General features: G+C 50.5%; 1 protein-coding gene across 1 annotated transcript; it reads left to right on the forward strand.

Annotated features, from left to right (window-relative positions):
• Nucleotides 1-35,320: 35,320 nt before the first annotated feature.
• NR2E1 (nuclear receptor subfamily 2 group E member 1) lies at nucleotides 35,321-53,877 on the forward strand. The gene is made up of 9 exons (XM_062187644.1): nucleotides 35,321-35,345; nucleotides 39,790-39,935; nucleotides 42,825-42,912; nucleotides 44,405-44,640; nucleotides 46,280-46,426; nucleotides 48,519-48,615; nucleotides 49,003-49,152; nucleotides 49,407-49,512; nucleotides 53,715-53,877. Exons 1-9 carry the CDS (start codon nucleotides 35,321-35,323, stop codon nucleotides 53,875-53,877), a joined length of 1,158 nt encoding a protein of 385 aa, XP_062043628.1.
• Nucleotides 53,878-68,470: the final 14,593 nt, after the last annotated feature.

Below are 68,470 nucleotides of genomic sequence, written 5' to 3' on the forward strand. Positions count from 1 at the left end.
AAATAACAGATAACTATTGTTAAATAAAAAGAGCAGCGACTCATAGATTCATGAGGATTAAATGAATTAAAACATGTAAGGGGCTTGGAACAGCATCTGGCACAATAAGCCACTGTTACTGGTGTTACCAATGTCCTTTAAAATAAAGATTTATTTTATTTATTGGAAGGCAGAGTTACAGAGGGGAGTAGAGACACACAGAGAGAGTGAGGTCTTCCATCCACTGATTCACTCCTCAAATGGCTGTAAGGGCTGGAACTGAACCGATCTGAGGCTAGGAGCCAGGAGCTTCTTCCAGGTCTCCTATGCAAGTACAGGGGCCCAAGCACTTGGGGCATCCTCTGCTGCTTTCCCAGGCACATTAGCAGGGAACTGGATAGGAAGTAGAACAGCCAGGACTCGAACCAGCGCAAATATGGGATGTTGGCACTGCAAACCACAGCTTTAATCTGCTGTGCCACAGCATCAGCCCGTACCAGCGTCCTTTGACATGTTGAAAACCAGGTGGCCTAGGACAGGAAAACTAGGTTCCCAGGGTTCTGTTAAGCAAAGGGTGTAGGCCCTGCCTGGCTTAGCAGTAAGAGGGAAGGCGCTCTGGTAGGAGGGACTTGGGTTTAACTGCGTTGTGACCTTGGCCATGTCCTCTACGAGCTGCAGTTTCCTTGCTTGCAGGAGGAGGACAAAGGTGACTACCTTGAAAGCTGGTCATGAGGGTTACAGAGAAAAACAGCAAGTGTCCAGCATGGTGTCTGACCGATCCTGGGGCCTGGAAAAGTGTTAGCTGTGTCAGATGGCCTAGGTCCTTGGGCCATTGCACCCTTGTATGAGACCCAGTTGGATCTCCTGGCTCCTGGCTTTGGCATAGCCCAGCCCCAGACATTGTGGCTATTTGGAGAGTGAACCAGCAAATGGGTCTCTCTCCGTGTCTTTCCCTCTCTCCCTGTAACTCTGCTTTGCAAAATATAAATAAATCTTTTAAAAAATGTCAGTCAACAAACATTACAGGACAAGTCCTACATGCCAAAGGCTAAAATAAAAATGTAAGCTTTAGGTGTAACAATTTCACAAATTTAGAGTAATTCCCCCAAGATAAGAAGAAAAGGCAAGTGTAACCACCTCCATTTCCCCTTCTACAAGGAGGGCTCATGGGGGTTGGTGACCTGTGTGAGGGCCCTGAGATGAGCCGGACAGATGCGTTCTGCCCCTAAAGCCAGCACTGTTTGCATTTCTTCCATGATCTCTTCCCTGGGAGTCACTGTTTAAACACGACTCCCATGTCAACCCACGCTGCAAATATGGTCACCACACTATGCCTACCCAAAGCGGAGAGTAAACATTCCAGAAACACCTTCTGGTGCAGGTTTGTTTGTTTTTTAATTTTTTTTATATGAATTGCTTTCTGGTCAACATGAAGCTTTATCAGAAAATCTTATGAGTCAGAATATTCCACTCCCCAGTGTGCCCATTAATCCAAATTTCAACCAAATTGTTTAGGACTTACAATGAAAAGATCAGGTTTGTTTGGCTGTTTCTCACAATGTGAGTAGGAATGTTCGGCGTGAAGATCCTCAGTGACTCAGCCGCTTGGCTAGGTCCATACTTCCCGACCCGTGGAGGCTGGCAGAGCCGTTGTATAGAGAGCAGGAGCGTACTTACCTGCCCAGGTAAGCTAAAGGAGGGGGCAGGGCAGGGAGCTGCCACAGCTTCCCAAGAAGCCCCACTCTTCCTCCCCTCTACCCAAGAACCACCGTTCCTTCCCATATTGTATGAGTTCTATCCATACAACAAGATTCATTTTGATTGGGACAATTAAGACAAAGGCCACCCTGCAGACAGATGGCAAAGGGCAGGGAGAGGGTTGACAGCACTGGAAGTCCCGGGGAAGCTGATGGAAGCCAGACCTGCTTTGCACCTGCCAGTCTCCCCCTTGTCCTCCTCACCTACTTCCTGGCCACTGCACCTGTTGGTGTCCTGCACTCCCACCCAGCCCTTGGCTCCCAAAAGGCCCCAACTGCCACCCCCGTCCTGGGCCTGTCCTCTTTATAGAAAGTGTCTCAGGCTTCAAAATTATTGTGACGCCAGCTTTCCAGGTGGGTATTTAGATTTCCTAACCTGGAGTCAACCTTGCAACGCCCTGAATTGAGATGTCAGCATCCCATTATCAGAGTTCCAGTTCAAGACCTGGGAGCTCCTCTTCCCACCAGCTTCCTGCTGATGTACTTGGGAAGGTTGGGAAGGCAGTAGAAGATGACCCAAATGCTTGGGCCCCTGCCTCCCATGTGGGAGACCTGCATGGGGTTCTGGGCTCCTAGATTTGGCCTTACCCAGCCCTGCCTGTTGCAGCCATTTAGGGAGTGAACCAGCAGATGGAAGATATCTCTCTCTCTCTCTCCCTCTCTCTAACTCACTCCCGCTCTCTATCACTCTGCCTTTCAAATAAGTATAAATAAATCTTTTAAAAAGATCTTTCCATCCAAGTTAACTCACCCTAACATGATTGTCCCCCAGAGAACACACATTTCAATATCAACCTAAATGAAGTTCTGCTTTGTGGATTTTTCTGGGGGGAACAGCTTGAGGGACCATGAATAGAGTCTTCTGTGTTAGGTATGGTACTCCCACCGCCCGTTAATGAGGTGAGGGTGCAGGAGCATGGGGCAGATGGGGGAGGAGCAATGATTGGTGTCTTCTTTGTATGGCACTTGTATCAGGCTGCTGCCATGACAAATGCCATGGACTAGCTGGCTTAAGCAGCAGAATTGTTTCCCATTCTGGAGGCCGAGAAATATGGAATCCAAGAGCAGTCTACTCCATTTCTGGCAAAGGTTCTCTTCCTTGCATGGGAGTGGCTGCCTTCTCTCTGTGTCTTCACTCGGCAGAGAGAGGAGAAGAGAGAGAGAGCATGCAAGTGGCTCTTACTCTTCTTATGAGGGCACTAGCCCTTGGAGCTAGCGCCCCACCCTTGTGATCTCATTGCATTTTTGAAATATTTATTAATTCATTTTTATTTGAAAGAGTTACAGAGGAAGAGAGAGATAGAGAAAGAGAGGATCTTCTATCTTTTTGTTCACTTCTCAAATGGCCGCAATGGCCAGAGCTGGGCCAGACCGAAATCAGGAGCCAGGAGCTTCTTCCAGGTCTCCCACATGGAGGCAGCTTCCACTGCTTTCCCAGGTGCATCAGAAGGGAGCTGGATCTGAAGTGGAGCAGCCAGGACATGAACCTGCACCCGTATGGGATGCCAGCACTGCAGGCGGCAGCCTAGCCCACTACTTCACAGGCACTGGTCATCACCTCACTGGCCCTATTTCCAAATACAATCACATCCCGGGTTATGGCTTCAATATATGAGTTTCAAGGGGATGCAAACTTTCAGCCCACACCATTTCCCTCTGGCCCCCTAGAGGGGGACTGCTACTTGGCACCATAGTTAAGATACCGCTTCGGACACTCACATCCCACATTGGAAGGCCTGGGTCCCAGTCCTGGCTCCACTTTTGATTCTAGCTTCCTGCTAGTGCACACCCTGTGAACAGCAGGGGATGGCTCAAGTTCTTGGTTCTGTGCCACCCATGTGAGAGACTCAGCCTGGCTCCCAGCTGTGACCTGGCCCAGCCCAAGCTTGGCTGCTGTGGGCATCTGGGGAGTGAACCAACAGATGGAGGACCTCTCTCTGTCTCTCTCATTCTGTCACTGCCTTTCAAATAAAAATCTTGTAAAACATTTAAAGAGATATCCTCTGCTAAATATCTGATGTTATTATTTCCACATTCTACCTTCCACAACATACTAGAGCCCTGTTCAGCCAGTTTTTTGACACTTTATCACAAGGATCACGTTTCCTCCGGTTCTGAATCATCTATCTCTCATCTATTTCTTAGATCTCATTGAATGGCCTTGAAGTCTGTATTTCCACCATCATTCTGTCCACGGTTACTTACGTATTCTCTCAGAAGATGGAGGTGTCCTTTCCAAGGCTCCTCCTCTCTAGCTGAGTCCTTCTGAGCATGCTCCTCAAATCTCCTCCAACCTCTCTCTACCCATTACCCAGTTCCACAATGGCTAGGTATGCATTAACAGCAGCGCCCACTTCATGGTATGGACAGAGTTCTGAATCAGTCAGGGCTCACCAAAGAAGCAATGACAAATCAAAGCACAGAGACCAAGAGGAAGGAGAGAGACTGTCACGCATTTATGGAGGCTCACAAGTCCTAAGATTTGCAATGGGCAAGCTGGCTCTGGGAGAGCTGGGTGCGTACTTCCCGAAGACCCAGGAAGGCTGACGTCTCAGTTCCAGGGCAAAGGCAGGAAAAGGCAACATCCCAGCTCGAAGGCAGTCAGGCAGGAGAGGCTCCCTCTTGGTCACAGGAGGGTCAGCCTGTCTGTGCTTTTCAGGCCTTCAGCTGATCGGACAGGGCCCACCACACTAGGAAGGACAACCTGCCGTTCCTCAGTCCGCTGCTCCGATGTTCAATTCATGCAGACACTGTCACCAGCATCTTCATAGTGATGTCAGCTGTGCCAAGTCGACACATAAAATGACATCACAATCGACAGCCTCATGGATCCTAGATTTGTAGGTGGACATTTGAATCCCTTGGGAAGCTTAAAGAAACACAGCCCACTGTGGTCCCACCCCCAGAAATCCTAATGGAACTGGTTTGATGCACAGCTGGCTTCTTGGAAGTTTTAAAAGCCCCTCAGGTGATTTTAATATGCAGTCCGAGGGTCCCAGTAATCAAAGGCAGTGTGCAGAAAAAGACCACAGGGGAGCTCTTTATGTAAACCCACCCCAGAGCCACCAGCTTGGAGTCTACTAGTTCAACTGGTTGAGGACCTTTGTACATTTCTACTCCATCTGCAAAGGAACATCAAGCAACCCAACAGCCTAAATGTGATGCACACATACAACAGAATAAAGTCCGAAGTATTAAGCTTTGGGGAAAACAGAGATTCTCTGGTTACAGGCACGGTGGGGATTCCTCCTGAATTGTGGTGTTGGCGACAACAATGGCTGATCATTTCTGTAGCTGATGCTGTGCGCTCTCAATCCTGTAGCTGACAGTTGTAGTTAGGACTTCGCTTCAGGGAAGTTGGCAGCACCTGCCCTTCCTCCCTGTCCACAGTGCTGTGCCCAGAGCCGGGACAGGAGGGACGGTCTGCACAAGAGGCTGCCAGCCAGGCCTCTGTGGCAGGTGCTAGCCCCACTGCCCCACTGCCCCACCCGGGTCGGGCCTTGTAATTTGGCCTCCTGCAGGGTGGGAGGAGACAAATTCTTCTCTCAAAGGGCTGAGAAAGGGCCTGGGTGTGGGTGGAGTCGCCACGTTTGAGTTTGTGTAGGTAGCAGACTTTAAAAGTTTTCTTCAGAAGGCAGAATTAAAAAATACATTGATTTTGGTGTGAAGCATTTTTTGAAACCCATGCATAATTTTTTCACACTATGCATTTCCATGAACCTGATTGAAGACCCCTGTATTCAGGAAACTAGTTCTGGTTTTTCCTCCTTTGCTACAAAGAGCTTGGGTGAGGTTTTGCTGTAATCTGACAACATTCACCCGCTGTGCCACAGGAGGAATAAGCAAATCAACATAGCAGGTTACGGTCCAGGGGCGGTTTTGTGCGGTATCAGGAGCTCAATGTCAACTGAGAAATTTTTATAAGGAAAGCCAGGGTCATGTTCTGTTCCTCTGGCTTTTGCCACGGAGGACTCTGCATACCAAAGTGCCTGATTCCTCGCTGGGAATTCACTGATAGCTTTAAAAGCCAGGGAAGCAGCCATGCAAGGTACTACTCCTAGAGTCCCAGGTCAAGGTCCACCATGCACCCGAAGCCCCATCCAGGAAGATGCCAAGGTGCTGGAGAGGTTGCCCCACAGGAGGGACGGCTGAACTGCACGCTTTGGAATGGTAACAACAACAATAACGAATCCACATTACAAAACGAAGGCATCCCACCATCAGAAGCAACACGATCTTTCAATACCCATCACCCAAGCTGAATCCCGGCCGGCTCTCCTAACGGATCTCAATCAGAAATCCCCGGTTCAAACTTGTAGGAGAGGAGGCCAAGACGCAGGATGGCTGAGATCCCACGCCGGCGCCCGCCAGCGTCCAGACTTTTCTGTTGGCACGGAGCTGGGCAGACCGCAGGGCCCCCTTCCCTAACTGCTGCTGCTGGGCGTCACGAGGAAAGGGGAGCACGCAACGTGGGCAGACCCGGACGGGCGGGGAAGCAGCAGAGCCGGGGCCGGGGCCCCACACCGAGCCGCCGCAGCCCCGCGCCCGCGGGGTTCCGCCCGAGCCCGGGGCGCAGCCTAGCCCGGGGGCTGGCGCGATTAACTCCCGGGCCTCCTGCGGCGGCGAGGCGGTGGCAGCGGCTTCAGCCGCCTCCCGCCCGCTCCCTCGCCCTCCAGGTTCAATAAGGATTACCTCATGGAGCAAGTATGCGGGGCGGCCTGAGAATCAAAGGCGTCCCCATGGGCGGCTGGTTAACTGTACAGTTGCTGAAACACATCCTTCCCACCCTTCCCACCCTCCCCGCGCCCGCCCCGGCCCTCGGCTTCTCCTACCATTAAGGCCAGCGAGAGCGGGGAGACGAAAATCGAATCAAAACTGTCGACCGCCAACCACAGCTTCTCCCTGGATTCTACGAAGGCCACCTTAACGATTTCCCTAATTAATGGATGACATCTTTGGCTGCAGGAGAGGCGATGGATTCGACTCTGTCTTGGGCTTTGTTAACCTTCTAATTAACTTTCGTAGGTCACCCAGGTCTCCCAAACCTAAAAAGTGAAGAGGCCCATTGTGCGGGCAGCAGTAAACTTACTTTTTCTGCTGGGGTACTTAAAAGGGGAGAACGATTATAGGCTGAGAAAAATAACTCCATTTAAAAGCTTTGTGGCCGCACAGAATGCATGTGTCCCTCCCTTAAAAAAATAATTGAAACACCTTTTATACCAATATTTCTATGCATAATAAAAACAAATTAGCAAAATGCATCTAAATTCCGCAGCACTTTCCAATGACCTTTTTTTTTTTTTTTTTTTTTTTTTTTGAATGTGAGCTTCTGCGCTCCAACAAAAGGAGTTGGGTTTAGAGAGAAAATTGCAACTGCAACAGCTCTCCGCCTTCCTGCAGAATGAGTGCAAGACAGGGCCAGGAGCCTGGCTGCCTCCACACCAGCTCCCAGGTGTCCTGCACAGCCTGAGAGCCCAAGGACCCCCCACAAAAGGGCAGGACTTCTTCTTCTGAGGATAGTGCTCAGAAATATTTGTAATGGTCTTAGTGAAAAACCACAGTGCAAAGCCCAGACAGCACGTTGATCGGTAACATTGATCAGCAGGACAGAACGGTTTTGTTTTTTTTTTTTTTAAGTGAGTCCCCTTGGTGCTGGCATTTTCTGGTCGGCAGCTTTGCCTGACCATGCCGAAGAGCTGCGGTGCTGTTTCAGCTGCTTGGCATCTTTGAGGGGAGAGTCCGCTCAGCCGGTAATGGAACCACGCGGAGACGTCTTTAAAAGCAGGTCTGTTCACAGGGTGCTTCTCTGACACCTCTTGCACTCTGGGTCCGCAATGGCAGCCCTGGACGGTGGTTTTCTTGTTGTAAACACAACCAGGGCTACTTGTAGAAAGGTACAAATCTGCATTCAGTCAGTACTGTAATTACGCCAGTGCAGCCCTTTTCCTACGCACCCAGATACGTTTACACGGTTCAGATTTCGATCCTTCTCCATTCCCTGAGCACTTGTGTGTGCTCTGCAAAATGGGAACAAGTCCTTTTCTGTATGCAGACTGGGGGTGAGGGGCAACTCTCTTCTGGAAGGCTGCCGCCAGTGGGGACGCAAGTGGTCTCATGCCCACTGGGGAAGTTTAAATGGCTGCAACCTCTCTGAAGGGCATGGTGATATTATCTACCAAAACTACCACATTATATATCTTTTTTGATGTAGATATTGCTCTCTCCAGGAATTCTCCCTAGCGGTACATCTGCCCAAGTTACAAAATGATACACTGATTGGGCATCCCTAACCCAAAATCCAAAATGCTCTGAAATTCGTCATGCACAACAATTTTGTTTTTTGGATATTTGGATTCGGGATGTTCAGCAGGAAGAGTGTGTGCAAACATACTGCAAAATCCAAAAACCAAGTTGGAGTTATGGTTCTGCTGGTTAAGCTGCCATCTAGCCCCAGCTACTCCACTCGGGATCCAGCTTCCTGCTATCAGTGAGCCTGGGAAAGCAGCAGATGGTGGCTCGGATAGAGTCCCTGACACCCATGTGAGAGCTCCAGGCTCCTGGCCTTGGCCTGACCCAGCCCTGGCTGTTGCAAGTATTTGGGGAGTGAACCAGCAGGTGTAAGACTTCTCTATCTGTATCTGTATCTCTGTCTCTATATCTGTATCTCTTTCTCTCTGTGTCACTTTGCTTTTTAAGTAGATAAAAATAAAATATTTTTAAAAATAAAAAAATTTCCAAATCTGAAGCACTTCTGGTCCTAACATTTCAGATAAGGGATACTGAATCTGTACATAAAATTCTTGACAGCATTGTTTGTGATAGTGAAAAATTGAAAACAATCTAAGTGTTCACCAATAGGAAACTGGTTAAAGAAATCCAATGCCACAGCAGAATGGAATATTATGCAGCTATGCATAGATGGGTGCTCATTATGGACCAACTTGGAATGGGCTCCAAAATAGCCTGTTAGGTCAAACAAGCAAGCAACAAAAGGCCCAGACATTGTATAGAGTATGCTACCATTTGCAGGGAAAGGTGGGGTTTGATATAAAAACTTTCTTCTTAGCGTTGTTTTTTGGAAAAGAGAACTGAGTAGCTGAGGAATAGCTGTGAGAAGGAGACTTCACTGTAATTTTTTTATTTTTTGAATTTTGTACTGTGTCAATATATTACCTATTCAAAAAATAAAGAAGACTAACTATTTAAAGGGAATTCTTGCCATTTTCCAATGTGCTCTGTGCATAGCTCTGCACCATTCAAGATTGGCCCAGTCTTAAACTCCTCTGTTCCTTTCCATACACTAAATAGCATATTTCAAAGTCTGCCTAGATTAAAAGACGCTTAAAAGGGAAGGTACATAGTCACTTTCTCTCTTTGAGATTTAAAAATATTTCTTATTGGGAACAGGATACTACATTCTGTGATTCAATTGTTCAAAACCGAAATTCAACCAACTGTTAAGACTGTATCAATAAAACATTCATGGGCTTTAGCACGTGCAATGGGACAAATACTCTGGGCTTTGGGATTGTGGAACTATTTCCTAACGTTTGAATTGTGCCAAGAAAGAGATAAAGAAATCAAATAAGATCTGTATTATGCAAATTCTCCTCACTCACGGGAGTCTGATTTACTTCTATCAATCAATTTAAGTGATTCACACTTCATGAGCTGTATTAAGTGATTGAACTAAAGCCTGGGCCAATATTATTCTCTCCCCATCCCTCGGCCCAATCTGTCTGTCTAAATGGCATTGGAAATTATTAGATTAAACTCTATGAAATTACTGTTGTGTCAGTGGTTCTCTAGCAGCAATTTCGAGATTCAACCTAATATTTTTCCTCATCATGATGTTGTAGCTTGCAGCAGAAACACTTGGTTGCCTGCCCAATAGCAATTTCTCCCTTGTTCCTTTCTAGCAGAATTCCCAGCTAGTTCCCATTTAAGAAAGCTGAATGACACTCATAAATTCCCATTTCTTTTGCCTGTGATTCGTGCAGCTTTGAGCATGTGATGCAATTCTAGCCAATGAGATGCAAGAAAAGACAACCAGAGGCTTCTGGGAAGGATTTCCCTTCTACTGGACATTTTTCCCTCTAGATTAAGTGACCAGAGCTTCAGCAGCCATCTTGCCACTACTGCGAAGGCAGTAAGCATACGAACAAAATGGGACACGTTAGTAGAGAAGAAGGAAAGTGGATTCCAACGATAGTGCTGAACTCTTTATTAAGCAACTATATAATCCCCTGCACTTGGACTTCTTGCTCTATGAAATCTATTTTGCTTTACCGTTTAGGCCATGTCAAGTTGGTTTTCTATTTCTAACAATAGACCATTCTGGCAAATATTTTCACTGCTTTAAGTAGTGTGAAGCCCAGGTAGTGTTTCTTAAAAGCTCCTCAAGTGATTCTATTGTGCTCCCCAATCAAGATTATTTTAAATCGTGAAAACAAATGCCTCCTCAACTTCATTAGTCATTAGGGAAATACAAAAGCAACATCACTTCACACCCGCTAGCATGGGTATACAGAAAAGATGAGTAACAAGTGTTGGTGAAGGTGTAGAGAAGTTAGAACCCTCAAACACTGTTGGTGCTAATGTAAAAGGGTGAAGCCACTTTGGAAAAAAAGCTAAACATAAGGGCCAGCGCTGTGGTGCAGTGGGTTAAAACACTGCTTGAGACATTGGCATCCCACATCAGAGTGCCAGTTCAATCCCCCGATGCTCCACTTCTGATCCAACTCCCTGCTAAGGCACCTGGAAAGGCAGCAGATGACAGCCCAAGTGCTTGGGTCCCTGCTACCCATTTGGGAGGCTGGGATGGAGTTCCTGGCTCCTGGCTTCAACCTAGCCCGGATCTGGCTGTTGTAGGCATTTGGGGAGTAAACCAGCAGATGGAAAATTTCTGTCTGTCTGTCTGTCTGTCTCTCCCCCCTCCTCGCTCTGCCTTTCAAATAAATAAATAAATCTTTAAAAACAAAAAAGTAAACATAGGGGCAGGTGTTATGGTGCAGCAGGTTAAGCCACTGTTTGGAATGCCCAAATCACATATCTGAGTCCCTGGTTCAAGCACAAACTACTCTCACTTCCAATCCAGCTTCCTGCTAATGCGCCTAGAAGCAGAAGATTATGACTCAAGTACTTGGATGCCTGCCACCCATGTGGGAGACCCAGATGGAGTTCCTTGCTCCTGGCTTCAGCTGGCTCAGTCTCTGGCTATTGTGGCTATTTGGGGGGTGAGCCACTGAGTGAAAGATTCTCTCTCTCTCCCTCTCTCTCTCTCTGTTACTCTGCCTTTCAAATAAATAAATAAATAAGGTTTTTAAAAAGTATTTATTTATTTGAAAGCTAAAGAAGCGGGGAGGAGGTATTCCATCTGCTGGTTCACTCCCCAAATGATCACAATGGCTGGAGCTGAGCTGATCCAAAGCCAGGAACCAGGAGCGGCATTTCCATACAATGGGATAGACTTTGGCAACAGAAAGTCCTGACATGTGCCCACACCTAAATAAACCTTGACAATGTTGAGCTCAGTGAAAGAAGCCAAATACAAAAGGCTACACAGATGATTTCATTCATATAAAATGTCTGGAACAGACAAATCTATGGAGACAGAAATTAAATCAGAGTTGCTAGGGGCTGGGGGAGGGGAAGATAGGAAGTGACTACTAATGAGGGTGGAGTTCCTGCTTTGGGTTGATGAAAATGTTCTGGGAGCTGTGGCATAGCAGGTAAGGCCACTGCCTGCAGTGCCGGCATCCCATATGGGTGCTGGTTCGAGACCTGGTTGTTCCCCTTCCAATTCAGCTCTGCTATGGGCAGGGAGAGCAGTACAAGATGGCCCAGGTCCTTGGGCCCTTACACCTGCATAAGAGACCCAGAGGAAGCTCCTGGTTCCTGGCTTTGGATTGGCTCGGCTCTGGCCATTGTGGCCAATTGGGAAGTGAACCAGCAGGTAGAAGACTCTCTCTCCCTCTCTCTGCCTCTGCCTCTCTGTAACTCTGCCTTTCCAAATAAATAAATAAATCTTTAAAAAAAAAAAAAAGAAAAGAAAGGAAGGAAGAAAATGTTCTGGAATTTGAGAATGGAGCTGGATGCACAATTCTGAAAGTATTAAAAACTACAGTTCCAGACCTGACTGCTCCACTTCTGATCCACTCTCTGCTATGGCCTGGGAAAGCAGTAGAAGGTGGCCCAAGTCCTTGGGCGCCTGCACCTGCGTGGGAAACCTGGAAGTGGCTCCTGGTTTTGGATTGGTGCAGCTCCAGCTGTTGCAGCCAATTGGGGAGTGAACCATCAGATGGAAGACCTCTCTCTCTCTCTCTCTCTCTCTCTGCCTCTCCTCTTTCTCTGTGTAACTCTGACTTGCAAATAAATAAAGAAATCTTAAAAAAAAAAACCAAACTACTCAACATACACTCTGAAAGGGTGACCTTTATAGCATTGAGTTTTATCTCAATAAAGCCATTACGAAAAATTTAAGAATAAATATGCCTCATAATTATAATTATTAAAAGTTTACAAAATTAGCATTCAACTAAGAGTCAGCATTCAAAAATAAACGTGTTTTTTTTTTTTTATTTGTACTTGCTAGTCAGAGTTACACAGAGAGAGGAGAGGCAGAGAGAGAGAGAGAGAGAGAGAGGTCTTCCATCCGATGGCTCACTCTCCAATTGGCCACAACGGCTGGCACTGCACCAATTCGAAGCCAGGAGCCAGGGGCTTCTTTCCGGTCTCCCAAGGGGGTGGAGGGGTCCAAGCACTTGGGCCAAAGTCTACTGCTTTTCCAGGCCATAGCAGAGAGCTGGATCGGAAGTGGAGCAGTCGGGTCTGGAACGTGCGCCCGCCCCGTATGGGATGCTGGTGTTTCAGGCCAGGTCATTAGCTCACTGCTAATGGCTCACAGCGCCAGCCCCATAAATATGTTAAGAAGAAAAAACAGACTATTTGTTCTCTAATTAGATTTGCATTTTTGCAGTCATTTAAGCAAGCCGAGTGAAGATTTTACCTGGCCACTGACTGAGAGCTCCAGGAGGAGGCGCCCACCTGTATCTCAGCGCTGGCACATGCAGATGGACAGCACACGCAGAGTCAGTGCGTGTGTCTGTCTGAACAGGCCTCGCTTTACTTATCTGTAAAGTGGGATTAAAGCAGGGACAAGCTCATAGGATGGGTGTGAGGACTTACGAGATAATGGAGCTACAGCTTTGGATAGTTCCCAGCAAATAGTAAAAGTCACTACTGTTTCGCTGTGATGTTGTTTGTGTGCTTACGTCCACCATCACATGGATGGAAGTTTCTTACCACGAGTGGGAGTTTGGCACACAGCTAAGATACCACTCGGGATGCTCGCACTCCACGTCCACATGCCTGGGTTTGAGTCCTCACCCTACTTCTGTTGTAGTTCCCGCTAATGCGCGCTTTGGGAAGGCAGCAGACAATGGCTCAAGTGCTTGGGTCCCTGGCACCCATGTGAGATACCCTGATTGAGATCCAGACTAGTAACTTTAGCTTGGCCTCGTCCCAGCTCTTGTCGGCATATGAGGAGCGAACCAGTGAATGGAGGATCTCTCTCCATCTGTCTCTACTTTGTCTGCTTTTCCAATTAAAAAAAAAAAGTAACTACACTTTTTAAGCAGAAGCTTCTTGCCAATTGGCATGAGTAAATCACAAATGATTATTTTTAAAATATATATTTCTTCTTATAAAATTGAGAAAAGGAATTAGCAATTTTTAGGTTGAAACAAAAAACTAGAAATTCAAATTCAGTTATCGTAAGATGTCATACAACCTATGAGTATGAAAAAATAAAAAATTGATTTAAAGCCTCACAACTGATTAGTGTGAAATTATTTTTCTAAATTTGTACTGTGTTTTTAGTTACTTCCTTAAATTTAAGATATCAAAGGCCTTTCTGTTAACTGATACAGTTTCAATCTCTAGTATCTATAACTTTTGATTTTTATTTAATTTCTAAATTTTTATTTATTTAATTTATTTGAAAGGCAGAGGGACAGAGAAACAGGGAGAGAGAGAGCGAGAGATCTCATTCGCTGGTTCATTCCTCAAATGCCTGCAATAGCAGAGGCTGGGCCAGGAGCCCGGAACTCACTCCAGATCTCCCACACAGGAGGCAGGAGCCCAGCATCTTGTTGCCCATTAGCGGGAAGCTGGGATCAACAGCACAGCCGGGGCCTGAACCCAGGTACTCTGGAATGGATCATGGGCACGCCAAGGAGCAGCTTACCCACTATGCCAAATGCGCACCCGCAAGATGTTCAGTTTTTCCCTCATTTCCTCCCTCCCTTTACCCTCCCCAACCATGACTTATAAAACACATCTTTCTGAGTGTGATGCTTTTCCCTTTGCATGAAGTTTAACACCTGCCACTAGGCTATAGCGGGAGTCCTCACCAGCTTGGGGGTGGGGAGGGGTGGCTGGAGCCCACACTTCTGTTGGTGATTCACCCAACATCACAAAGCTGGCTAGCGGGGTTTGAGAGGGAAGTCCTGGAGAAGCTGTTTCTTCTTTTCTTTTCTATTTTTTTGGCTGCTGCTACCACCACGGCACGTGGGAAAGCCCTCCATCAGGTAACCCACGGAAAAACAATCAACAAGCAGCTGCAACACCCCTGCTCCCGCCACTCGAGTGCCTGGGCTCCACTCCACTGCTGGCTCTGACTCTTGACACCAGCTTCTTGTTAATGCAAACCCTGGGAGGCAGGGGTGGTGGTGGCTCAAGCGGTGGAGTCCCTGCCGCCTGTGGGAGACCGGATTGAGTTCCTGACTCCTGGCTTGGACCTTTCCCCATCTCAGCCCCATCTATTGTGAGCATCTGGGCAGTGAACCAGCGGAGGGCAGCTCTGGCGCTTTCTCTTTTTCTCTCTCTGTACCAAAAAATAAACAATCAAAGCTTCCCCACCCCCACTCTCAAGTCTCAAGACCACTCTTCCGGATTTCAGTGCAGGTCTTGATCATTTCTATCATCTATCACCTTCCATTGGATCAACAGGCTTCCTTTAACCTTCCTGATCGCTGTTGTGGGGAAAATACAATGGCCAGGGAAGGGTGCGGGGAAGATAAGCAGGGCAGTGATTTGCCAGAGTGATCAGAAACATCTGTGGGATCCATTTTTCTTAGCATTTTTATCTATTTATAGGGGGCAGAGAAGCAACTCTATGCATTCACACCACAGCTACCCCTTCCCTAGTTGACAGAAATGATGAGAACAGTGACGGTTGTAACTGGGAATGGGTGGGGTTAGAAACCACCGAAGCCCACAGAAAGCACGGCGACCTCTCCCCAGTGCGTGAGCCCCAGCGTCACTAGTTCTCTGTGCTCAGCGACGCCCACCTACAGGGGAGGTTTCCTCCCGAGAAGAAACAGCTGCTGAAGCGGTGCATCTTGGTACGGGCTGGGTTCTCTGTTTTCCAAGTGCAGGGGAGGCGGGGCCCCGGGGAGCTGCCTAGCTGCCTTCGTCCGGTTCCCTCCAACTTAATCCCTTCCATCTGCTTGCATTTTCTTTTCCTTCTGACTTCACCCCGGTGTGCTCCTCTCTTCTAACCTCCTCCTGTTTCACACCTCCATTTGTATCCTCAACTCTCCCAGTCCTTTCTCCTTTAGCCTCCCGATATTTATATATTTAATGTTTCTCTCCAAAGTGAGAAAAATCTTGATTCTGGGGTTCTGACTGCTCTGCTGGACAGAGAAGGGTGGAACGTTAAGAAATGCAGGTGGCCCACCATCCCTTCTCTTATTACCACCAAACGCGGCAGCCGCACGTCTAGCTAGAGATATTTTGTAAAGCTTAATTCGGCATCCATGCAACCTACGTTTACAGACACATTAAAGAATTTTCTGGGTGCATGTAGGGGCCTTTGAAGTCTCTTCTGCATGTTAATGTCTCCTAATCCTGGTGCCACTGCTCTTTGTAACATTAGTAGGGTCACTGAGCGCCATTGCCAGAACCCTCCAGAGAGCAATGGAACACCAGTGAAGAACCTTTTGCTATTATTGTTACCTAACCATTTGGTATTGTTTTGGTTTTCTTTTGGAGAAAAGCCAGCCAAGACCTAGGAGGTGCTACGGCTAATACTAATTTCTCCCAAGCTCAGTCGGAGGAGACCCTCTACTGAGAAACTTAGGAGCTCATCTCTGCTCCCACCTTCGCATTTCCTGTCTGTGTTATCTCTCCCCACAGGGAGCTGCCCCCTGAGCCTGCCTGGTCCCAACCTACTCCTTCTGGCCTGCCCACAATTATGAGTTCAAACAATCAGATCTTTTACAGATGAACTTGCCTCCTGCATTGGGGCTTTGAGTGTTCTACCTAAAGCTAACCTGTATACAAACCACAGGGATTTGGAAGTGGTAACAAAGGTTAGACATTTGCAACCTTTTAGCTATACATTTGAAAAGCATGATAGCTTTAATTAGAAGCTGAAAAAAAATTTTTAGCAAAAATGCCATGTAAAATTCTAATTCTGGAGAAATTAATCTAAACTTTTTTAATCCACATGTCTATTAAATATCTTAGTTTGTTACCATTTAGTGAATTTTAATTTTGCTCACATGAAAACTGGAATTTCATATTTGGATATGATTTTATAGAGTACAAAAGCTTGAAATTTGTAGAATGCAAAAGCTTATATTCTTTTTTTTTTTTTTTTTTTTTTGACAGGCAGAGTGGACAGTAAAAGAGAGAGAGACAGAGAGAAAGGTCTTCCTTTTTGCCGTTGGTTCACCCTCCAATAGCCGCTGCGGCCGGCTCATCCCGCTGATCCGAAGCCAGGAGCCAGGTGCTTCTCCTGGTCTCCCATGGGGTACAGGGCCCAAGGACTTGGGCCATCCTCCACTGCACTCCCAGGCCATAGCAGAGAGCTGGCCTGGAAGAGGGGCAACCGGGATGGAATCTGGCACCCCAACCGGGACTAGAACCCGGTGTGCCGGTGCTGCAGGCGGAGGATTAGTCTGTTAAGCCACGGCACCGGCCAAAAGCTTATATTCTACAGAGTGCGAAAGTTTGATCTATGGTGCATAGAAAAATACATTTTGTTTAATATAAAAATGCCTCAAGATTAAAGAAAATGTTTAAATTCATTTATTTAAGAGGCGGGGTAGGGGAGAGCTTACAACTGGTTCACTCCTCAAATACCAGCATCGGCTCTGAAGCCTGAAGCCAGGAATTCGATCCAGGTGGCCCATGTGAGTGGCAGGAAACCAACTACTTGAGCCACCATATCTGCCTCCCAGGGTGTGCATGGGCAGGAAGCTGGAGGCCAGGAGTCTGTGAGGGGAACGGAACCCGGGCACTCTGCAATGGGATGCAGGCACAGTAACCCCTAAGTTAAAAACTCAAGCCCCTTAAGAGATTTTACGTCCCCACTCTGTAAAATGAATGCAATGTGGCCGGCGCCGTGGCTTAACAGGCTATTCCTCTGCCTTGCGGCACCGGCACACCGGGTTCTAATCCCGGTTGGGGCGCCGGATTCTATCCCGGTTGCCCCTCTTCCAGGCCAGCTCTCTGCTGTGGCCTGGGAGTGCAGTGGAGGATGGCCCAAGTCCTTGGGCCCTGCACCCGCGTGGGAGACCAGGAGAAGCCACCTGGCTCCTGCCTTCGGATCAGCGAGATGCGCCGGCCGCAGTGGCCATTGGAGAGTGAACCAACGGCAAAAAGGAAGACCTTTCTCTCTGTCTCTCTCTCTCACTGTCCACTCTGCCTGTCAAAAAAAAAAAAAAAAAAAAAAAAGAATGCAATGAAACTCACGCTCTAAGTATGAAGTATGATTCTTGCAGGACATTTGAAAAACTACAGAAGAGTGGAAAGAAGGAAATCGTGGCTAATTCCACCGGCGAGAGAACCACCGCTCATGTTTTCGTCTGAGCCCTTGGCCGTGCATATATTTCTTAATTCCTCTTTTAGATTTTCATTATTCTGTTTTAAAGCAGTAATTCTTCATGCTCTGACATAACTCAGCTGTTCATGACCCGAAGGGGGAAAAAGAGAAAAACCAGGATGGAGGAAGAGGCAGGCTGCAGCTTCTCCTGCCTCCTTCCCCGAGATGGTGGAGACTGTTCCCCAACACCTCCCTCCCCTGCAGGCATTCATCATGTCCTCAAGTAGAACAAAAAGCTTTTCTGGCCCCAAAAAGCCTCACAGGCAAGCCTGCTGGGGGGAAAAGATCAGCCTTCTGTAGGTGATGGCTAGCTCCTGGACATCATCTAGGGCTAGGCTTCTAAGAAGTCATGACTATCTTTTTTAAGTTGGGGGGGAAAAAAAAAAGGAATGTTTCCATCACCTTCGATCTGCTGATTCACTCCCCAAATGGCGTCCACTGCTTGGGTTGGGCCGGGCCCAAGCCATGAGCCTGAACTCCATCTGGGTCTCTCAGGGGCAGGGGCCCAAGCACTTGGGCCATCTTCTGCCACTTAGCAGGGAGCTGGATGGGAAGCCAAACGAGCAGTCAAATGGCGGGGGGGGGGGGGGGGGGGGGGGGGGGGGCTGGTGTAGCAGGTGCACACAACACCGGCCACGTGAGGACATTATTCTGCTTCCCCTGCATGTACTATGTGGTCCCAGCAGGCCAGCGCTCTTCATAGGTTTAGTTTAAAATGCTCATAGGATTTTGGCAAGTTTGAGTAAATAACACAGCTTTCTAGGACAGCTTGTATCACAATGGTCAAGAGTTTAAAGCAATTGGTGTACCCTCCTCCTTTTCCCGTGTTTTTGTTTGGGAGAGCACATTCGTGATGACAGGTAAGACCCATGGTTCCCTGGCCCCCTGGTGAGCACTGGAATTCTCTGGGCCCCCTAAGGGGCTATGCGTGTCTTCCTGGGCCTCTTCTTATTGAAATCTCTAGATATGACTTCTTATTGGGCCCCTGGGTCTTGCTATCATGTTATCATGAGGAATTACAGCCATGCCTTCTGTTTTCAGCACTTTGGTGGACTCGCTACCAGGCCAGTTCATTTTCCGAGTCAATTCAGCTAGGTTACGGTGCTCCGATGGCTGGGGAAGCTCCAGTCTGCTTGTGGCTGTCAAGGTTATTTCTAGATGTGGGTATTGGCATGTAAGTGGACGTTAAGTAGAGTAAATGATGCCCCTACATGTCGATTGGACCTGTCCACTCAGTGGAAGGTCTTAGGCAAAAAGACCGAGGTTCCTGGAAGAGGGAAGCCTTCTGCTTCCACACGGCCCTCAGGCTCGAGCCTGCAATACCCATTCTCGGATCCCCAGTCTGTGGCTGGCCCGCCTACACATTTTAAGCTTGCCAGTCCTTACAATTGCATGAGCTAACTTCTTACAAGAATATCTATTTCTGTCTGTCTGTCTCACATACACAGACATCTCTCATATATGAATATGACAAATTGCAGATAAACATTTGCATATCTCAATACCTTACACATCTATATTACATTTATCCTATTATTTATTTTTTAAAGAATTATTTTATTTATTTGAAAGAGTTACAGAGAGAGGTAGAGCCAGCCATTCTGCTGGTTCACTCCCCAAAGGACCACAATGGCCAGAGCTGAACTGACCTGAAGCCAGGAGCCAGGAGCTTCTTCTGAGTCTCCCACATGTGTGCAGGGGCCCAAGGACTTCGGCCATCTTCTATTGCTTTCCCAGGCCATAGCAGAGAGCTGGATTGGAAGTAGAGCAGGCGAGACTCAAACTGGTGCCCATATGGGATGGCAGCAGTGCAGGCTGGGGCTTTAACCCACTGTGCCACAGCGCTGGCCCCTATCCTGTTATTTATATCTTGGGAGAGCCTGATGAATGCAGATTCCTGAATGATAATCTCACCTGAAAGAACTAAAATGCTAGATAAAACGTTTTATCGGGGAGCAGTGCTGTGACACAGCAGGTTAAACACCTGCTCGCAATGCTGTCATCCCGTATCAGAGTGCCAGTGCAAGTCCCATCTGCTCTGCTTCTGATCCCACATCCTGATCATGTGACTAGGAAGACAACAGAAGATGGCCTAAGTGCTTGGGGTCCCTGCCACCCATGTGGGACACCAACTTGGTTTCCCTGGCTTCTGACTTTGGCCTAGCAGATGGAAGAGCTCTTTCTGTCTCCCCCAGCCCTGTCACTCTGCCTCTCAAACAAATAAATCTCTTTTTTAAAAAGATTTATTTATTTATTTGAAAGGCAGAGTTACACAGAGAGAGAAGGAGAGGCAGAGAGAGGTCTTCCATCTACTGGTTCACTCCCCAATTGGCTGCAATGGATATAGCTGCGCTGATCCAAAGCAAGGAGCCAGGATCATCTTCCTGGTCTCCCATGTGGGTGCAGGGGCCCAAGGACTTGGGCCATCTTCTACTGCTTTCTCAGGCCGCAGCAGAGAGTTGGATCAGAAGTGGAGCAGCCGGGACTCGAACCGGCATCCATATGGGATGCCGGCACTGCAGGTGGCGGCTTTACCTGCTATGCCACAACACTGGCCCAAAACAAATAAATCTTTAAAAAGCATTTTATTTATTTTTCTTTAAGATGTACTTAGAAGTTTTTTAAAGAGATATTTATTTGAAAGACAAAGTGACAGAGAGGTATCTCCCATCCAATGGTTCACGCCCCAGCTGCTCAGAAATCTCCAGGGCTCAGCCAGAAGACAGAGATTCCATCTGGGTCTCTGATGTGGGTGACAGGGTCTCACCTGCTCAAACCAGGCACATTAGCAGGGAGCTGGATTGGAAGCAGGATAGCCAGGACTGGAACCAACACTCTGGAATGGGTTGCAGGCATCCCAAATGGCAATTTAATCATCCACACCACAAAACCCACCCAACATAATAATCTATTTTTAAAATTGGGGGTGGATGGGTGGGCAGGGCACTTAAACAGATATTTCTGAACCTGGCAGAAGAGAACTAGTGAGCTGGAAAACAAGTAAAGACGTCTTCCAGAATACAGTCCAGAAACAAAGAGATGGAAACTATGCAGAGGTCTGATGCCTAAGCAGAGTTCACGAGGGGATGGCAGAGCAGGGACGGGACAATTTCCAAACAGATCACAACTGAGAAATTTCCAAAGCTGTTAAAAAAAATCCTTCTGAGATCCAAGAAGCCAAGAGCATCCCACGCAGGATAGGAAAAGACCCACTGGTAGGACTAAGCACAAATGCAGGACGCCAAAGGGCGGGGAAAATTCTGAAAGGTAGAGAAGAAAGATCCCCTGATGGAGAGCAGCCTTGGCCTGCACCCTGACTTCTCGCAGCAGCAACAACAAGACGGAGAAAAAGACAGTGAAATCACATCGATCGATCGAGTGCTGAAAGGGACTGTGCATCTAGAACTGCATTCCCAGTGAAATGTCTTTCGGGACTAAGGGTGAAAATATTTGCAGTAAACCACAAGTTCAAAGGCATTACCACTGCAGAGTCTCACCAGAGACGGTGACAGAGGCTGTGCTGCAGGAGGAGGCATGGACTCTCTCCATCTGGGCAGAAGAGAGGATCAGCAGCGACCGCGGTAGAGAGTGGACATTTCTACGTAAGTCTTGATTGCATGGATAATAACTATGCCTAATTTGTGGAGGGGCAGAGATTAACTAGAACTGAATTCCAGAACAGAACAAGAAACAATTGATCATATTAAAAGATTTCTAAGGCTTCTTATATTGCCCAGGAGGAGAAAATACATGGATCACTTTTGTTAACTGAAAATATTGAAATAGTTAGGTAACAACTAAAAGGACAGACACACAAGGAATACAGCTTCCACACAAGAACAGGGGGAGACCAGATTTCACTGGGAAATAAATCCTCAGTTAGTGCAAAAGAAGCCAAAAAGGAGAAAGACAAAAAAAAAAAAAAAAAAATACAAAGCACCAACAAGATGATAGTAATAAATCCAAGGGTATCAGTGCTCACAATAATATAAATGTACTAAAGACTACAGGGAAGTCACCAAAATGACAAGCTGAATTTTAAGACATCAGATATATATTATTTACAAACAATCCTTAAAACATAAAGCTATATCACCTGTCAAGGATGGAAAACCGCTTATTGATAGAAGAAAGCTGGTGAGGCCATGTTAACAAGAAGTAGACAATGCCCAGAGAAATGGAAAGCACTGCTACCTTCCTCACGGGGAAGAAATACCAAGTCCACCCTTCCATGAACTCAAAACCAAATGCTTCCTTTTCATGTCAGAGAAAATGCAAAGTTGCTGCCATTGGCACTGCTGTTTAGCACTGCAATCTAAGTTCTAGCCTGCAGAGTCTGGCAAAAACAGAAAATAAACCGGAGCTTAGAGGACTGAAGAGAAAAATGCAAAACCGTCACATTCACACAGGCTATTCTTAGACCCATTAAAAAAAACTAAAAAGTCAATTGTTAGAATTAATAAGAGAGTTTTCGATCTTGATGTATTTCAATATAGCAAAAACAATCAATAAGAAGACATAATTTTAAAAGAATGGTGTGATAATAGCAAATACAGAATTAATTTAATCATAACTTTAATAAATATTATGTACCACAATTAGAGAGACAATTATACTTTATTGAGAAGACATCAAAGAAAGACAAATAAATGGAGAGATATCACATTGTCACTGAGCAACCTTGGATAGTACAGGATGTCAATTCTTCCCCTACTGATTAAATCAAATTCCAATGATTTTCATGGCATTGACAGCTAAGTATAAAATTGATATGGAAGAGCAAAAGGTCAAAAATAGGCAAATCTGCCTAAGAAAAACGACAAGGCAAGAGAATCACCCTCGGAGATACTAACACTGACTACAGGAACTCTAGTAAGTAAGGCAGAGGATTTGGGCAGAGGAAAAGACAAAGAAATATGATAGAGAACCCGCAACCAAACCTATGCAGGGTTAGAGACTTGGTTTTATAATGAAATAGGCACTGGAGACAAGTAAAGTTTCAGTCAATGGTAGTAGGAAAATTTATTAAAGAACTAGAAAAAATTAAATTGGAACCCTACTTCACACTATAGACAAAAAACAAAAAGCCAATTCTAGTTGGATCAATGACAGATGTGGAAGATAAAACTACAAAACCTTTAGAGAATGTTTTAGGAACATAATCATTATAACATCAGAGTAGGCAAGAGTTTCTAAAACAAGACACAAACATCAACTCTTGAAGGGAAATGTTGGCAAATTCTATGTAAAAGTTAAACTTTGGTTCATCCAAAGACATTTACAGGAGAATAAGAAGGCAATTGCTAAATGGAGGAGGGGCACATATCTGCCATACATATCAATGAGATGAGGATTAGGATCAAAAAATATACTTTTAAGTGCTTAATGAATCAAAAGGAAAACAACCCAATGGGGAAATGGACAAAAGGCACAGACAGGTATTGCATAAGAGATTAAAATGCCTCACAGTCACCCGAAAAATGAACCAGAGAAATGCAAATTAAAACCACAAAGAGATATTGCTCCTATCTGAACAATGAAAATTTAACAATAAGGCCATAATAACTGTTAATGGGCCTGGTTCTGTGGCGTAGCAGGTAAAGCTGCTAGCTGCAGCTTCAGCATCCCATATGGGCGCCTGTTCATGTCTGGCTGCTCCACTTCTGATTCAGCTCCCTGCTCACATGCCTGGGAAAGCAGTGGAGGATGGCCCAAGTGCCTGGGCCTCAGCACCCACATGGGAGGTCCAGAAGAAGCTCCTGGTTCCTGGCTTCAGATTGGCCTAGCTCCAGCCATTGTGGACATTTGGGGAGTGAATCAGCAGAGGGAAGACCTCTCTTTCTCCCTCCCCACCCCCGGCCTCTGCCTCTCTGTAACTCTGTTTTTCAAATAAATACATAAATCTTTAAAAAAATAAATGTTGACAACAATGGGCAGCAATACTAATTCTCATATTCTCTGGGTGGGAGTATAAACTAATGCAGTCATTTAGGAAAACAATTCCATAGCATCTAGTAAAAGGGAATAAGGAAGACAATTCCACTTGTGGGCTTATTGCTAACTAGAGGCACTCTTGCATATGTATGTAGGAGGCAGGCACTAGAGATGCTCCTACAAAGGTGTTCATAATTGGTAGAGAGAGAGCGAACCCCACAGCATTAAGAATGAATCACTGTAGCCCACTCACACCGTGGAATATTACACAGCAGTGAGAATGAAGAAACAGTTGTGTGAACGTATCACAATTTATTTAATACCAACGTTAAACATAAGACTGAGAGAAAAGAAACCCAAGTCACCAAGTTACAATTTGTATGTAAATTTGTATAAAACTCAAAAAAAAAAAAGAGCAAAATTCGCACTATTTGGGGGATATATACAGAAATAGTAAAATTATAAAGAAGCAAGCAAATGAGCAAAATACAATTGAGAGTGGTGATTACATCTGCTGTTTTGGGGGGAGAGGGAAGAAATGATCCCATAGGCCACAAACAATTCTCTACTGAGACTAAAATTCTATAGCTTTATTTGGGCCCCACATCCCCTACAAGTCTAGGTCATTTTAATCACACCTGCTAAGAAAGGAGCATTGATTTCATTTCATTCTGTTAATGTACAGATGCACTCAGGCCATCTTGTACAGGTAACTACAGTTCAGGAGCAAGTGGTCACGTGTGTTAGTTCTGGGACCTTGGCTCACCCACTGGGACTTTCTGGCTCTCCTCTTCCCTGCGAACATGCCATTCTCTCCTCTTCACTGAGCACCCCTTCTTTGTGCCTGACGACTACCATATTCCAGACCTAGTGCTATAGTCGACCCTGCTCTGCCGCTTCTGCACCTGCCACCTGAGCCTGGGGGTGGGGGGCACCAAGACCACCATCCTCGCTTTCCAGAAGTATTGGCTCAGCCTCCCAGCAGAAGGGAGGGAAAAGGGAAGTTAATGCTAAGCGGGTCTTCAGGAGTTTCTTTGCTCTAATGATGCCCATATCAAGGGACTCCAAACAATCAGTTCTTTGTAAAAGATGGAGGGTAACTTCCAAGCCCTGGAGAGTTAGGCAGGGTGAGCGAGGGACGAGTGTGACGCCACTATGTCCCTTGCCCCTTTCACAGGACACCTTATCAAAATCACCCAGCGTGCCCTCTGAAGACCTTCAGAAATGACGAACAATTGTGCTTGGGCGTCCAGGAACGCCCATGGCCATAGCTGTCTATTAACAGTACAGCCTGCCATCAATTGCATCTAAACCTACACATTCCTGAGGTTTTGTCTGATTGCTATTTGCTTTTCTTTTTTTTCCCTCCTAATAATTTAACCTCAGCCTTTATACCTCCACTCAACTTTTGCTGGCAGGGACGCGCTCGGCATTGTCAAAACCCTGTATTATTTTTTGGCAGGTTTCAATATTGTCCACAACAAGCTAACACTCCTGTTTGATGTGAATTCAGAGAAAGCAGCCTGAGAACTGGTGGAGGGAAGTGACAACTCCCAAATGTAGCCCTCGGGAATTCAAAGTACACAATAGAGCAACAGCTGTTCTAGATTTCCACCAGACGTTAGCAGAGGAGTTATTATTGACATTCAAAGTTGTGACATCTTTAGATAAATATTTGCCCTTGATTTTCACAGCCTCTGATTCAACAGAAATCTGGGAGTGTTCGCAGTCTGGCCCAGAGAAGATCATTTTAAATCAACAGCTTTAAATTGAAGTTGAAAAGCAGCCCAGGTGGGATGACACCAGCGGGTCCGCCTCCGGGACGCCCCCACTGTCCACGTCTGGATCTGTCTCCAGATCTGTTGCCGTCTGTCCTGGAAGGTTTGCATCACCCCTCTTACACGGAACCCGCCACAGACTCGGTAGCTGGCATCAGAGCTCCCCTCTGACTGTGCCCACCCAGGGGGATGCCAATATGCTAGCCAGATGCCTTTGGAGGAACTCCACACGGAAGCCTGGCTACTGAAGATTCCAACACTCTCCTAAAGCCGCTTTGCCAGCTAGCGTGCGCACCAGTGCCCGCGCATCCAGGAGCAGAGGCACCTCCTGCTCGCCCGAATCAACACCAACACGCTGGATGAAACCCTTGGGGTGTCATCTGTTAGCACGTGGCTTCTGCCCTCCACCCACCGGCACTCGCCGTGGACGCCGATCCTCGCCGCAGAACGTGGCCTGGGCACTGCCAGCAGCGCTCGGGTCTCTCCCACCTGGCCCCTGCCGGCCCAGCGCCGGGGCACGGCCTGGCAGACTTGGGGGTGGGGGCAGTGGGGAACGCAAGTGCTTCCATTGTTGCTGGCGTGTCCCACGCCTGCCAGCCTCCGCCCGGGAGCAGTCGGTACACTACCTTCTTCTGTTTGAGGAGGAGAGAGGATGGACCGCGGGGCTCTCCGTCTGCGCTGTTTGGAGCAGTGAGAGTGTCAGTCCCACAACTTGTGTTTGTTTTTAAATGAGACACGTCTCCAAGCACGGGGTGCCCTCGAAGCAATTAGATCTCTTTTTTCCAAAAGGCACACTGGCAAGGCCCTCTCGGCGGCGTCTCCGGTGGAGCGGTGACCGCGGCGCCCCCCTCCCTGTCCTGCAGAGTCCGGAGACCACCGTCCCCAGTGTCCCCGCACTGACGGCAGACTCGCTGCCGTCTGCCTCCCGTCACGCACACAGTCCACGCTCCACAAAGGTCCGATGGACAGTCACGCCTCCCAAGGTCTCCCACACAGCGGGTGGGGGGGCTCCTTTCCCTCCCTCCCCCAGGTCACCTGTGCCTGGCCCTCCCCACCCGGTGCCACCTTCTCTGCGGCGACCAGGCCCGGGAGGGGGCGACACGCGTCCGGGGGGGCGGGGGGGCGGGTAGCGGGGTCACGATGGCCACACCCGCGTCTCTTGCCACTCCCGCCTCCTCCCTACCCCCCGACCGCAGAGCAAGGCGAAGGAGCCAGGGGAGATTCTCAGCCACGGCCCCCTCCCCCGCCTTATAAAAAAGAAATTGACTTTTGTTTGGAGTTTGTGAAAAGTGGGGCTCGGGGCCCAGTCAATGGGGCGCCCCGCGGCGCGGGCTGAGTGGCGCTAGCGCGAATCGCTCCGCCGCGGCCCCAATTAATCCGCCCTTTGTGCGGCCGCCCGGCCGCCCCCGCCGCAGCCGCACCAGCGGCCCATTGTTCGGCCGCGCCGGGCCGCGGGATTTACCCTTTTCAAACAGCCCGTTTTGTCCAGGGCAGTTCGAGCGGAAGTTTCTCACTGACAATTTGCCCCAAATAGATAGATTTGTCAGAAGCGACCTTCGGGAAGGAAGCAAAAAGCCACCACCAGCCCGCGAGGTTGGGCCCGAGACGGGAAGCAGGCGTCCCACCCGGGCCCGCGCCCCCGGCACCCGCGGCGCCGCACCCTCGGCGGACGCGGCCTCAGTCTTCCCCATCCGAGAAAGGGGGCCGCGCGGCGCCCGCGAGTCCTTAAGTGCGGAGCGGCGGCTCCGTCGGCGGCGCGGGCCCGAGTTCCCCGGTTTCCTTCCTGTGTCCCCAGCCCTGTCTTTAGGCACCTGCCAGCCGAGCACCTGGGGAGGCCCGCGAAGGGCCCTTGCTGCGCGCCCTAAAAGAGACGTCAGCCGCGCCGTCCCAGGTGGTGCCTGTGTGGGGCCGCCCTTTGTCCCCTCCTAAAGTCAAGATAGCGAACGCTTTGTTCCGTGTGGCCCGCGACCCGGGGGCCCTCGGCTTGGGAGTCGGCTGGATTTCTCCTTTTCCCTCTCCCCCACCCGCCCAGAGCCACTCTTCTCCCAAATGACCTCACTTAATAAGCAAAATTTAAATGGAGAGCGAAACCCAACGCGCTGTTGATGAAAAGAATAGTTACTGATTTCTTCACACTTAATGGCAAGTGCGAGTCTTTTAAAATACAGCCTCATCCCAAACAGATCTGTGAATTTTAAGCAGAACTGAATTGTATTAATCAGTCGATGGGTTCGTTCATTCTCTCTCGCCAGAGGAGTAATACAGAGGTTGGGGCTGCACGGCGCTCAAGCCATCTCCTGCCTCCTCGGTCCAGAGCGTTTCCTGCGAGGTGCGCACGAGGGAAAGATGGAAACAAAAATCTGTTTTCTGTTTATCCATCAGGTGAATACACACTTCAGCATCACACAGAGGAAACCCTAGGTGGTCTTTAACAAGATCTCAGTGGTGAAGAGCTACAATTTAGAGAAGACGCCAAATACAGACAGTGTCAATAGTATTTAAACAAACATCCCTGACAACAGGAGAATGCTTATTAACTATGATGCTGCAGGCTTCTCACTAATTTCCCACGTCTGGCTGCAGGCAAACAGCTGCAGGGTGTTCCCTCTCTTTTACAAACTGTTTCTGTGCCTGATTTTTGAAAGTGCCTGGGACAACCACAGATTCTCCAGAGCAACTGGAGTGAATGCTGGAGTCAGGGCGATGGAGCCAGCAATGAGGCGGGCTTTCAGGCCAAGAGGACTGGGACCCCTCTGCCAGGTATCGGCCACTTTCGAAGGGCACGCGTGTCGGAAGTGTGGACAGCTGTCCGCGCTGTCTGACCATCAGCCGGCCTTACAGGTCCCCATGAACGTACGTGGGCTCGCAAAGGGAGGGAACGGTGGGTGCCATCGTGCTAGTGTGGGCCCTCCTGGGGTTTGAAAATATGAGACATCAGAAGAGAAGGTAAGGTTATTCTGCATGATTTCTTTCCCACTCTTCCAGACAAGCATTAAGTTCAAAACAAAACAAAACCACAACAACAACAACAACAAAAAACTTTAGTGATCCGGTCGATAAAATGAATGCATTCTTGGTACACCCCAAATATGCAACTCCAATCATTATTTATCTAATGCAACTGGAAATACATATATTTAGGGATACAAATATGTGCAATTATGAATGCCTTGGTAATGATAATTATTGTGGCTAATCATAAATGCATGAACTAAAGTTAAATTATCTCCACTGTTTTCACTGTTGCTATTTAGTACTTATTAAGCATCCACTTGGCACTAAAAGATGGTCAAAACAGATTAAAAAAAAACACCTCAGCCTTCAAAAATAAAAGACACCTAAATATCCATATCCTGTCTTTGGAGAGATACATATGTGTGGCATGTGGTGTCCATGAGTGTTTCAAATATCACATTATTTCACGTCCTGATCTGGTAGAAATATGAGACTTCAAATCACTGTTTCACTTACTCCCCAATTCATGTCAGTTGCACCTGGGCTTTTAGAGACCAGGCACAAATGGCTGCCCCCTACCTCCTGAGCTGTGAACCTGTATACCTACAAGGCCAAATCCTCTCCTCCCAGTGGGCAATCATCTTATGCCCTGAAGCATGAGATCTGATTACCCCTATCATCATCTTAGCTTGCATAGATACAGATGTTATTAACGGCTGTAGTTTATCCAGCCCTTTTAAAAAATGCAGCTGCAGCATTTGACTTGGGGACCCCCTGAGAATCCCACTGGTTGACTCCGTCTTGCACAAAGCACGTGGGGTTTGGGGGAGGGAGAAGAGAGGGGGAGGTTTGTTTTGTTTTGGAGGGTTTTTTTTTTTTTTCTTCTGAATCAGACTTCTCTAAATAGCCACTTGGCATCTTTGTAAGTGCTGTGAATTCTGAAATTACTTTCTAGAATAGGGCAACAGAGGACTGTGTGAACTAGATCCATTGGAAACAAAGCACACTAGAATGTCTGATGCTTTTCACTGCCTTGGCAGAAATCAAATATGTGGTCCTGATATATCAGTCCCATAATAAAGAAGCGTAGCTTGTTCTCAAATATGTTAGCCACGTTAAATCCGGGCTACTCAGTTTTACATAACAATTGTTTCTGCTGGTTGTCGAGACATTAATCTGGACAAAGCAGGTCCTAGATCTACTGTGGAGAGAAGACAGGGATGTTTGGAAAATCTAAAAGGCCCAGATCAGTGATCCGTGCTGATCAAATTCTGTGCTTAACTACTAGATCCAATCATTATCTTTTTCTCAGCACCCAGGACTCATGTCTCAAGATATTCCTCTTGTAGATCATAGCATTCCTCTACAAAGCAGAAATAATCTTTACACGGTGTCTGTTGCTTGGGGCATGGCAAATCTTAAATACTGACTGAGAGGGAATTTGAAGAAAACCTTGTGAAACTGAATTTGCAGCAATGCAGAGCTATTGCTCCCAGATGCACCAGACATTCTTCCCAATTCGTATCACTTTGCCAGTAAGTGCCTTCGTTGGAGCTTCTAGAAGCCCTCTGGGAAGCAAGAGGCAGCTCGATGCAGTGGATGAGTATTTCAAATGGTGCTGGACTCACAGCGCAGAGCTCTGGGATTTGGGGATGCGCTCCAGCCCTAGCAGAGGGAGCAAAGATGAGCTTTATCTCTGCGAATCTCAGCTTCCGCATCTGTGAAACAGCGAAAGCAGCCGCAGGCTGTGGCGCCTTCTGACCCGAGTGCTCTCTGGCTCTGGGCTTAGGTGGAAGCCAGGTCAGACTTCGGATCCTCAGGAAAGTGAGTGACAGAGGAAGGCTTGGTAGCTGTTCTCTCCTGGAAGGAAGGCAGTCTGCTGGCCTCTCTGGTCTTTCTGTCATTTGACCTGCAGCCTCCCGAGATTGGAGAAGCTATCCCCCCTCTCTTCTGTCCCCAGTGCCAAGGCTGAGAAACAGTGAGTCCCCTCCAGCGCGGGCTCTCACGGTGACTCCCATCATTGGCCTCACTCCGACAATCCGATCCACGTTGGCAAAGTACCGCTAGGTGCCCGGGTGGGAGGGGCTAGAAGGATGCTGCTGTGTGATCATGCAAAGTGCAGTGGGGAGCCTCAGCCGGGCTCCACGATGGAATCAGAATCGCTTCTGCCCACCGAGGTGTGAAGACAAGCGGAATCATGATTTGTTCTTTCTTACGGGAGAAAGACAGGAGCCCCTCATGTACACGCAGCAGTGTGTTGTTGCTAGTGCTGTTTGCACTGTCTTCCCATCAGTGGGAAGCAACAGGTACTCTGCAGCACAGGTATGGAAAGTGCCAAGGAAAAATGCCACATCTCAGCACCCATTGGCTTCCGGAGCAACTGGATCTCCTTTCTGCCTTATATTGTCAGGGTTTCTCCTCTGGGTAGTTAGATGGGTGCCAGCTTGAGGTGAGGCCCACAACGCAATCAGGAGTAAGCCTGCCAAGACTGCTTGTTTCATTCAGTCATCTGCAAGGCCTGACTGAGCACCTACTATGTGCTAGACACTCTGCTCCGGGATCTGCCTTCCTCACTGGCCATCCATTGAGCCGGCAACAGTGGGAGGGTGAGTTATGTCTTGGAAGCACAACTTTTTGGAAGATCAGCAAAAGCCATGTCAGAGTGTCTTCTGGAGATGGAACATCAAAAGCAAGCCAGGCACAGCTGGTAGGGTTTCCCAGCCCTTTTCTGGGTCTGAGTATTTTTAACTCTGCTTGTTAAGGAGAGGAAAAAAGACATTGTAAAGGCAGAATAGCACTGATGACTGGTTGGGGAAGGAGTCTGTGTGCCACGCCACCACCTTCATCAGCTCCGCTTGCTGCTGGCAAAGGATTTCCCTTCTTCACTGTTTTTACTTTGAAGAATGAGGGGGCAGTTAACAGGGAGAGTGGCATCGCTTTCAGAGAAGCCAGGGAATGGCAGGGCTGCCAGTCAAACCCAGGCCGTCCAATGCTGGGAGGGGCACTCTAGCCCCCTGCCTCTCATACAACCTGGTGAACGGGACTCTATCTCTTTCATACCGGTGCCAAGGAGCATTCGCAGAATGAGCCACAATGCATCAAGTCCCCAGACCACAAGGGCAGGCTCTGGCCGCCCACCCCCACTGCGTGCTGGCTTAAGGCCCCTTGTACATTTTCCCAGCATTTCCTGTATTCTCCGCCCCAATATAAAATGGATCACCCTTTACGCATCTGCTTCCCCTGCAGATTCCTCAAGAAAGAGACCACATCTTCATCTCCTGTGTCCTCGGGGCCTGCACGAAGTGGGTGCTCAATTCTGGATGGATGGAGCGGACGGACGGGTAGACAGAAAGACTGCGTGAGCCGAGGTCCTTCTCCGAGATGAAATGGAACCATGCATCAATGGAAGATGTCTTCCCTGAACTGTAGGCTTTAGTTTTCGTTGAGTGTTCCATGCCCCACAGGAGACCAGAGAGGAGGTTAGGGGCTACGTCCGCACCTGCTCAGAAGGTTTTCATCCTTCTAACTTGAGGTGTTGCCTCAAAAGGTGTTTCTGAGGTAGTTGGCCTGTGGCCTGGGGGTGGGGAGCTGGGCAGTCCTTGCAAGTTAGAGTTGCACAGGGCCACTGTCCTTATTTGAAACCCAGAGAAGTCTAGTCATTTGCGGTGGGCTGCACAGCTGCTTGGGACAGGGCCTGAATCCCCAGCTCCTGGTTTCCAGCTGTCAGCTTTGCTGTGCCTCCTGCAGTCTCAAAGGAACTCTGCAGGCGACTTTCTTCCTCCAGTCACCAACCAGCACCTACCCGAGAGTCAGGAGGTGCACTGGGGCCAGTGGACAGAGGAGACCAAGTCACAGCCTCTGTCCAGCACAGGCTTGCCTGTGGGAGCTGCCCCCACGGGAGCCCAAAGGGTCCACACCTTGGATGCAAGGTCCCTGTGGCCTTTGGCCTGAGGCGGCGTCGGGTGAGCAAAGATGGGAGGGCGTTTGGATTCCAGGCTTTCCTGGGACAAGGTGGGTAGCGGGGGGAGGGGAGGGGCAGCCCCTCCTGCCTATCCTGGCACTCACTGCTGCAGTTATCACCAAACCAATCATGCCAGAAAGTCATCACGATGATTTCAGAACTGCATTGTGAATTATGCAAAACACAAGGATAATTACAGCCGGGAGCTCAGAACGCGGGGCACATATGCTGCGGGTGTGTGCGTGTGCGTGCGCGCGCCCTGTTGTGCCCGTTGCCAGGGCTGGATGGGGTGTGCGCTGTGTGTGTGGATCCAGCGGCCTCGGACACGCGGCTGCATTAGGTACTCGGAATGGGAAGAAGAGGGATCATTCCTAGTTTGGTTTTCAGGCAATTTGAGCGTCCGGCTTATTTTCCAGAAGTTTTAGGGCCAGCAAATGAAGCAGCATGACGCGAGCGTCAGGGAGCTGGGAAGAAGTCGTTGGGATCTCTAAGCGGCTGCTAGATCTCCTCGCCACGACCCCCTGACCTTTTCCCCCTGCCGACGGGCCTGGGTCTAGTACCCCACCACTGTCCTCATCGTTGCCTGAGATAAATTAGTTCGACTCTCCAAGTTCTTTGTCCTTAACCAAGCGCCTCCTTCCGCGTCTGCATCGTGGTGTGCTTCTGACCGCAGCGGCCAAGTACATTTCTGGCGGGAGTCCAGCGCCTGGGCACCCAGAACACAGCTTGGCACCGTAGCACGTTTCGTAAACCCCGGCCGGAAACCCTTTCCTTCGCTGGGCACGGAGTTCGAGTTTGTGCTATGCTGGACTCTGCCCAGCTTGGCTGTCAAAAAAAATGTTGATTTCTCTAGTCTGTCGCCTAGAAAAACACCCAGGTTTATGGCTTTGTCCCACAACGTCCTAATCTCATCCCAATTCGAAAAACCGACGGAGGAGGAATTATTGGTTGGCTTTTCCCCCCAGGGGGGAATTCAGCGCCCGGCCCGGGCCGCTGCGCGCCACCAGCTAGAACACCAGCTCTGGTGTGTGTCCCTTGCGCGGCTCCGGGGCTCCAGGCCGAACCAAAGCCGGCGAGGCGGAAAGTTGCGGTCACGTGCTGCAGTCGCCGGTCTGAGCGTACTACCCGAGCCCCCTCCCCGCCCCCCGCCCCGGGCCGGCCCGCTCGGGGCGTCCGCTGCGCCGGCCGAGGGCTCGGGAGAAGCCAGCCCTTACACGCCACCCAGCTCTGTTTGGAAATCCGAGCTGACCCTGGAGAAAGAGTGGGGCCGGAGTACCCTGGCAGAATTGCGGAGGGCCGGCCCCCCGCACCCCTCCCCTGGAACGCACTGCGGAGGGCAGGAGGTGTGACCCCTGACCTCTGGCCGGGCCAGCGCCCGGAGGAGAGGCTGGCAAGCTCTTGTTGGACAAGTTCAAGCTGCCGAGAGAGCTTAAATAGAAGTAATCGCTTAGAGATTGGAGATCACTGCTCCCTCGGAGTGCGCTCTCCCAGCACCGCGCAGGGGCCCGGGCGCCAGAGGGCTCGGGACTCTCAGGACTAGTGGGATCCGGCGCGGGGTGCGGGCGGCTCTGCGGAAACCTGAGGCCCGGAGGAGGGAAAGCTGGCTCTGCCTTCCAGGCTCCCCGGTCCCTGTACTGCAGGCGGCGGGAGCGTCGCCCAGCAGCGGGCGGGCCCGTTTGGCTTGGGGAAGCCGGCGGCAACCTCCACCAGGCTGGTGCCCAAAACCCCCACCGCGCACAGGCCGAAGGAACGCCGAGCCTCCGGAAGCCCCCCGTCCTAGGCCCCCAGTCCACGCACAGCGCCCTCGGCTCTGATTCGCCATAGACAGTTGCAAAATGAATAAATCACTCACCTCGGGCCAGATCCAAGTTTTACCCAACAGAAGGGGCACGGGACCAAGAACGAACCAACTCACATGGCCACGTCCGGCGCGCACAATCACACGCACACACATAGCCACCCAATTCCTTCCACGAATGTGTCTGTCTGGCACTCGGGAGAGAGGGAGGGAAGCGTTCTGAGGAAGCCCCGTCACCCCGCCCCTTCTCCCTTGCCATGAAATCTAATAATTCATTTTTATTACGAGAGCAGCGCCGTCCTCGCCAGCAGGCGCTCACGGAGCCGCACTCCCACGTTCGCTCTCCAACTCGCCAGCTCCCAGAGCGCCTGCATTTTCTCCGGGAGCCGCTTGGAGGTTCATTAATATCATTAGCATTTAACCCCCTCCCTCTTCCCATCTCCTCCCCGCACATGGCTGACGTCAGACCCCGCCAGGAGTTGGGGGAAAAGCTAAGTGGGCCAGGGACGCCCTATTCCCCTCCCCGCGGCTGCCTGTCACAGCGCTTCTGGAGATATTACAGGGGACCCAGCCCACAGCGACAGGCACAAAGTCACGCGCTGATGAACTTCGGGGACCCTTCGCCGCTGCGTGCGCGCCTCTGCCCGGAAGCCGGGGCCCGGCCGCCTCTTCCCGGGGAAGGTTTCCCAGCGCCCCGGCGTTCCCAGCCGGAGCCCGGCTCCGGCCGCGCGGAGCCCTGCAGCCTCTGAGACCGCGGCGGCGGTGGTTCCTGCTTTGCGTGGAAGAGCGGCGGGCTGCAGAGACCTGCCCACTCTGCACGCCTCTGCGGGGCGAGAGAAGGAAGATTGAGTGACAGGGATGGAGAGAGCGGGGGCTGGCGCCCCTGGTGCTCCGTAGGGAGGCCGTTCTCGTGTCTCCGTCTCTGTCCTGCAGTGCTCCTCTGGCTGTCTTCCCTTCTTCTCCAGTCTGCCCGTCCGTCCCGCCGTCTGTCTGTCCATGCGTGTGTCCGTATCAAACAACAGCCCCAGCAGCTACAGTTTTTGCAAGAGCCGGGAAGACATTTAAGGATGCAGAAATTTCCACTGTGGAACAAATTCTGAGCGCCCGAAGAGCTGCGCAGCGCGCCACCGACACCCACCTGTCCGGCTCGAGGGGCTTCGCAGGCTGGAGCGCGGCTGGAGAGCGGCGGCGCCCGGCGGCGAGGCGGGCGCTGCCGGCAGGGACTCGGGCGGCGCCCACCAACCGCTCCGCCCCGGGACCGCCAGCATGAGCAAGCCGGCTGGATCAACAAGTGGGTACCTCGGGGGCCGCCGCGGGACTCCGGCGCGCGCAACCTGGGTGGGTGGGGAGGCCGGGAGGGCCAGCCCACGGGACGCCGCAGCTTCGAGCTGGGACCCTAGCGGGCGTGTGCGCTTTGGCCCAGCTTCTGGTCGACCGAGAGTTGGAGCGATCGGTGGCGAGGGGAGAGCAGTTTCGTTGCTCTGGACTGCCCGGTTCTCCCTCTCTCCGGTGTGGTGGGGAGGTGGCGAGCCCCGCAGGCTGACAGTCCCGAGAGCTGCCCCCGGTCCAGCCGCCAGGTGCCAAGGGTCGAGAGGGGTGCGACGGGGGCGGGAACCGGGCCGCAGCTCCAGGAGGCCGCACAGTAACACGCTCACTCAAAACTCTTAGCCCCCAGCGCGCAAAAGCAACTGGGCAAAGCGGATTTTGAATGGAATGCTTCGCACCCCGTTTCTAGCTGTTTCAAATAATCCTGCAAACTGGGAAGCAGAAACCATTTAAAAGTCACATTTCCCTTAATCCTAAATCCGCGTAGGTCATAACTGGGGAATTTAAAGTATGACGAGCCAACTCTAGCAAAGACAGGACCAAAGCTCTAATCCCGAGCACTTTTCCAGCGGGAGCTCTGCGGAGGCAGGAGCGCGCGGCCTGCTTCCTGCGCGCGCTTCTCGCCTTCCTGCAACTTCCTTAGCCGCTGGCTTCCAACAAGGCCCGCCACGCTGCAGCCGACCTCTCGCCAGCCCGGGACGCCGGGGTGCGGGGCTGTGGGTGTGCCAGGGCATTTGTATGCACCGGAGAACCGGCGGGCCTGAGCCGGTGTTGGGCAGGCGCGGCCGCGGCGCTCGGATCTCCCCCATACCCCGGGCCGTTTCAGTTCCTGCCTTCCGGGGGCTCTCCGGGGGGATGCGGGTTCCAGAGTCCGAGGCTGGGGGCAGCTGTTGCCGCGATCCCGCACCCCGGAGTCTTCCTGCGCTCCGGTTGCCCGGGTTCTGTTCGCCCACAGCGTTGTATTGGCGCTACATTCGTTCCAGCCCACCCCCTCCCGCGCATTGTCCCGAGGCTTTGAAAAGTTGGGAGCGCTCAGGACACTTCTGAGGAGTGATCAAGAAGCCCCGTTCAAGTGGGATGCCATTCCCGCCCCCCTTCTCCCCGCAAAGAACTAAGATTGTGTTTTCACTTTGTCCGTTTGTTTTGGTTTGCGTGTTGTGGTTTAAAAAAAAAAAAAGGAATAGAGCAAAATGAACATGCACAGAAAGAGAAAAGGAGGAATGCTCGGAGTTAGGGAGCTGGGAGGTCAGAAGAGCCTTAATCAGGCCCCAGTTCAGAGAGGACCCATGGGCAGGACTGGCCTCTCCCTATGGCCTCGGGCCTACACTGGTGCCCGCTTCAGTTCCAGTTCTGGGAAACCAGGCGGGCCCGCTTTTCGTCGCCTGCTTCCGCGGCGTGAGCGTCCCTGTCGGAAGACGCAGAAGACCTTTCCTGATGCCCTCCAGGTCTCTATGGCGAACCCCGAAGCCCACAGGCCTCGGCGGGCCTCCCGGCTCGCTCGCCCCGGGACAGGCCTCGGGGCCCTTGGAGCAGGCATCTCGGGCTTTTGCGCTCGAGCCGCCGGGGGCCTAGAAAGGCGAGGCCTGGGGTTGGGGATGGAGGGCGAGAGACGGTGCGGGCACACGGGGGACACGTTGGAGCCTGCCCACTTCCCAAGAGCCTGAACTGGGCCTCGGACGTCTCCAGCGCCCGGCACAGGTCGAGCCGCAGTGGCTGAGGTTTCTCGGGCGCGCGGGACAGCGTCCTCCCCCTCTCTGCGCCCCCAGCCACGCCGCCGCCGCCTGCGGGCCCTCCGCAGACCCGTGGCGGCAGCCAGGCCCAAAACTTGCGGTCCCGCGGCCCCGGGCGGCCAGGAGGTCGGCGCGCAGCGGGCCGGGTCAGCGGCCGGGCGGGCGGGCAAGGGCTCTGGCTCCCGGCGGGCTGGGCTTCGTGCGGCTGGAGGACAAAGCGATGTCACCCGGAGCCCTGCCTGGGTGGTAACGAGACCCTGGCCAGTCACCCCCGCAGCCCAGACTAACTTCTTTCAACAGCCTCTGATGGTAATTACAGTAATCGAAGCTGCCATATATCTTTAGGCAATTATGACACACAAAAAGCCCCGAGGGGACCCCCTGGCGAGGGAAGTTAAGAACGGTTTCCCAGCCTCGGGAAACGTCGGAGCTCGCTCGGCTGGCTCATTGCGAGGAGCTGTGCCGCAGGGTCACCCAGCTAGTCTCGTGACCCCAAGTCACCTCAGCGCGGCCGGGTGGCGAGTCGGAGGTGCAGGTCTGCGGGGCCCCGGAAGGTTCGCGTCCCCCCACCAGGGCCGCGCCCCGCCCCGCTCCGCTCTCAGCCTCTAATCTGCCGCGGCGGCGGCGGCGGCGGCGGCCTGGGGTAGGGGGCGGCGGCCACCTGCTGTGCCCCGGCCCTGGAAGCTCGGGGAGGGTCCCCCACCCTACCCTGGTCCGCCCCCACCCGCACTGGGCTCTCCAGCAGGTGTGTCCTGTGCGTCCTGTCCGGCTGGGGATGCGGGATGGGGGGAGGGACCCCGCCACTGCTCCTCTCATTGCTTGTCTTGCCACGGGGCAGAGGACAGCCGAGGTGACAGCGTGGCTGGACCCCGAACGCGGACCCCGGCGCGGCCAGGGGAGCGCGCGTTGTGCGAGATGGTCCCCGAAACCCTGAGTGAGGGCACGGCGGCACAGTACGACAGCTGGCTCCCTGGGGACCAGTGGTAGGCCCGCGGGGGTGCAGGGCGACACCCGCAGCGGCCCCTCTCTCGGCGACGCAGCCTCCCCGCCCGCCCCGCGGTGGCCACCGCGCCGCGCGCCTTCCCCGTCGGCCTTTGTGGCGGTCCGGATTCCCATGCTACTCTTTTTGACGGGTCACTGGTGGCTCTATAGGCAGGTGCTGCGGCAGGGTTGTAATTACCCGGGCCGAGCCTGCTCGTCACCGAGCCCCCGCCCCGCCCGCTCCCCCGCGCTCCCCCGCCCCCACCTGAGGCCGAGGCCCGGGGCCTGGGGTGCGGGCCGGGCTCGACGCCGCGGCAGCCGGGACTCGCTTCCCACCTCGGCCGCCCTCGCCTTCGCTGCCCGCCCCGGGGCCGGACACCCCTGCCTCGCCCCATCCCGGCCTAAATGCCCCCGGAGTTGCAGGGTCGGCCCGGCCTAAGTGGCGGACCCTGGACAGGTAACGCCGAAACATCAAGTGGCTCTAAGCTGTTACTAACGATTGTTTTTTTTGTTTGTTTGTTTGTTTTGTTTTTTTTTGTTTTTGTTTTTCATTTTCTTTTTTTTTCTTTTCTTTCTTTTTCTTTTCTTTTCTTTATTTCTTTTTCTTTTTTTTTTTTTTTTTTTTTTTTACTGCAGTGTTATCACTGTACTTCATTCCCGCTTTGTTTTGCGGGAGGAAGGATTTCCAGGTCCCCATAAACCACTTCAGGCACTTGTTGGATTCCTGAAGTTTACAGGGAAAGAAAGACCCCCCAATCGGGGATTCTGGAGTGACTCCCCCGAGGGGTCCTTGGCCGCCGCCGGCTTCGGGAGGGGAGGGGATCCGCAGAGGACAGCCTGGGGAAATCAGCCCCCCGACTGCGGCGGGAAAACCGGAAAAGCCCCTCCCAGAACCAGGCTGCGAAGGTCGCCCGTGGGGGACGAGGGATGCGGGGTTGCGGGCGGCGCCTGCCCTGCCGAGCCCCCGCGGAGCCCGCAGCGGGCCTCGGCCGCCTCTCGCAGATTCAGCCGGCCGCTGCTTTGCCGAGAGACATCTTCCCCCCAAGTCCCTGATGTCTCCAAAGCGCTCCCCCAAGTGTTTTTGTGAGAGGTAAAGCGAAAGTTGGACAATCACCACCACCCTTATTATCGTTAATAATCGGAGTATTAGCATCACAATCATCGTCCTAATAATAACAACGGCGCGGCGGAGCTCGGAGAGAACCCGATTGCCTTCCAGCTGCCGTCCCCGGTTCCAGCCGAGCGTGCTGGTCTCCTCCTCCCTTGCACGCAAGTTTGTCTCCGCGTGCGCTATCCTTCCTCTCTCTCTCTCTCTCTCTCTCTCTCTCTCTCTCTCTCTCTCCTCTCTCTCTTTCTGCGGAGTGCGAGAGCCGAGCCGGGAGGCGGCGGCGGCCCGCGTCGCCGCCCCGGCCCTCTGTCGTCTTTTATTCCGAAACGGGCCCCGGCGATTAGACGAGACCCAAATACACGTAGCGGTGCATGAATAATGCTCATTGTAGGAAACTGACACTTGCTCAAGGAAAAAAAGTCTAGCTATAAAATCACTTCATTATTTGCTTTTACCGCAGCCTCGGTGCTAATCCCTTCAGAGGTCAGCTTGCCCAGCCTCTCTCTCCCCCTCTCCCCTCTCCTCCCTCCTCCCCGCCCTCCTCTCCCTCGCGCCCCTTCCCGCCTTCCCCGCTTTTCCCGCGATTTCAGGCCGCATTTTAGACATTCCCTGCAAGGTGTGTGGCGACCGCAGCTCGGGGAAGCACTACGGGGTCTACGCCTGCGACGGCTGCTCGGGGTTTTTCAAACGGAGCATCCGAAGGAATCGGACGTATGTCTGCAAGTCTGGAAACCAGGTACCTCCGCCGGCGGCGCGCTGCCTCCCCTGCCTTTGTGTGTGCCAAGGCCTCCCCTACATTCCCCGGCGGCCGGCAGGAGCGGGAGGGGGCCCTGACCTCTCCCTGCCTCCCTCCTCCCGCCAGCCTAATCTCCGAGGCCCCTTGGCTCTGGCCAGGCCCGCTAAGGTGCGGCCGGGCAGCTGGGTTTGCAGGAGGAAATCGGAATGAAATCTCGGAGTCTCCCTAGGAAGTTTTGTTGTTTTGTTTTGTTTCCTTCTCTGATTGATGTTGACCCTAGGTGAGGTCCGCACCCAGAAACTTTAGCGACTAAACCACAGGTAGCAAGCAGGAGAGCTTGATCTGTTGCCTCCCTCCCAGTCCCTCTTTGGCCCCCTCACCCTATTCCTTGCAGCACTGCCTGACCACTGCCAGGGATGGCAGAAGTAAAAGCACTTGGGCATGTGAGGCGAGGTCACCTCCCATGCTAGCTGAGATCCAGGGTGAGCCTTGGCCACTTGGAAGGGAGCACTGGTGCTCTCTGGGTGGGCCCTTTCCACTTCTGAGAAGCCCACCTCTGCAGGTGGGCAGTGAGGTTTCAGTGCCCCTGTGACTTTAACAGGGACTTGTCGGAGACGGGCAGGACGAGGAAGAAAAGGTTGAAAGGAATGTGCACCTGGGACCCTCCCCAAGGTCCCTGCATCTCCTTGGTGTGATTCTGCTTGGAAGGTGTGCCTTGCTGGTTCCAGTTTGTCTTGAGCAGGCAGAGCTGTCTCAGAGAGATGGAGCAGCTGGGGCATAGGTTAAATGTGAGAAAAAGCTCCCAGAAGGAGCCAGTAGATGGTCCTTAGCTCAGTTTCCTGCTCAATCATAGGCTCATCTTAGCCAGGCACACCCTCACACAGCCCAGAGCCCTCTACCCTCACCCTCCGGGGAGACCCCTGACAATGCATTGGCCAGGAACCCAAAAGGTAAAGCACTTTCATCATTAAAACAGATGCTAGACGTGAGCTAACACAGCATCTGGAGCTAGTGGGTTAACCTGGTATCTTTTCCTGAAGCCAAGTCTTGCTTGTATCAATTTCTGATAGATTGGCATCCATACCAGCAACAAGAAGACATTTGTGTTTGGAAAAGTTAGTCGAAGCCTCCAACCCCATTACCTGTTTAACTGGGTGCTCAGATCTGCCCACTTTCTGCTTCTCTGCAAGGACACATCAAACTAAAGACACATAGGACTGCATCCCAGGAGCCCTGCAGGATTGTGGGATTGCTGCGGGTTACCAGATTTGATCAGGCTTCTATGGGGAGTGCGTCCTATTTTATGCAATACCCCAAAATTTGAGAATCAAAATGTTCAGATCTTATGTTTGCTATTTGAAAAGGAGATGACTATCAATCCAAACCTATTGACATCTGTCCAAGCAGTGTGCAAAAAAAGCGATAATAGACTCATCAGAGCTGGTGTTCCTCTCTTTGCAAAGAGAATAAATGGGCCCCAGAGAGGTGCTTGCCCTTCTCTGGGGCTGCAGATATTTCGATGCGCTTGATCTGATTGGAAGACACACTTCAGACCTAAGGAAGTTTCCCGTTTTGCATGTGCATGGTTGTCACAGCACTGGGAAGACTGCATTCGAGGCCAGACATGGATTACATCCAACAACAAATTTCTTAAGCCAGCAAAATGTCCTGAAGAATTCTCCTAGGGACAAACGTGACTTCCTTTCTCTCTCTTAGCCTAAGACTAAGTAAATATCATTCTAATCTTTTATTAACCATCCTGAAGACTCTTGGGAATCGTGATGAGCCCCAGCCCCACCTTTATTTCAAGCAAATTAACACATTTTAACTTGGAGAGTGGTGGCCTCATAAAATCGGAATTCCACTGTGCCATTTTTCCGTAAGGGATATTTCAGGGGGAAAGTGAACTTACTCCAGCTTCAGATCATATGCATTTTTGAGATTATGAAGCAAAGTAAAAACAGGTTTATTTTATTCTCTGTCTCTCCACCACATATGGAGTAGTAGCAACCTACATAAATATCAGAGAGCATGGAATTTCTTAGGTATTTTCTGTGTATGAAATACACATATGCACATTTGACTATCTGCCTGTGGGTGTGTCCCTCAGAAATGACCCCTGACACTGCGTAATGCCCACACTTTACCTATGGATTTCCTCTTTCAGTGGTCACCATCCCTCCTCCTCCCGCTATCCCACCCCCCCCCCGCCGGAATATTGCACTAGGTAAAACGTATTCTCCTGCCTCGGGGTTTGATCAGTCACCAGGCTGTCTCTTCTCAGTCGTTAGTGCCATTTTCTCCGACAGTCCATCATATTGACTTCCTGGGCATGTTTCCGCGGTGGGTGTTTCCATATCTGCCGGGCCCTGGGCGCTCCCTTCCCACCCCCACCTGCGGCCCCACGTGGGGGAGCCGCTGTGTGTTCGTAATTCCCGGAGGAGTCTGGCCTGTAACACGGCTCTCCACGCGCTGTTTCTAAGGATACCCTCAAGTACAGAAGCCAAAGTGAGCGAACAGGAGAGGGACCCATACATGCAAGAGATTCATGGGCTCCTCCAGAAAGTAACAGAAAGCGGTACACCCCAAGACTTGAAAGAGAAGTTGGCGGGAGGGGATCTGGGCGTGGCCTGACCCGCAAGCCTGCTCCCGGGCCGGGCTCCGAGGCCTCTGCGCCCCGCCGGGTCGCTGTCTCCGGTCCTGAAACCCGCGGTCCCGGGGACGCGGGGACGGCCCTCTCACCAGATCCTCCCGCGCGGCAAGGGCTGGCGAACCAGGCGCTCTGCTGCTTGAGGAACCATTGTCTCCCCGGCCCTGGGCCGCCTCTACGGGCCCCGGGTCCCCCGCTGAAGCCCCTGGGGGCCTCTGACCACCCGCGCTCTGTTCCAGGGAGGCTGCCCGGTGGACAAGACGCACAGGAACCAGTGCAGGGCGTGTCGCCTGAAGAAGTGTTTGGAAGTCAACATGAACAAAGATGGTAATCAGTGCATTCCTTTCTTCTGGTAATGTTGATTGAGTACTAAGTAAATTATATGTACAGAAAATACATGGCACTCCTGTGCATGTAAATCATCTCACCAGCGCCGCTTTCCAAACTCCGGGAATGGGCCTCAGTCTTTCCAGGGTACCTCCCCGGCCCTCGGCAGGAGCTCCCACGCGGGCCCCGCTGAACTCCCCAGGGCGAGCGAGGTAAATGCCCACAACCACCCCCAGGAAGGCGGCGCTCCGGGGTACCCCAGGCCGCTGGGGACCTGCGCGCACTGCTCTCTCCTCGCCCCTGGTTGCAGGGTTTCGTGGCCACCCCTAAGCCGTTAGCCTTCTCCAGCGTCTGCCGTCTGGACAGGCTCTAGGGAGCACACCGCGGGGACTGAGTGACCATGGCGTGTAGGAGGAGGGAGGCCACAGACACGAAAGCGCGGGATCTGGAGGTCTTGTTTGCAAATTCACCAAGATGCATAAATCAGTGCGCCCATTAGGCCGATGCCGGCTTGTCCCGGGTCTCCTCTCAGTAACACGGTAAAGAGAGAGAAGGAGGCTAAGAGGACGCCTGGCTCCCAGAAAGCTCGCAGAGGGGTACAGCAAGAACGCGGCGGGCCGCAGAGCGCAGTCCCAGCTGCGTCCCACGTCGCAGCCTGGCGAGGGCGCCCCAGGCCCGGGCCAGGGGTGGAGGGGCCAGCTGGGAGGGCGCAGTGGGGCCTGGGCGCCGCGCACCGACTGGGGCCTTGCAGCGGCCGCGGCCTGGGCTGGGTGGCAGCTTCAGGAGGCTGCTCTCCTGCCCGGCAGAGCTCTTGGCTCAGCGGCGCAGGAAGCAGGAGCGAGCGTGCAAACCTGTTGCACTTGTGTATTGACAAGTTGTCAAGCTCGGCGGGGGGGGGGGGGGGAAGATTGCCCTGAATTAATTTGTTTGTTTAAACTGTTGGTGGTAATTCTCACATCTCCCCGGCCTTCCTCCAGCACACTCCCAGACCGGCTGTCCCTAGGCCCGCACCCCGCTCCGCGTTCCCGGGGGTTCGGCCCCCTTTCTCCAGGCGCACTCGGAGCCCGGAAACCATTTTTTGGGGGGTGTAGCCTGGGAGTAGGGGAAGTGGACCCCGAACCGAGCTGGGAAAGTATGTGGCTCGCTGTGCGCGACGCTCCCCAGGCCTATGGGGTCTCTGGCTTCCCTGCGAACCCCGGAGTAGGAGAAGACCCGAACTCTCAGAGAGCGCCCCTAGTGCGTCTTGAGGCCCGGCCGTGGGCGTGGCACATGGGTTGCCGGCTTGTCTTCTCGGCCCCAGCTCCCAAAACCGCGTTTGTAGGGGCAGCTGATCTCGGGGTGCCTCCCGCCCTTGTGTCTCCTCTCCTTTCCGCTCTTCACTTTCCGGTGACCTGGCCTGCTCCGATGTGGCGTCTGGCGGGGTCGCGCGGTCGCGGCTCCGGGTCCCGGCGTCTCCAATACCAGGCGCGCCCGCATCCCTCTGTCTCCGCAGCCGTGCAGCATGAGCGCGGGCCCCGCACGTCCACCATCCGCAAGCAAGTGGCCCTCTACTTCCGCGGGCACAAGGAGGAGAACGGGGCGGCGGCGCATTTCCCCTCGGCCGCCCTGCCCGCGCCCGCCTTCTTCACCGCGGTCACCCAGCTCGAGCCGCACGGCCTGGAGCTGGCCGCGGTGGCTGCCACCCCGGAGCGGCAAACCCTCGTAAGCCTGGCTCAGCCCACGCCCAAGGTCAGTGATCTTGCCGAGGCGGGGGCTGGGTGGGGAAAGGCACGCACCCTGTTCTCTTGAGCCGTGATGAGGTCAGGCAGAAGATGGTGCTGCCCCGGGTGCTCCGCTTGTCTCAGCAGGGAGCTCCAGGCCTCCTGCTTCCGGCTGTGGTGGAGCCACAGTCTAGTGGCCTTCGGGGCGGCTGCAAATGTGAACTCGCGAGCCCATCCCCTGGAAGTTCCCTCTCGGGGTGCAGCCCAGGTGCTCGCACCTTTAGGAAACACCCATGGGTGCTAGGGGGTGGTGGGTCCCTGTCTAAACCGAGAAGGCAGCCTTCCTGGAGGCCAGGAGAACAGATGCAGTTGCAAATCTCCTGGATCCAGTGTCCTGGGAAAAGTAATGGGTACCTAATGCAAGAGAGAAGTATGGAGCTCAGGTTGTTACTGCTTGTCTTTTTTTCCTGTTTTTAAAGTTTTTTTTTTTTTTTTTTTTTTATTTGTAAGGCAGAGTGACGAGAGAGAGGGAGGCTCTGAGAGAGAGATTACACTTCCATCTGCTGGTCCAGCCCCAAATACCTGCCACATCCCAAGCTGGGCCAGGCCAAAGCCAGGAGCTAGGAACTCCATCCGGGTCTCCCACATGAATGGCAGGAACCCAAGCACTTGGGCCATCCTTGGCTGCTTTCCCAGAAACATTAGCAGGAAGCTGGATTGGAAGCCGAGCAGCGGGGACTCTAACCAGCGCTGGGATATGGGATGCTGGTCTCTCAAGTGACAAGTGGTGGCACAATCCCATGCAACACATCTCTCACCTGTGGTGCTCACTTGTTAGGACAGGTTAAGGAATCCTGCCTCATTTTCCAGGCTTCCTTCCCTCACTTGTGAGCTGTGTGGATTTACAGCAGGATCAAGTTCCTACTAGCAGAGACATAGCCTGAACCAACTGGAAAGGCTGCCACCTAGGGACCACCCTTCAGGCCTCCAGCTGGGCCTATCCCAGGCCCCACTCCAGAAGAGACCCCCCTCCGATCCTCCTCCAGAGAGGAAGGCCAGCTGCAGCCCCCCGCTGAGGAAAGCCAGACACCTGGGCACATGCACACACACAATATTTAATATTGCTTTCTTACCCTTGATGTGTATAATAAGCTCGGGAAAGTAGTGTTATGAATATGTTGTCAGTTATGAATGGGAATGCTCTGTGAATGATTAAGATGTCTAATTGAAATATTTCCATAATATACTAATCCTTTCTAAAAATACTCACATGCATATTTGTGTTTGGGATGCCTATTAATTTATACTTTTTTCACATCTATTTTTATTTACACAAATGCAAGCAGCTCTCTTGTCTAAAATTGGGAGCCGGGCCTGGCTCAGCCCTGGGAAAAATTGTGCTGCAGGGGAAAGAAAAGCCAGACGCCCCTCTGGAAGGGAGTGGCCTGCAGGAAGTGGAAACTGGCCTTCTGCAATGAGGACTGTTTCTCAGACTATGCGGATGTGGCTGCTTGGTCCCTACTCAACTCTGGCACCAGCGCACTTAAGCAAAACGGCCAAATTCCCTTTTCTCCTGCTCCTCGTTGTAATTAGAACATGAAACGGTTGGCTCTTCTTGCAAAGCTGTGGCGTCCTCACTTCCAAGTGTCTCTGTCTTCCCCTCGCAGTACCCCCACGAAGTGAATGGGACCCCCATGTATCTCTACGAGGTGGCCACTGAGTCCGTGTGTGAATCTGCCGCCAGGCTTCTCTTCATGAGCATCAAGTGGGCCAAGAGTGTGCCTGCTTTCTCCACGCTGTCTTTGCAAGACCAGGTATGACCAGCAGGGCACTGAGATCCTGTGAGGAAGGAGGTTGGGAAAATAAGCCACCAAGTTCAGCCTTAAAACCCTCAGTGCTCCCTGGATAAAAGCCCTCAGGCAGGTATGCGGTCTGCACAGGAAGGAGGAAGCTGTTCATTATTATTAGCATCCTTCTGTGAGTTCAGATATCTACCTAGGGAACCCTTCATCAGAAACCGCATTGTGTTATTTCAGGAAGGCTGGATCTGCCCTGTGACGGACACATAGACCGCTTGCTCTTTCCCTCTCACCTTGGTTTAACAGAAACATTGAACTGAATCTTAAATTTAAGTATCTCAATGGTTTTTAAAACTGTTGATAAAAGTGCTTGCCTAAGGATATGGGAACCAAGAGGAATGGAGGGTGGTAAGAGCATTCCATCCTCATACGATATTTGGAACTAGCCTCAGGATTTTGCATCGTCGGTTTTGTGTCTCCACTGTGAGAGTCGGTCTTGGCTACCGATTTATCGATTTATCGGCGGTGGGCTCACCGGGTGCGTTGCACAGCTCCTGCAGGCCAGCATCTCCCTTGATTCTTGAAGTGCTTTTAGAGATTTTGTAAACAAATAGGCATTTTGCATAATTCTGTGGTAGTAAATGACATTCAGAGGGAGGACAATTATCTGCAGCTAAAAATTGCATTGTACCAAAACTCAGAAATTTTGTTGTTAGGATTATCAGACATGGCCCCTGCCAGCATTTTTCTAACCTAAAGGGAAAGGAAGAAAATGAAACATTCATAATTGTTGGCTGTTACCAGCATTTTCGTGGAAAATAATGACAGATTCCCCAACAGGCTAATAACATATGGTTCTAAAAGCAAAGGATTTATTTCTTCAACTCATTTAATACCCAATTAAAGCATAACAGTGCCGCTTAGATGAAGCTGTTTCCTGCAGAAAGACCAAGCGGTGTACTAAAAACATTTAATCCTCCAGCATGCGATGTTCTTTTTTTCATGGCAGGAACTTACAAATATGGCCAGGATTCTATAGTGTTTACCTTTCACATAGAATTGTTATTTCCTGTACTTAATGCAATAACACTAAAAGTAAAAAGCATTTTGAAAATTCAACATTTAGTATCATTGTGATTTTGCCTGCTGGCCTTCGTGATGCAGCTCTTAGCTCCTAAAAGGACATTTTTTCCACATAATTCATCCAGAATTGGCTGGTTTTTGAGAGGTTTTTCAAAATTCAAAAATAGAGATTTTCCAAGGTGGTTGTGTTGTATCTTTGACCAGTGTACTTGTTGGGCTCTAGCCATTTACCGTGTGTGTGTGTGTGTGTGTGTTGTAAGTTGGCTATTTTTTCTCAAAATAAGTATTTGTGAACTCTTTAATCCAAACAAAATTTACTCTGTCTGCCACTTAACCATTTGGTGGAAACCCTCAGACAACAAGCAAACAATAGTGAAGTGGAATCCGGTACATTCATTTAGAAAAGGAGACAGATTCTCACTTTAAATATTCAGTAGCACATTTTATTAGAATGAAAATGACAAGCACCTTGATGCTGTCCACTTATGAGTCTCAGAATCAGGCAGTGAGATGAGGTAAACTCAGCACTACCCGATTAACATAATTACAGCCTGATTTTCCTGCCTGCCTCTTGGGAATTAGTGATTCTTTCTCTCTGTCTCTCTCCCAGCCCAGCCCCCCCACCCCCATGCCTCCAGGACGATGGGGCCCCCATTGCACAGGGAAGGAGGCCGCCTGCTCGGCTGCCGGGAGGCATCGCAGAGAGGCTGGGTCTATGGTGTGGTTGAATGGTCAGGAGCCGGCGGATGCAGGACAGGAGGGCTAAACCCTTTGCTGGTGGGAGCAACCCTTGGGGAGCAGAAATGGCTGGCTCTCAACACATGTGCATAGCTGGAGGCACCTTTTCAAAATGGGACATATGGGAAAATAAGGGAAAGCTAGAATATTCAGCAAAAGAAATTTTTTTTTTACCAAGACCAGCATTTAAAACACTTTTAAAAAATAATGGAAATTTACATATTGAAATTGTTTATAAATTTATAAATTACACACTATATTATATTATACATCTATTGTATGACAGCTGATGCTTTTGGAAGATGCTTGGAGAGAACTGTTTGTTCTAGGAATAGCACAATGGGCCATTCCGGTTGATGCTAACACTCTACTGGCTGTATCTGGTAAGAATTGCACAATTTAATGACTTTGTTGTAGAAATTACCATAAAAATACATTACTGAAAAAAGAACAACATGTAAAGAATAACAAATTCCTGCTGAACAATGGAGTATACCTGTCATTTATAAATCTATATTTAAATGCAAATAATGTTGTTTTGTTGTATTCATGACTGCTTGCATTGTTATTTAAATGCAAATTACTGTGTTTGTTATCATCCAAGAGAAGATTTTATATTAACTTTCATACAATATAGCCAGTTTACATGGAACCAGATATCTTAGAGTGACAATTGAATAGATATTGATATGCAGGATTTTGTCAAAAATCAATATTAAATCATGAAAATGCCTTCATATTAGAGTATTTAGCCCATATTTTTATTCTAGGCATGAATGGTGACAACACAGATTCCCAGAAGCTGAACAAGGTCATATCTGAAATACAGGCTTTGCAAGAGGTGGTGGCTCGGTTTAGACAACTCCGGTTGGATGCTACTGAATTTGCCTGTCTGAAATGCATCGTCACTTTCAAAGCTGGTGAGCAGACACGGACCCCTGTCTCTTCTCCTGCCCCGGTTTTGCCACCTCCCTAGATCAGCCACCCCAAAGTCCAGACTGAGCTTTACAAAAGGAGGTGATGGTTTCCAAGGGCGTTGACACTCCCAGGCTGGCACCATCTTTGACAGCTGTGGGGACCTGCGTGATCCCCTGATGGGCACCCACTTCCAGGGAGGCATGTCCCACAGCATTTCCTGTGCTGCATATCACAATGTCTTGGTCTTCACTTCTAGTTCCCACACACAGTGGTTCTGAGCTGAGAAGTTTCCGGAACGCTGCCGCCATTGCAGCTCTTCAAGACGAGGCTCAGCTAACTCTCAACAGCTACATCCATACCAGGTGACCTTTGCTTGCCTTGAATGTGAGCTTCAGAAAATTGTTTCCATTGTGAATGTGTGAGCAGACAGTGACAATCCAGTTCAAATACTGTGACTATTTATCCTGTTGCCAGACCGTTAACCTAAGATCCCTGTCTTCACCCATTTCTCAGGGTGGGCAAATCAAATTAGAGGACCAAAGTGAAAGCATTGCCGGCCATATTACAGCTGCCTTGGCTGAACAAATCAATGCATCTAAGCACTTGATCACACTTGTGTGAATGGATGTGGGAAGGGTCGAGAATGAAGGCAGAATATGAAGGCTGATACATTAGAGGGTGGTCACGCATCCTTTGAAGAAAAGGCAGATGCCCATCCCAGATAGAAGGACCGGTGAACTTTCTAGAGAAACCGTCTTTACAAACGCTGTCCTAACTGCTGCTGCGTGGCTCTGGTGATCGGTATCTGTGGAGTTATTTCAGAACAGAGTGCCTGCTACACTCCTTGTGGCCAAGCAGGGCCCAATGGCAAAGGCTGATCTTGGCTATTTGTGGAAATTCTGTTTCTAGGGCTCCAGAAAAGCTTCTTGTGGCCCAGCACAAAGTGTAGACTTTCTGATTCCATTTGTAGATGAGAATGAATGAGTGAGTGAATAAATGCTTTTAGAGAGCATTGGTTAGAGTAGAGGGACTGTTCTGTTTCTCCCCTTGATTGATCTTGGAAGCAGCCCTGGTCAGCTGTCTCTGTCATCTCAACTGTTAATGAGATACTTAAGCTGTTAATGTCTCCCTCCCTCTGGAGGCCAGAGGAATCCCAAGTCACCTGTGTCCATGGGCATGGTACCTTTGTTAGTCAGATCTCATTTCTATCATAAATCCTCTTGTGAATACTGAATGAATGAAATAGTTCCCTGTCCATGGAATATCCCTGAAACTGTGTTGAGTGATGGCACACATGTATGTGTTTTTCCAAATTACAGTGTCAGGACTTAAAATCCACCTTGATTACAGAATATGCCTATAGTCTGTGATTCATATTTGTTCAAAATTATAGGAAGGAGCAGCCCATAATTTGGGCACTTGTTTTCCTGCTGAACACCAACTTCCTAAGTGGCCTTTGACATTTAGAGCCATTCCTGTGTAACACCGAACTGAGAAGAATGGATATCCAGGGGTTGATTCAGTCAAGACTTTGCTGGGCACCTGTCACGTGCAGAGTGCCAGGCAGGCATTGTGGGATGCCAGAGAGAACAAGAGGCTGACCCTTTGTCCATGTACGGGGTAGGCAGAGATGTCACGCAGTTCAGAACAGAGAGGAGAGGGATGTAAAGTGGGCACTGGGAGACCCATTCTAGTTGGAGGGGTAAAGGGTGAGGGACATCAGAAAAGCTGACTGGTGGAAGGGACCTGTGAGTTGGTCCTTGGATGGTGGCTGGGGGGCAGAAGGGCTGTCCCCAGAGGCAGTGGGGAGCTGGTGGAGGTGCCAGAGGTGGGGGATGGGCATCAGAGAGCCTGGCACAATAGAAGCTGCTGAGAGGAGGACCCAGGAGAACGCAGCCCCAGATTAACAACAATCTGTTGTATGTAAAGAGGCAGAAAGAGAAAGATGGAGAGAGACCAATACATGTAGAGAGAGAGCTCCCATTTGCCAGTTCACAGCCCAAATGCCCACAGTAACCGGGGCTAGGCAGGTTGCAGGCAGGATCCAGGAGCTCAGTCCAGGTCTCCACAGGGTGTCGGGAGCCCAATTACTTGTGCTGATGTCTTAGTAGGAAGTTGGAGTCAGCAGCTAGGTACTTCGACGTGGGACTAAACACTACTCCCTACAGCCGTCTATTTTAAAGAAGCAGTGGGTACGCTACATTTCTCTCACCCCAGAAACAAGGAAATTCTTCAGGGAAGAGACATTTCTGTTTGGGCAAGGAATTCTTATTTCATGATAGCTACGGCGATAACAACATTAATATCTTGCTCACGCACATGACAAAAACAACTTTGCTTCATTTCTTGGCTCCTTCAAATCAGCACTCTTTCCTCTAGCACTTTCCTGTCTAGAAAAATACAGCCCACAGTTGAAATGGAAATTGAACATGCAAACTGAGGGAGTTGTGTGTTACAGCGTATAAGCTCTTTCTGTTATTATCTAAGGATGTTAAGGAGAAAGGTAGCAATGGACATTTCATACAAACAGTGGGTTATAGCTGAAGATCAAATACTCCAATCCGTGGTAGGCTCCAAACACTTAAACTTGAAGAGCATCTTCCAGTTATTCCTGCTTGTGGCTGAAGTCAGGGCATAGATATTCTAAAAGATAATTCTGAGCAGTCAGACCCCCCACCCCGTCTCTCTCACACACATTGCTGTGGTCCCTGAGCAGCACAGGACTCCACATAGAAGTAGACAAGTCTTGCTGACAGTCTAATCCAACTAAAGGATCAAAGAAGTGGGTGCGTCGATGAGTAGATAATTTATTTACAGCAAATCAAGGGTTAATTGTCCATGGGTTCTCCAGAAATCCACGCTTTTGGAAGGCAGTTCTTTCTGCTATGGTTTCTCACCAGGGGTGGACGCTGCCGAAGTGGCTGAGAATGTGTAGGTAGGGCTGTTGCCCACTCGCTCGCTGCAGGGTTAGCGCTCTCCTCTGCTGGGGCTGGGAGGAGAACAGTTGAGGAGAGGAAGTGGCCAGGGTGGAAGGGAGATGTAGAACTTGGGATTACTTTCCAGGAAGCATAGGCGGTGCCTGTGGTAAGGAGCGGTACGGATTTCCTATTTTCTTCCAAATGTAGGTAAGGTTCACCATCTCCATACCACAGTATTAAATGTGGTCTGGTGGCTCTTGTCTGTGGGTGGTCATGCAGCTGGGCAGTGACAGAGCCAAAAGAGGGCCTCACAGGCCCAGGTGGATAAGTATCCTAGCCAGTGGAAGAGAGAGAGAGAGACTCTTGCATGCCTAAAGCTAGCGATCAGCATAAACGTTGTTCTCATGCACTGTGCATGTGGGGTGGGGCCAGCAGCCTGTGAACCGAAGCTCCAGATGCCTTTGGAGGAAGGTGGCTGCTCCTCAGTGCCTAGCACCCCGTGGCCCGGGTTGACCCTGACCCAGTCACAGATGTGTGTCCCTGGAGCTCAGGTTTTCAGGTTTGCAGTGCAGAGTGCGCTGACCCTTGATTCCAAGCTCTCAGCTACAGACGGAGCAGGAGCCAGTGACGAGGTAGCTCCCAGGCATCTAAAGACAGAAGCAAAGTGGACCTGCCCATCTGAGCACACATGCATGTTGGACAGCAAGAGAGGAAACTGTTAAGCAATTTGTCACATCTTTAATTGTATGCCAATTTCATTGACATGAAAGTTGGGTGGCTTGCCACCCAACAGAACTGAGTCTTTAATTTGCAGCGTAATAAAGATGGAATTATTCCTGAGAGTGACAAAGTATAATGTCTGAATAATAATTTCGAGAATTGCTTAAAAAAGAAGCCATTTTATTTGAGAGAAATGGCCTTGCAAAGGAGCCCTGAGAATGTGAAAATATGGATTTTATTGCTGCCTTCGTCGTCACCACCCTGGTTTTTTTCTCTTCTTTTTTCCAAAGAAACCTTTTATTTAAGGAATACAAATTTCATAAGTACAACTTTAGGATATAGTGATTCTTCCCACCGTACCCACCCTCCCACCCCTTCCCCTCCTCCTTCTCCCATTCCCAGTCCTATTCTGCACTAAGATCCATTTTTGATTAACTTTATACACAGAAGACCAACTCAATACTAAGTAAATAGTTCAACAAAAACAAAACAAAAAAACAAAAACAAAACCTGTTCCTCAACAGTCGAGACAAGGACTGTTCAAAGTCGTTGCATCTTGAAGATACACCCTGGGCTTTTTCTACAGTGACACCTTACATTTATTATTTGGTTTGCAAGTACTATCATGTTTCTTAACTCTATCTTTTTTCTCCAAAATAGATGCAATCCTTTTGCTAGCAGAGAGAGAGAGAGAGAGAGAGAGCGCCATGTGACTTTGGCACCATTGTTTTTATATTCTCTGGGTCTTGAGTCAGCTCTTGGCAAAGCAAGGACATTAACACCTATGTGGGGCTTCACTGCATGTTATAATCCAAGAGGCCCCAAATCAGGAGATCATTCCGGGGGTGATGTGTGTTCAAGTGTAAGACACTGATTCGCATTCATAATGGACTCTGACCTTGCTTTCACGGCTTCTCGTATTCCAGATACCCCACTCAACCCTGTCGCTTTGGAAAACTCCTGTTGCTCTTGCCAGCTTTACGTTCTATTAGCCCATCAACCATAGAAGAGGTGTTTTTCAAAAAAACCATCGGCAACGTGCCAATCACAAGACTGCTTTCAGATATGTACAAGTCCAGTGACATCTAAGCCCTCCGAGGACCCGCTTTGCAGGATGGGACCGCAGCAGATGAACGGCTGCCCCTGGAGAACAAGCCTCCACTAACCAACCCTGCAGGGAGCGTGCACTGGGGATGTGTAGCCTTCAGGAAAGAAAAATGCCACTTGACACAAAGCAGTTGCATAACCATGGCCTGCTGCCGCGGCCAGGGTGGGGTGGCCCGGGAGGAAAGGGGGTGGGCACTAGGACCGCCTGAGCAGTGCCCTGGGAGGGGGCGAACTGGGGTTGCCACAGGCCGGGCCTCTCACCTGGGAGACAGGGCTGACCCATCCGATGCTGAAACACAACTAGTGCTTTTCTTTCTTTGTAGCATACAAAGTTAAATAGAGCTCTGTGCGTGACATCGCCCGCGGCCTTCTGAACTGTATTCTGTTGGAGCACTTATTCTAAAAATAATGGTTAGGGTCTAAATCCAAGCATTATCAAAAAGTCCCCTTCTATTGTAACACATCGTGGAGTGGCCTTTGGGACTGGGTTAATAAGTGAAAAGTAGCTATGTGATTTGCTTTTTCTCTATCTTCATTTCTCTTTCTTTTCCTTCTGTTTTTTTCTTTCTTCTGCTTTTTTCCTGTTTATGTTTAATGCTGGAGGCCAGGCAACCTTGTCAAAGGAACTGGTGGACGAAAGAGAGATTCTCACCAGGACTTCGGGTTGGGTAACAGCTCGACACTAGGAGAGCTTTACTAAAAGAACACAAGTAGAGGGAGGAGGAATACAAACAGCAAAACCAAATAAAGTGGAGACAAGTGACGGAGGGAGGCAGACTGCTGTCCTGTTAACACAGTGCTGAAACCAAAGGCAGTGGGGGCCCCAACTCGTGGTTCAGTGAGTCCCGCCGGAGAGTGAGCAAACATGGACACGTGCCAGAAGGAACTCCAAGACTGACCCATTGCTAACAGCCCGAGACTCTGCGATGCTTTTCAGAAAGTTCTGGTTTCTAGGAAAGCCTTGAGTGCATGTGTGTACACTCGTACTCACACACACACACACACACACCCATCCTACACTGTAAGCTGCTCCTTTGGTATGGATCTATACTTACAGAAACGTAGAAACAAACGTTTTTAAATAGCTGCTGTACTTTTCACTTTGTGATTTATTAGGTACTAGCACTGAGGACAAAAATTCAGCACTTGGACTATCATAGGATGAGTCCAACTTCCCTGTACAAAGTGGATTAACCGATTGGTGAAGTTAAAAGGTTGTACTCATTGTATTTACAAAGAATAAAAATATATTGAATTTCAGTGTGCTCTTCTTGATTTCTTAGCCTTCCTCGCTGGCTGCTTCTCACCCACCAGATACAAGGTGGCTGCAGCTGGTGTTAAAACTGAAACTCAGCCCAGAGCTGAGAGAAAGGAACTACAAAGACAATTTCCTCCTTACAGTGTGTCCCATTTGTAAAATGATGAATAAAGAAATAAAACATAAGATTCCGTTCTCTACAGCCCTCACATGTAATTGCATCTGTTAGAAAAATTGCTGTAGGAGAAAGAGAGAGGCCGATTAACTGTCTTCCATCCATCCCTCTCCTGCTTCTACCTCTCTTGCCAACATCTCAGTCCTCACCAGGAACTTTAAATCGTTTAATGATCAAAAAGACAAAGCAGGAAAGCCTGTCTTGGTGAATTAGATGAGGAAAGAGTCGTAGAAAGATCATCCGATGTCTGCAGCCAGTCTCAGCGCACTGGCCCCACAGCCAGAGCCCAGCAGTGGAAGTCACTGATGCCCCAGGCCAGGGGGCTGTCTGGCCTCCTTGTGAGTGGCAGCTCCAAATAGAGTGGCTCCTGCCTCAGCTGTTGGCTAAAATGACCTTGCAGATTGCATGTGTGAAAGTTCAACCCGCCATGCCCTTGTTCCTTGCAACACTGTTTATATTTAACAAGTTAAATGTTTGCCAGCAGGGGGCCGGGCTGTGGCACAGTGGGTTAAAGCCTTTTTGCAGTGCCCACCCCAGAAAGAGGTTTTCAGTCTGCTGGTTCACTCCTGGCTGCAACAGCCAGGCCAAAGCCAGGAGCCAAGAACTTCATCCGGGTCTCCCACGTGGCTGCAGGAACCTACGTACTTGGGCCATCTTCTACAACCTTCCTCTACTACCTTCCCAGGCCCTTAGCAGGGAGCTGGATCAGAAGTGGAGCAGCCAGGACTCATATGTGATGCCAGCCCAGCAGGCAGCAGCTTAACCCACTATGCCTTAATGCTGGCCCTAGGTGTTTCTGTAATGCTTTGTTTTGTAAGAAAAAAAAAAAAAGAATCCAATACAAATACAAGATCAAAGACCAAAGGTGGTGATGATGGCTCAAAGCTGTTCATCTACTTGCTAGTCAAGTTTTGCTTCAATAATGCTGAATAACAAAGAAACTCCAGAGCAGGCAGCGACAAACTCTTGTTTCTTGCCCACAGGACTGCTGGAACCTGAGGCTCTGCAGGGTTTCTGGGCTCAGGTGGACCTGGCTTCAGGCTGTGCTGTGGGTTCCAGCGTGTGCCAGGGGTTCCTCATTCTGGACAGCCAGCTTCTCTAGAGTAGCTTCCTATCATGGGGCATGCAGAGGTGCAAGAGGCTAAGCAAGTTCATCGAACATTGCTACTCTGGGGCCAGTGTTCCACGCAGGAGGTTAAGCCTCTGCCTGCAGCACCGGCAGCCCCTATGAGCGCTGGGTCCAGTCCTGGCCACTCCACTTCTGATCCAGCTCCCTGCTAATGGCCTGGGAAAACAGTTGAAGATGGCAAAAGTGCTTGGGCCCCTGCCATCCATGTGGGAGACCTGGAAGAAGCTCCTGGCTCCTGGCTTCAGATCAGCCCAGTTCTGGCCATTGCTGCCATTTGGGGAATGAACCAACAGATGGAAGACCTCTCTCTCCCTCTCTGTCTCTCTGTCTCTCTGCCTCTGACTTCCAAGTAAATCAATCTTAAAAAAAAAAAAAAGTGGAGGTGAGACTCGATCCCAACCACTGAGATATGGGATGTGAGCCCCACAGCAGTGGCTTAGCTTGGTGCTACAGCAGATGCCTGCCCCTGAATTACTTTTAATTGTTTTTTGGTACAAGGGAAGACAGAGAACAGGGGATGGGTTCAGGAATTGAGACTCCCAAACTATTTTACTCATAGTTGAAGATTTTAAAGGCAATTTAGGAACCCAAGAACTGAAGCCATTGGCCAGAGACCGTGGCTGCCTTCCTTAATCATTTTCTCAAAACGGAAGCACTCTACTTTCTGTAGATCTTTTGTTGTTGTCGTTCATGGCTATTTCTCCCACTAGGCACATACAGCTCTACCCTGTTCCGTTTCACATCTGTGGAAGATTCCATTCTATGAATGGGCTACACTTTATACAACTAATTCCTTATTGATGGACTTGGGTTTCTTTCTTTTTAAAGATTTATTTATTTATTTATTTGAAAGTCAGAGTTACACAGAGAGAAGGAGAAGCAGAGAGAGAGAGAGAGGGAGAGAGGTCTTCCATCTGCTGGTTCACTCCCCAATTGGCTGCAACAGCCGGAGCTGCGTCAAACTGAAGCCAGGAGCCAGGAGTCCATATGGGATGCCAGCACTGCAGGTGGCGGCTTTACCTGATGCCACAGCGCTGGCCACCCCACCCTTTTTGTTTTAAGATTTAATTTTATTTATTTGAAAGAGTTACAGAGGTGGGGGAGAGACACACAGGGAGATCTTTCATCTACTGGTTCACTCCCCAAATGGCACAACGGCTGGGGCTGCACCAGGCCAAAGCCAGGAGCTTCTTCAGAGTCTCCCAGGTGGATACAGAGGCCCAAACACGTGAGCCATCTTCTGCTGTTTTTCCCAGACACATTAGCAGGGAGCTGGATTGGTAGAGAGGCGGCCAGGACTTGAACCGGTTCCCATATAGGCTGCCAGTGTCACAGATGACAGCTTTATCTGCTATGCTTGGGTTTCTTGCAGATTTTCACCAAGATAAATTAACTGAAAAGAACCCACCTTGTATGTACACTTTGGTGGATTTGCAGGACTGTTCCGTAGGACAAGTTCTTCGAAGTGGTGTTGCTGGGTCACAGATATGATGCATTTTTAATTTGGATGCATCCCAAGACCCTCCCAAAGGCTTGTACTAATTGGTGCTCCTCCCTAGGGGATATCAGAGAGCCCTCTCATTGCTCAGAATTTAAAAGTGCTTGATCAGACACAGGCTTCATGGATGCTTCAGAAGCTGTTAGAAAAATGCAGAGGAAGTAGGGTGAGCATTGAGGTGCAGCAGGTTAAGCCACCGCTTGGGACTCCTGTATCCCATATTGCAATGCTGGTTCGAGTCCTGGCTCCTCTGCGTCTGATCCTCCTCCCCACTTATGGGTGTCCTAGGAGGCAGCAGATGATGGCCCAAGTGCTTGGGACCCTCCCACCCCATGTGGAAGACTCAGATGTTGAACTGGGCTCCTGGCTTTGGCTTGGCCCAGCCCTGGCTGTTACAGGCATTTGGGGAGTGAACCAGTGGATGCAGCGTTCTCTTGCCCCTCTCTCTGTCTCTCTGTTACTCTGCCTCTTAAGTAGATGAAAACAATAAATTTCTTTTAAGAAGAAAAATACGGGGCCAACGCTGTGGCGCAGTGGGTTAACACCCTGGCCTGCAGTGCTGGCATCCCATATGGGCGCCGGTTTGAGTCCCAGCTGCTCCTTTTCTGACCCAGCTCTCTGATATGGCCTGGGAAAGCAGTAGAAGATGGCCTAAGTGCTTGGGCCCCTGAATCCCATGTGGGAGACCCGGAAGAACTCTTGGCTCCTGGCTTCAGATCGGTGCAGCTCCGGCTGTTGCGGCCATCTGGGGAGTGAACCAGCAGATGGAAGAACTCTCTCTCTGTCTCTACCTCCCTCTGTAACTCTTTCAAATAAATAAAATAATTTTTAAAAATAAAATCTTTAAAAAAAAAGAAGAAAAATACGGAGAATGCATATGTTTCTACTGGGACTATGTCCCCACTATAGTGCCCACTGGACTAGGTAAGTAGGTCTCACCCTGTCCCCTTGGGTCAGGCTTGGTTTCCCACATTTATCAATTCAACCCACTTCTGTGAACTGCTGAGAGCAGCCGAATCACAGTGAAAAAATCGGTGGGTGAAAATGTAAAAACAGCTCAGCTAATGCTGTCCACTTTCAGGCTGCTTGGCTAAGAATCTTACATTGCCCATTATACAATTTTAAACATTTTTTTTTTTTAGAGACACACACACACACACACACAAAGAGACATAGAGACAGAGAAATCTCCTATCTCCTGGTTCACTCCCCAGATGCTTACAACAAAGTCAAGAGCCAGGAATTCAACCTGAGTCTCCCATGTGGGTGGCAGGGATCCAGGTGATGGAAGCATGGACTGCTGCCTCCCAGGGTGGGTGCCAGCTGGAAGCTGGATCCGAGGCAGAGTTTCCCGGACTTAAATGAGGCACTTTGATATGAGACGCAGGAGTTCCAAGCAGTGGCTCAACTGCTGTGCCACTCACCTCAACTACTTTCTTTCTTTTTTTTTTTTTTCCCTAAAGGTTTTATTTATTTATTTGAGAGGTAGAGTTAGTTACAGTGAGAGGAAAAGACAGAGAGAAAGATCTTCCTTCCTCTGGTTCACTCCCCAAATGACTGCAACAGCCGGAGCTGCGCTGATCTGAAGCCAGGAGCCAGGAGCTTCTTCCAGGTCTCCCACATGGGTGCAGAGGCCCAAGGGCTTGGGTCATCTTCTACTGCTTTCCCGGGCCATAGCAGAGAGCCAGATTGGAAGAGGAGCAGCTGGGACTAGAAATGGCGCCCATATGGGATGTCGGTGCCGCAGGCGGAGGGTTAACTCACTGCGCCATGGCACCGGCCCCTCAACTACTTTCAAAAAATAATCACTTCTAGGGAAAGGCGTTTGGCACAGCAGCAGGGAAGCTGCTACTTGGGAGGCCCACATTCTGTATGGGAAGACCTGGGTTCGAGTCCCAGCTACTCTGATTCTGATCCAGCTTCCAGTTAATGGATAACCTGGAAGGCAGCAGACGATGGCTCACATACTTGGGTCACTGCTATCCATGTGAGAGGTCAGGACTGAGTTCCTGGCTCCTAGTTTAAGCCAAGCCCAGCCCCTGCAGTTGCTGGCATTTTGGAACATACTAGCAAGTGCTAACTCTCTCTCTCTCTCCCTCTCTTGCTCTCTCACTCTGGGTTTCCCTTTTGAATAAAATGAAAATAAAAATAATAAAACAATCTCTCCTTTGATACTGAAGAGCGAGTTCCTCTAACTGAATTACTCCAGCATCCATCCCACAAATGACAAATGGTTTATTTTCTACATGGCCTGCCCCTTAGACAGTGCCTGCAGATTTCTGAGATCCATTTTGTAGGGTGAAGTGGCTCTTTTCTCTGGATACTGCTGAGTGGCACACAGACTGTTCCGGAGGCTTGTCCGCATTTTCAGCTGAGCGCACAAGACAGGCTTGTAAGCAGCGCGGCAGGAAAGGTGCTGATGAAGAAACCAGGATGTTGCCACATATCCTGGGCTTCTTCCTGACATGCCAAAGTGCTCAGTGCTCTTCTGGGGGAACCGTGAGTGAGTCAGTGCCCCAGAAGGTCAAGGTCATAGGCTCGGTCCCCAGATAAGCCAGGCAGCCTTCTTCCTCGCTTGGCACTTCTATCTCTAACATCTGCCAATCGCGAGGCAGGGGAACCCCGGGATCCTGTCCAGAGTGTGTCCACCCCAGCGGCAAAGGCTCGTGGTGGGATCGTTGGCCCAGAAGAGGCTGCGGTCTGGTGGCAAGCCATGTGACCTCGGGCAGGTCAGTTACCCTCTCTGCACCTGTGAACGGCACCGGGCTCAGCAATGCCTGCTTGCGCTCCTGCTCCAGCTTCTCATTGTCATTTCCCTCCTGGGGCCAGGCGACCAGGAGATGAAAGCGGTCTTGGTGGCAAGAAGGGACCTCTAGATGAAGCCCTTCTCCTAGTGAGCTCCATCTCTTGGCTACGTGCCTGCCAGGTCCTTCCAGCAGGCAAGTCCGTCTTGATCTTGGGCGCAGGTGGAGCCGCCTGGGGAGCTTTGAAGACGCCCCGTGCCCCAGCTGCATCCCGGCCCCATCACAGCAGCATCTCCGGGCTGAGGCTGGGGCAGCAGTGTTACCCCGAGCAAGTCCAGCGTGCAGCTCTGGGTGAGCGGTGTGGCCGCCAGGCCATCTTGAGGCTCCAGGGCCCCCTGCGCCTGGCAGCTCTGCCCGTCCTCCGCGGTGACCTTTGGAGGAAGTTAACGCTGCCCCCTCTTCTCCCGCGCTGGCCTGTCATTGAACTCCCCCGGCTGATTGTGGCGCCTTTGATTGAGAACCTCTTCTGACCGCTTCCCTTTCCCCAGAAATTAACGTGATCATTAAGGCTTATAATTTTACTCACCAGTGCTATCAATCAAGGGGCTGCAAAGCGGAGTTAAGAGTCCTTTTGTAATTGGCAGAAGCCCATGATTCGGAGCAGAGCATCCAGGGTCTGTGGGGAGGCTGGAGGAGGGGAGAGCCTGGTGTGCGGGGAGGGGCGGCACCCCCTCGCGCTGACTTCCAAAGCTTTCCCCCCACCCCCGGAGGCTAGCGAGCGCAGTCTTCCTGGATCGTCCGTTGAAATGAGGAAGCCATTTCCTGCCAACAGGGCCCTGGCCGCCCCCAGCTCCCTGCAACTGAAAGGAAGATCTGGCTGCGTCTCTGGAATGGAGGCAACCAGAGGATTCTTCTACTCTCTCTTTTTTCATTTGAAAGGCAGAGAGACAGAAACAAAGAGACAGAGAGAGAGGAGAGAGATCTTGCACCCACTGGTTCACTCCCTAAGCACCTGCAAAAGCCAGCACCCAGCACCCACGATGCACATTGACAGGAGCCTGGAATTGGAAACAGAGCCAGATGTGAGACCCAGGCACTCTGACAAGGGATGCAGGCATCCCAAACAGTCTCTATCCCGAACACCTGTCCCAAAGGATTCCTTTCTTTTTTTAAAAAAAAGATTTATTTATTTATTTGAAAGGCAGTTATGTGATGGGTTGGGGGGTGGAGAGAGAGAGAAAGAAAGAGAGGGAGATCTTCCACCTGCTGGTTCACTCTGCAAATGGCCACAACGGCCAGGGCTGGGCCAGGCCAAAGCCAGGAGCCAGGAGCTTCTTCCGGGTCTCCCACGTGGATGCAGGGGCCCAAGCACTTGCGCCGTCCTCCACTGCTTTCCTGGGCACATTAGCAGGAGCTGGCTGCTGCATTTAGATAGCACTATAAGAAAATCTGCAGGGGGCAAGAGCCTCGGGTGATTACTGACATCATAAATAAGAGTGTCAATTGTTAAATCAACAATGGGAGTCACTGTGCACCTGGTCCCCACGTAGGATCTCTGTCCTTAATGTGTTTTACTATGAGAGTTAACGGAAAACTACTAGTCAAACAGTACTCTATATCTTGTGCAGTTGTATGGGTGCAGTCTTTGAGATCTTTACTTAGTATATACTAAGTTGATCTTCTGTATATAAAGATAATTGAAAATGAATCTTGATAAAGAGTGGGATGGGAGAGGGAGTGGGAGATGGGATGGTTGCGGGTGGGAAGGAGGTTATGGGGGGGAAGCCACAACAATGCAAAAGTTGCACTTTGTAAATTTACATTTATTAAATAAAAAAATAAAAAAAAGAAGATATAAAAAAAACTCTAAAAGAAAGAAAAAAAAAAAGAAAATCTGCAGGAGGAAAGTCACCTAAAATTCTACCTCCCTAACACAACTCCTTTCATTTTTGCTCATACTTTTTTTTTCTTAGAGATTTATTTATTTATTTATTTGAAAGACAGAATTAGAGAGAGAAGGAGAGACAGAGAGATCTTCTATCCACTGGTTCACTTACCCAAATGATCACAATGGCCAGGCTGGGCCTGGTTGAAGCCAGGAGACTGGAACTCCATCTGGGTCTCCCCCATGGGCAGGAGCCCAAGTACTTGGGCCATCTTCCACGTGTTTACTAGGTGCATTAGTTGGGAGCTGGGACTCAAACCAGTGCCCTTAGGGGATGCCATCCTTACAGATGGCAGCTCAACCCACTGTGCTATAATCAGCCCATTTTTTTTTTTTTAAGATTTATTTATTATTTACTTGAAAGAGTTACACAGAGAGAGAAGGAGAGGCAGAGAGAGAGGTTTTTTTTTTTTTGACAGGCAGAGTGGATAGTGAGAGAGAGAGAGAGAAAGGTCTTCCTTTTTGCCGTTGGTTCACCCTCCAATGGCCGCTGTGGCCGGCGCATCTCGCTGATCCGAAGCCAGGAGCCAGGTGCTTCTCCTGGTCTCCCATGTGGGTGCAGGGCCCAAGGACTTGGGCCATCCTCCACTGCCTTCCCGGGCCATAGCAGAGAGCTGGCCTGGAAGAGGGGCAACCGGGATAGAATCCGGCGCCCCGACCGGGACTAGAACCCAGTGTGCCGGTGCCGCAAAGCGGAGGATTAGCCTGTTAAGCCATGGCGCCGGCCTCAGCCCATTTATTAAGCCTCAAAATTTTATTTATTGACTTGAGGGACAGAGAAAAAGAGAGAGACAAAGCTCCCATTTGTGGGTTCACTCTTCAAATGCCTGTGATGGCCAGGGCTGGTCCAGGGCAGAAGGTAGGAACATGGAACTCAATCCAGTTCTCCCATGTGGGTGAGAGGGACCCAATTATTTAAGCCATCACTGCTGCCACCCAGGGTCTGCATTAGCAGGAAAGCGGAGTCAGGTGGAAGGCTGAGTATCGAACCCAGGCCCTCCCGTGTGGGAGATGAGTGCCTTAACCACTAGGCCAAACACCCACCTCTCCCTGCTGGCATCAAACTCTGAAGTCTGAATTTGGCCCAGCTGTGAGCAGAGACGGAACAGCCTAACCCTGGCATGAGGCTGAGCCCAGAAAAGGATTCTGGAAACCACCATCGGCACCAGGAGCAGGCTGGGGTGATCACGTGGACTGATTGCTTCGCTGACTCATTTCAGAAAAGGAGAGGGAGCCACATCTGCCTCTTGTTTTTTTTTTGTTTTTTTTTTGTTTTTTTTTTTTTACAGGCAGAGAGTAGACAGTGAGAGAGAAAGATCTTCCTTCCATTGGTTCACCCCTCAAATGGCCGCTACGGCCGGCGCACTGCACTGATCTGAAGCCAGGAGCTAGGTGCTTCTCCTGGTCTCCCATACGGGTACAGGGCCCAAGGACTTGGGCCATCCTCCACTGCACTCCCTGGCCACAGCAGAGAGCTGGACTGGAAGAGGTGCAACCAGGACAGAACCCGGTGCCCCAACCGGGACTAGAACCCGGTGTGCCAGCGCTGCAAGGCGGAGGATTAGCCTAGTGAGCCGTGGCACCGGCCATGCCTCCTGTTTTAACCTCTGCAAAATGCAGTCCGTGGCCAGCTGCTTTCACGTGCCACCCTGAGTTCTGTTTCAAGGCCCAGGCTGTGGGCTTGCTCTTGGCTTGGTCATCATTTTAAGCATAAACCCTGAGAATGATTTTAAATAAGGAACAAAATAAAAAAAAAATTGTGAAGATGCTTGCAGCATATATATTGCCTGGTTTCTGAGGAGACAATACCCACCTACATTTCCTTTTTTAAAAAAATTCACGTTATTTAAAGATTTATTTTATTTATTTGAAAGGCAGAGTTACAGAGAGAGAACTTCCATCTGCGGGTTTACTCCCCAAATGGCCGCAACAGCTGGGGCTGGGCCAGGCCAAAGCCAGGAGCCAGGAGCTTCATCTGGGTCTCCATGTGGGTGCAGGGGCCCAAGCACTTGGGGCATCTCATGCTGCTTTTCCAGGTGCATTAGTAGGGAGCTGGATTGGGAGTGGAGCAGTGCCCATATGGGATGTTGGCTTCCCAGGTGGCGGCTTTACCTGCTCACCATAGAGATGAGCCCCCCTCCAACCCTCCTTTTTAAAAAAAGTTTATTTATTTTACATTTTATTTATATTGAAATAAACTATACAAAAATCATTTTTCTTTATCAAAATAGCAACAATATTTTCTGTATTGTTTCTAAATAAACCACAAAACACTCCTTTTTGTAGGTTTTCCAGGTCTTGTTTATAAATCGAGGCAATGTGGTAGATATACAGTCATGGAAAAAGATGGAAAACAGACAAATCAGTTCTCAGTATCCGTGGCCTCTGATTCTCTCCTGATCAACTCACATTTTCTAATTAGTTTCCTATCCCTCATATTGTCTTAATTTTGACTTTCTTTTTTAAAGACTTATTTACTTATTTGAAAGGCAGGTAGAGAATCTTCAATCCGCTGGTTCACTCTACAAGTGGCTGTGACAGTGGGGGCTGGGCCAGGCTGAAGCCAGGAGCTTCAACAGGACCTCGCATGTGTGTGGCAGGGATCCAGGTACTTGAGCCGTCACCTGCTGCTTCCAGGGTGCGCATCAGCAGGGAGCTGGATCCCAAGTGGAAGAGCTGGGACTTGAACCAGGGACGACAATGTATGATGCAGCCGTCCCACGTGGCACCTTTGCTCCTCCACACGCCTGCCTTCATATTTACCATCCATCTCTGGGGCGGGCAATCAGAGACATGGAGGCATTGGGACCCAGACCCCAGATTCCGAAGAGGCTGGGCCTTGTGCCCATGGGACCGCCCTCCTGGAGAGAGGGGCACTCAGGGAGGTTGGCCAGCCAGCCAGACAAGGTTTGGTCAGTTTGGATGTTCTTCTAGGGTCAACCTTGTGTTTTCCTCTCCATGAAGAATAATAGGAGGCGCTCCACACACTAATCCTGCTCCAACATCTTGTCACTGAGGGGCTCATTGGAATTCATAGATTTTACTTTCAAAATGCAAATTCCGGGGCTTGTGTTGGCATAGCAGGTTAAACCACAGCCAGCAATGCTGCCACCCCACATGGGCACCAGTTCAAGTCCTGGATGCTCCACTTCCAATCTAGCTCCCCTCTAATGGCCTGGGACAGCAGTGGAAGATGATCCAAGTCCTTGGGCCCCTGCACTCACTTGGGAGACCTGGAAGAAGCTCCTGGCTCCTGGCTTCTGATCGTCCCAGCTCCAGCTGTTGGGGACATTTGTGGAGTGAACCAGTGGATGGAAGACCTCTCTCTCTGACCTCCCCCCGCCTCATGTAACTCTACCTTTCGAATAAATAAATCTTTTTTAAAAAACACTGGTTCCCACTGGTGGGGTGCGCCCCACGGCTGAGGCTCGCTGAGGACTATGGTCACTTCCCTTCCCCTCCGCCCCTCTCACCAGGCTCCGCTACACGGCGGCCGCAGGTGCTCTCGGTCTGCAGCTTTCAGTGGGGTCTGACTATGAGGGAACCGGGGAGCTGGCGGGAACGGCAACTGTGAAGCTGGCTCTTTTCTGACAGCGGCTGCATTTCACAGCCTCAGGCCACGGCTCCCTGGGATGGTCCTCTCCACGCAGGCTCGTCTCCCAGAACCCGCGTGTCCTGCTAAGAGGTGGCAATGGCTGCCCTAGACCCAGCATCAGGGCCTATCCCTATGACTTCTCCCATCTTGTCCTTGTCCTTGTCCATAGTCTTTTACTGAACTCTCCTCAAACTGTACAAGGTGGTGGCCAGCTGCTTTCCACTGGAACCCTGATGCATGTGGGGGATATTTTGACAGATATTCAGTTTTGTGTTTGTTTTGTGTTTGCAGCCTGCCTGAGCACTTTGCCCTTGCCCTGGTCTGGTTGAGAGATCCATTTGTCTAAAAAAAAAAAACCAACTATATTGTTGGAAAAGAAATAAAAAAAAAAAAAGCAGAAGAATCCTCTTCTCATATTAATAATCAGTTTGAGGGGTGGGCACAGCTTGCCCCACCCACACCCCCTACCGAAGTGCAGGTTAGAACCCTAGTTAATCCATGCTTCCAATCCAGAGTCCTGCTGATGTACCCTAGGAAGCAGTCAATGATGGCGAGGGTGCTTCGGCCCCCACACCCTATGTGAGAGACCCAGATGAATCTCCTGGCTCCTAGCCTTGGCCTAGCCCTGCCCTGGCCATTGTAGTCATTTGGGGAAGAAAGATTTCTCTGTCTCGCTTCTGTCTCTTTCTGTCGCTCTGCCTCCCAAATAGATGAAAATAAATATACATTTGAAAAATAGGCTTGAGGTGTAGTGGCACCAGCATCCCATATGGGTGCCAGTTTGTGTCCTGGCTGCTCCACTTCTGATCCAGCTCTCTGCTATGGCCTGGGAAAGCAGTGGAAGATGGCCCCGGTGCTTGGGCCCCTGCACCTACGTGGGAGACCCAGAAGAAGCTCCTGGCTCCTGGCTTCAGATTGGCCCAGCTCCAGCTTTTGCAGCCATTTGGGAAGTGAATCAGTGGATGGAAGACCTTTCTCTCTGTTTCTCCCTCTCTCTGTCAGTAACTCCACCTCTCAAATAAATAAATAAATAAATCTTTAAAAAAAATAGGCTTGAGCAATAATCTTAGAAAGCCAAGCTACTATTCTAAGCATTCCAAATTCCTTTATTCTCTCCTTTTTCAAAGGCAGAACCCAAAGAACTAAGTGCACAGAGCTCTTGGGCCATCATCCATTGCCTTCCCTGGTATAGTACTAAGAAGAGGGATGGGAGGTGCAGGAGCTGGGACTTGAACCAGCACGCTGATACGATGTGTAGCTCTTCCCAAGCCACGTAACCTGCTGTCCCACAATGCCACCCCTGTTTGGATAATTTTTTAAAAGATTGATTTACCTGAAAGGCAGAGTTACAGAGAGGCAGAGGCAGAGAGAAAGGTCTTCCATCCACTGGTTCACTCCCCAAATGGTCGCAGTGGCCAGAGCTGCGTCAATCCAAAGCCAGGAGCTTCTTCTAGGTCTCCCACATGGATTTGGGCCATCTTCTGCTTTCCCAGGCCATAGCAGAGAGCTGGATCGGAGGTGGAGCAGCCGGGACTTGAAACGGCACACATACGGTACGCCGGCACTGCAGGCGGCGGCTTTACCTGCTATGCCACAGCGCCAGCCCCCACCCCCATTTGTTTTGTTTTGTTTTGTTTTGTTTTTTTGGACAGGCAGAGTGGACAGTGAGAAAGGGAGAGAGAGAGAAAAGTCTTCCTTTGCTGTTGGTTCACCCTCCAATAGCCGCTGCGGCCGGCGCATCGCGTTGATCCGAAGCCAGGAGCCAGGTGCTTCTCTGGGTCTCCCATGGGTGCAGGGCCTAAGCACTTGGGCCATCCTCCACTGCAGTCCCAGGCCATAGCAGAGAGCTGGACAGGAAGAGGGGCAACCGGGACAGAATCTGGTGCCCCAACCGGGACTAGAACCTGGTGTGCCGGTGCCGCTAGGCAGAGGATTAGCCTGTTGAGCCACAGCACCGGCCCCATTTGGTTTTTAAAGGGTATACAGCAAAAGCTGTTCCTCTCACCTCTGTCTTTGAGCCACCCAGCCTCCCCTCCCAACTAGGCAATCAATGTTCCCTGGGTATTTATTTTTTTCTATTTATGAGAGAGAGAGAGAATGAGAGAGAGAGAGAGAGAGAGAGAGAGAGAGAGAGAGAGAGAGAGAGAGACAAGTTACCGTCCAATGGTTCACTCCCCAGTGCCCACAATAGCTGGGGGAAATGGGGCTGGCAGCCAGGAACTCAACCTCCA

This window comes from Lepus europaeus, chromosome 3 (assembly GCF_033115175.1).
Source record: "Lepus europaeus isolate LE1 chromosome 3, mLepTim1.pri, whole genome shotgun sequence".
Classification (NCBI taxonomy): domain Eukaryota; kingdom Metazoa; phylum Chordata; class Mammalia; order Lagomorpha; family Leporidae; genus Lepus; species Lepus europaeus.

What these genes read in the sequence shown, in the direction of transcription:
- NR2E1 (XM_062187644.1), top strand. Translation starts at nt 35,321, where the DNA reads ATGAGCAAGCCGGCTGGATCAACAA. An exon ending in TCTGCAAGTCTGGAAACCAG is followed by an intron (nt 39,936 to 42,824) that starts GTACCTCCGCCG and finishes GCTCTGTTCCAG; the next exon opens with GGAGGCTGCCCGGTGGACAA. An exon ending in CACTCTACTGGCTGTATCTG is followed by an intron (nt 48,616 to 49,002) that starts GTAAGAATTGCA and finishes TTTTTATTCTAG; the next exon opens with GCATGAATGGTGACAACACA.